The 71,460-nt window shown below is 37.2% G+C and overlaps 4 protein-coding genes across 14 annotated transcripts; 3 read left to right on the top strand and 1 right to left on the bottom strand.

Annotated features, from left to right (window-relative positions):
• Positions 1 to 11,854: 11,854 nt before the first annotated feature.
• On the top strand, positions 11,855 to 19,972 carry bdh2 (3-hydroxybutyrate dehydrogenase, type 2). The gene is made up of 10 exons (XM_067498369.1): positions 11,855 to 11,953; positions 14,856 to 14,946; positions 16,784 to 16,862; positions 17,490 to 17,586; positions 18,063 to 18,171; positions 18,537 to 18,597; positions 18,760 to 18,873; positions 19,249 to 19,307; positions 19,437 to 19,529; positions 19,726 to 19,972. Exons 2-10 carry the CDS (start codon positions 14,875 to 14,877, stop codon positions 19,777 to 19,779), a joined length of 738 nt encoding a protein of 245 aa, XP_067354470.1. The 5' UTR covers positions 11,855 to 11,953; positions 14,856 to 14,874; the 3' UTR covers positions 19,780 to 19,972.
• Positions 19,973 to 20,068: 96 nt separating this feature from the next.
• Positions 20,069 to 29,960, top strand: si:dkey-162b23.4 (sodium/hydrogen exchanger 9B2). 9 transcript variants are annotated; one of them, XM_067498362.1, is made up of 13 exons: positions 20,069 to 20,194; positions 21,320 to 21,564; positions 22,154 to 22,355; positions 22,635 to 22,805; positions 23,694 to 23,836; positions 24,272 to 24,399; positions 25,314 to 25,489; positions 25,844 to 25,950; positions 26,462 to 26,611; positions 27,457 to 27,565; positions 28,430 to 28,566; positions 28,783 to 29,005; positions 29,232 to 29,960. In XM_067498362.1, exons 2-13 carry the CDS (start codon positions 21,442 to 21,444, stop codon positions 29,291 to 29,293), a joined length of 1,731 nt encoding a protein of 576 aa, XP_067354463.1. In that variant the 5' UTR covers positions 20,069 to 20,194; positions 21,320 to 21,441; the 3' UTR covers positions 29,294 to 29,960. The 9 variants fall into 9 exon arrangements, with proteins under 9 accessions (XP_067354463.1, XP_067354462.1, XP_067354461.1 ...); XM_067498361.1 differs by having other exon boundaries at positions 20,088 to 20,194; positions 21,325 to 21,564; XM_067498360.1 differs by lacking the exon at positions 20,069 to 20,194 and adding an exon at positions 20,208 to 20,680 and having other exon boundaries at positions 21,325 to 21,564.
• A 166-nt stretch (positions 29,961 to 30,126) lies between these two features.
• Positions 30,127 to 35,386, bottom strand: cisd2 (CDGSH iron sulfur domain 2). Of its 2 annotated transcripts, none has more exons than XM_067498370.1 (3): positions 35,135 to 35,386; positions 31,618 to 31,832; positions 30,127 to 31,378 (listed from the first exon to the last, which is right to left on the bottom strand). In XM_067498370.1, exons 1-3 carry the CDS (start codon positions 35,235 to 35,237, stop codon positions 31,289 to 31,291), a joined length of 408 nt encoding a protein of 135 aa, XP_067354471.1. In that variant the 5' UTR covers positions 35,238 to 35,386; the 3' UTR covers positions 30,127 to 31,288. The 2 variants fall into 2 exon arrangements, with proteins under 2 accessions (XP_067354471.1, XP_067354473.1); XM_067498372.1 differs by lacking the exon at positions 35,135 to 35,386 and adding an exon at positions 34,954 to 35,115.
• Positions 35,387 to 37,669: 2,283 nt separating this feature from the next.
• On the top strand, positions 37,670 to 57,209 carry suclg1 (succinate-CoA ligase GDP/ADP-forming subunit alph). Of its 2 annotated transcripts, none has more exons than XM_067498660.1 (9): positions 37,670 to 37,826; positions 39,741 to 39,841; positions 42,881 to 42,997; positions 43,199 to 43,411; positions 43,865 to 43,922; positions 44,483 to 44,566; positions 46,935 to 47,086; positions 51,411 to 51,599; positions 56,793 to 57,209. In XM_067498660.1, exons 1-9 carry the CDS (start codon positions 37,793 to 37,795, stop codon positions 56,817 to 56,819), a joined length of 975 nt encoding a protein of 324 aa, XP_067354761.1. In that variant the 5' UTR covers positions 37,670 to 37,792; the 3' UTR covers positions 56,820 to 57,209. The 2 variants fall into 2 exon arrangements, with proteins under 2 accessions (XP_067354761.1, XP_067354760.1); XM_067498659.1 differs by lacking the exon at positions 37,670 to 37,826 and adding an exon at positions 38,419 to 38,491.
• The last annotated feature ends 14,251 nt before the right edge of the window (positions 57,210 to 71,460 follow it).

Genomic DNA, 71,460 nt, shown 5'->3' on the forward strand with positions numbered 1-71,460 from the left:
GAATGCAATTAAAAACACACAGCAGGTAGATGATTTCAGATGATCTCCTTAAGAGTTTTTAGTTACCAGGGTCAGAGTCTTATTTTAGGATTTCATGTATTCTGCCAGAGCCCTGTTTATTTAGGCCACTCTGCCACTCTTCACCCACCCACCACTCACCTATTTCTAGATCCACCTGCTAAGCTGTCTCACATTTCGCTCATTAGCTCCCCTCCCTACTGTGTCATTTCCACCAACTCACAGCTATTGTTGACCATTTGTCTCTGGCCTTATTCTGGGACTGTACCATTTGTTTGCTCCTTTTGACTGCCTGGTGCATGTTTCAGCATTCTTGTGTCAGTCTTTGTCATCATTACCATTCACTAAAGCTGTGAATGATGGAGTGATGCAGACCTTTTCCTGACACAGAGGCACAGAATGTCAGGAAGTTTGTCCTTACAAGTCCTGCACTATTTTGTTTATGTATCAGAGATTTTTATGTCTTACACATCGTATTTCTAAAAATGTTTTAGAACTTACAAAGTGACCTTGAAGGTTTATGCTGGGTTTCAACGCTGTTATTTTGTAGAAATATTTCCAGTATGACATCAATCAGTGGTGATTGTACTCTTGGACTCTTTCAGGGACATTGGCCTCCATAACTTGTGCAATTTTCTAGCAAATTGATTTAAACATGAAGCCAAAGTAGAGACAGTGAGGTAAAAAAGTACTGAATTTAGATTTTCTGGCGCCATTGTCCTGTGATTAAATCAGGTTTAAAATGAGTGTGACAGTCACAAAGGACCAACAGCATCACATAAACATATGAGGTACCATTTACAATGCCATATGCTGAGTCATTCCAAAAAATGAGGGAGAATATTTTTGCACTGCTGTCTTTCTTTCTTTCAGTATATTAAAAATGAGTCGAAGTTATAGTTCTGCAATGTCAACAAACGTCTGCACAATGCAGTACATTTTAATCAAAAGACTAAAATGGCTTCTCTATTTCATCCAAAGATTTTATGAGTCTAATGTTCATATATTTCTAAGACTCAATAGCCTTTCTATTCATTCAGTTCCAAAGCAAGATGATCTGTGGTTGTTTCGGGTTTCTGACCTATTAGTCATGGTCGCCTGGGCAAAAGCAAGCTATTCTTTCTTTGTTATCATTTTCATTATTAGCAGGGCTTGTGGTGCAGATTGTGCTTGACACAGCCAGTAAAGGTTGAGTGTGTGTGTGTGTGTGTGTGTGTGTGTGTGTGTATGTGTGTGTAATTATATGTGTACTGTTTCATTTTCTCTGTTACTCTTATAAGTGTTAGAAATCTATAATTATGATGGCGTGATCTAATCACTTGATATGCTAATTGATGTGGTACATTATGGTCAAAAGAAATTCAAAAATTTCAAAAACAAATGCAAACTCCTAACGGTTAAAAGAAAGAGAATATACACAAGCTGCTTATCAGTGAACTGAGGCTGTGTTTGTCTTCCTGGTGAATAAACTGTGGAACCTGAATGAGAGCACTGACACATGTCTGAGAGTGGATGGCTGATGTTAACCCTGTCTCTGAAAAGTTAGGTTATACTCTATTAAAAGTTTACTTTGCCTATTACATTTTGGAGGAAACATGCCTTCCTGCGTGTATTGTGTTCATTGAAATAATTTTTCCGGTTCACAAAGTTTAATATTCTTCTGCTGTACAGAAATATGAGGTGATGTAGGTTAATGGGGACACACAAGGAGAAACTGTCTGAAAATGTACATTTACAGTGGGTTCATGTCCTGTCCTTTTGACATGTGATAGTAGTTTACAAAAGAAATTACAATTTATGCTAATACAAACACAAATCTCTTTAAGATTAAATGTATATACAGTTGGGTGCAAAACTTTGCATCCCCTTATTTGGAATTTTTTTTTTGCTAACTTTGCAAACTCATTGACTATGTTTGTTACTTCTGATGACGAAGAACATTTGTACTAGATGAATGTGCATTAATATTGTGTTAGGGTTTGGCTTAAGTATCCCTTTACAAATTAATGCAATATAATAGCACCCAGAAAAGTTACTACTTTTAGAACAGTGTTGAAAGCATTTGGGAGCTGTATTCGTCAGACATAACATAAGTAATCTTGCCGTAGGCCAACATGGAAACATGGGAAACAGTGAAGGGATTTCACTGTCTTTGAAATACATGATTTTGTCCTTTCAGACAGAACGAAGCGATTACTCCTAAAATTGAACTTGTCTTATTTGTTGTTGACTGTTGGGAAAAAAGCCCATCATGCTCAATCATTAGAACTGATGCCGCCTAATTTGATTTCTGTAAATCAAATTTGTTTTTGTTTTTTTGAAGACTATTTGTTTGAGTGTAGTTTGTTTTAACTGAGAACAGTCTTTTTACTTAAGTTTTCTCTAATCACAGCTAAGACTTCCTAAATTCAGATTAGGCAGGCCTAGTGGCCTTTATCCAAACCCATTCAAGAGTAGCAGTCGCCTGCTTTTGTTATGAACAGCTCCAGGCTACAAACATAGCAATGGGTTTCATGTATCCCCTGTTGGTTCTGCTCTTATAGTAGCATTCCATCAGTTCCAGGTTCCCTTCTCTAGTCCACGAGTGATGTTTTTCAGTAGACTACTCATCGTAAGATTTTCCTGGTTTCAAATGTCAAAATGTTAATAATATACTCCAGAGAAAACTTCCTTTGCCAAACATGTCTTGGATAATTGCATATTACCATATTTCTGTCAAGTCCACAATAAAATTACCTGACAAAATAAAAGAAACTAAAAAAAAAATTTCTTTGAGCTGTCAATGCACCTTTTTAGCACTTGGCCTTAGTCTCCTTCCACATTATAATAAATATACACTGGTCTCTAGCCCACTTTTCTCTGGGTTTTGTATGATCTCACATACTCTTTGTAGTCTGTCAGATTTTTTTAACTTATGCTTCTGTGTAGCTGTCTTATCCACGTTGATCAACACTCGGATGAATTTAGTGATGTAAAAGCCGCAATTGCCAAAAACATGCAAAGCATTAGAAATTAGATATCCTAAGATATTCTGTTTCTCTGCGACTACTTTTATAGTAAATACAATAAATGGATTGGAACTTTGAATTTTGAAGAGAAGCAGTTTCTGTTTTAACTTTTTGGAGGTGTAGCCTACAAAGGTCTTCAGCCCCAGATATTCACAGCTAGGAGCCAGTTCATTTTCAGTGATACTTTGGTCAAGTGCCATAAAACCACTTAATGTGTATTGCAAGCTTCTTTATTGCTCCTACAAGTAAGGAATTACAACTCTGTTTCTCCTTGAGGGGTATGAACCAGCAAATACCAAAAGAAAATAGGCTGTGCTGCTGTACACAGAACACCCTTTAGAATGGAAACCATTCCGAGAAAAATAAAAGTAAATGATGTCCACTCTTTGTTTTCTAATGTCTAACTTTATCTCCTGACCTTAGTTCCATAGAGTACCTTGTACCCAGGAGGTGTGTGGCATCTGGTTCTCAGATCTCAGGCACATCTCTTTCCAAAATTGTCAAGTAAGATGTGGTCAAAACAAACATTATGTTGGCACTCAAGAGCAAAGCCATAAGGAAATGCTGTGATGACATATGTACAAAGAGCTTTGACACATTTCACAGGTTCCTGGGACGTTGTTTGAAGGGTATTGTTTCTGCGGTTCAGACGTTTTGCAGGAATAATTGCAGCTGCTGAAATGGAAACAGAAGTCACTAAGCGGGTAAGATGACTACATGCACTGCACTAACGTGTTCTTCATTGCTCCCATCTGTCTATTTCTCACCATTTTCTCACACAGTTTTGAATTCAAAACAAAATCAAAGGCACAGTTCCACTTGGACAACTGGGAAAATAACAGAAGCTCAGTACTACCGTGCTTTTGAATCCATTTGTGTCTTGGTAAGAAAATATAATTTGAACGTCTACAGTAGATTCTAGTTGTAATCCCAGATCATGTTTGTAAAAATGCTTTGTGCATGGAGTAGAATTAGGTCGTAAAAAGAAGTCAGTTTTGTCCTTCAGGCACAAGATCAGGTTAAGATAAAACTGTCTATTGATTAATAAGTCTTTGTGATTATCTTGGTGCTGTATAAAGCAAGTGTGTCAGGATATATATACATAAGCTATATGAGGGACTTAAAGCATGCATTCAGAAACAAAAGCTGTTTTGCTGAAGGGGTTAATTGTAGAAGGGTTGAGCCTACTATGAGGTCTCCATGTGGCCAATTCTGACAGTACTGGGAAATATATGTGTTATCAAATGGGTCCTTCAAAGGCTTTTTGAAGAAAAAGAAAAACTGCCTTGAACAGAACCTTTTTATCAGGGTCAAGTAGCTATAGCAAAAAAAAATCAGTTCAATTTTAACATATGCATTTTACCTGAAACTGGGTGTACTGGGTGACTTTGCAATCACATAAAACTGTCAACTCTATATCGTGCTTATATGTGAGCTTTTTATATTATGTTCCTAGTATAAAAGACATATGAAGGGAATATTCAGTCTGTCAGGTCTTCATCATCACTGTGCTGGAAGGTTTCCCATTATGGACGACTGTTCCTCCCTAGGTGCTGCCTTTAAAGTGTGAATGTCAAAATCATCAGTTAGCAAGATAAACTTGCCTATAGCACAAGTGTTGGCAGTACAAGGAGGAAAGAACATTGTTCCACTAAGGGGAAGCACGTCTGTAGGCCATGACTGGAATATAATAAAGGAAAAGCAATTCTTCTATAATACTGAAGCAGCTTATTCATCAGCTAGACGTATTTTAACAAGGACACTATTCAACACCTCGATGACAAATAGGCTTGCTGATAAACAGCATGCAGTTTTATAACTGAAATTTTTGTGGAAGTCAGAAATGGCTTCAGTTTGTTTATTTGGTTTCTCTGTGAAATTAAAAAACTGTGACAAATGATAAAAATGTTATTTTTATATTTTAGTTACAAAAAGCCGGTTCCCACTACAGATTTAATTTCTCACTCAACATCAAACATAGCTGTACCTGCTACAAAATATGACATTCATTTAATCCAAGCCATGTTTAGTGACTTTTTGAAGAGTGGTGCTCAGGTGTGGGACCAGCCGCAGGTGTGGTGTTCGGAGAGTGTCGTGGGAGTATGTGCCTCTGCGTTGGCCCTGACATAGATTGGCGACCTGTCCGGGGTTGCGGGGGGCTGGAGACTATCCCAGCCGTCATCAGAGGCGGGGCACACCTAAATAGTTACAGATAATGGATGATGGATGGATTACAGTTTTAATATAAATAACTAAAGAAAAGAATGAGGCTGAACCTACATAGCTAGAGCAGTCTGGCAGGGCATGAAACAAACCTCAGGTGCACATTATGTTAGGATGAATTCCTTTCAGATACAAACATAAGTGGTGTCTGAATGCCTGCTAATATTAGTTACAGGGTACTTCAATCATGTGCTGATCAGCTGTGCAGTATCTTTTAATGAATTTATTTATTTTTATTATTTTATTTATTTTAATTTTTGGGACAGTCCCTTATTTATGGAAACATTCCACTACTGATCCACTGTCCAATCAGTGCACCAAAATATTTTTAGATCTTTGTTAGTGGCCATTAAATGCTGCACACAGAATCCAAATTAGACCTCTTACAGTTTGCATATTGGGCCTGTAGAAGGGGGGAGGATGCTTTTGTCACTTTATTACATTTTTTGTTTAAGCATCTTGAGATATCAAGGACACAAGGCTATTATTGTTTTAATATTTGATTGACATTTTTCATCTGCTTTCAACATGTTCCTAAATCTAATTTGCTGAACACTGGACTTATACTTATGCTATACTTGATTGTACTTGATTGTTTTACAGCCAGAACAGTGTCATGGTGCCATAGTCAAAGATTCTCTGTCATGGTGCCAACAATCCTTGCTCCATCTTAATGTGAGTGAATCTAAGAACTTGCTGTCCTACATTTTCATACAGGGTTCTGAAATTGCCCTGGTTGACGGTTACAAACATCTTTGGAAGGTAAGTGCTAGTAATTGTTAAAAAATATATCCTTTTTAATGTCTGTGGATTCACAATGACTCTGTTTTATTATAGCTTTATCAAATCGGTTTTATCTTTGTGTGTTGTTTTGTGGTATGGAATTATCAGCATCTCCATTAAAAACAGATTTGTCATTATTCATTATACATTACTTATTTAAAAAGCTACATTGTTAATATGACAATATATATTTTGCCAAAAATTATGTCGAAATTATGAAATGTATTTGGGAGAACTAATTCAATGTGTTTTTATTTACTCCATTACCAAAGTGTCACATAGCATTTAGATGCTGAGGTGTTGAAACTCCTTCCAACTTGTTACGATTCCAAATATAATAAGTGACACTGGTTTCTTCTGCTACAAGTGTGTGAGAATAAAATTAAAAATTGTGTCTGCCAATGTTTGAAAGCCTTTTGGGTAGAATTATAATTATGGTCACACATTCCCTTAACATCCATTTTAAGCAGCCTGGCATACTGTTTACCCTAAGCCCAGTGATATAAATTTGAAATCCATCTATTGTATGCAAAGCTGCACATTTGTTTTCAGCAATACATCTTTATTTATGTTTCCTATTTAGCAATACAACAGGGTCTTTTTTCTTCTTTTTGGCTTGCTATAGTGGAACTTGTGTGCCACAAATCTGACAGAAAATTCTAATTGTTATCTGTTTTAGCAGCTTAAATGCCTGGCAGATTTTAGCTCTGAAATAATAAAGTTCACTTTCAGATGAAAACTGTTTAGCATAATTAGGCTTTCCAATGAAAATACAAAACCATAATGATGCACAGTGTTTTTTTCTTTTGTTTTGTTTCTCTGCTTGGCTATGATACACTGTCTGATAAAATGGGACCTGCATTGGATTATTTTGTGATTTCCCACATTCAGAACTGCACATAGCATGACAGATGCTTAAATCAATACAGGTTTTTAGCGTGATTACAATCAGTATGGTGAAATGACATCTGAGTAGACCACACTGATTTGAACAGGTCCTCAAAGAAAGGAGAGAATGTATGTGAATTCCACCTTTTCGATCAGTGTATAAGAGGAACTGAGGGAGAAAAAATTGCCCTGCTGGTTGGGAAGTTTTCCTCTTCTTTTATTTTTTGAGTGTGCATGCAAATTTTAATCTTAAAAGAATCACAAGTCAAAAACAGTCAAATTCTCTCACCTGCCATTGATGTCTCGAGCTCTATTCTGGCCTGTTCAACAAAGTTCCACAGAAAATGTTATAGAGATCCAGGAGGCTAAATGGCTCACAGAAGAAACTTAAGCTGACATTTCAAAAAGCATCCATCAACACCATTGAGATACAAGTATTGTATATAACATTGTAGTTTGCCAGAAACATAAAATATACTGTACACCAATCATACCATCAAGACCACATGTGCAATTTAATGCAATCCAATACAGGGATTCTGCCATAAATTCTACTTTTACAAGGTTGTAATTTCTCAGTTTTTAGGTTGAAACTGTCAAAAAGGTGATAATTCTACTGTTTATTACTGAGTTCAAAGGGGGTAGTGGAGTCATTCCAGAGTGAATTTTATAAGAAGAGCTGGTTCTAATGTTTTGGCCACCGTGTTGCCCGGAGGTTGCCCGAGATCTTTACCAGTAAGAGCTTTATGTTAGAGGAACACAGGGAAAAGATTTTGTAGTCTGATGAGAGCAAAATTAAGGTATTTGGCCATCAGAATGCACACTATGAACAACAGGTGAAAACGTCCAAGGGAGGTGAATACTTTCTGTAGGTGCTGTGCACTTTATGGTCTATACGGATTCTTGTGAATTGTGAATTCTTGTAAATTCTTGTGTAGCAGTCTGAAAGTTAACCCAAAAGGTTAAGTGTTAAATATTTAAAGCAGGCAACTCCCTGTGAAGCTGCGCTTATTACCTCCCAGCTTCTGCTCCATATTTAATGCACAGACACACCAGTGGTATTGATTCTCATCTAACTCTTTGCAAAATATAAAAAAAAACACTAAAAAAAGAATTTGACAAGTGATTCATGTCACGTTTTTTTGCATTTTGCAGTAGATTGAAAGTTGCTTTTCGTTAGTTTTTTCCCACTTAGCCACTGAAAGAATTCACATCAATCACATCAATGACAGTCACGGGTCAAAAAGGAAGACATAACTGATGGGATAATTTATTACAACTGTTGATACATTTCTGAGTTGGCCAGGGGACACCTTCAAAGCTGGAGTCAGAATTACCATTTCTCATAATCCCAAATAGCCAGAAAGTGCTTGAATTATGCCAAGTGTAAACATTTGGTAGCAGTTTTACTGCAACAAGAGAACCATAAACATCAGTCTTTACTCAGTGTTGTCATATTTTGGCTTTTATAAGATCCAGCTCTGGCAGGCTAGAAATTATTGATAGGATTTTCCAAGAATTCAATGTCAGGAAATTGTCCAAGACTCATGAGACAAGATACAGAGCCATCACCCACCTTTTGCAGCGATCTTTAAACAACTGAGATCATCTTAAATGGAAAGCCTCCTAGCTTAGGCCTAAGTCAAACAGAGTTAAATTATATTGTGGATAATTTATCGTTCAAATGCTGAGCAGTACTTACATCAAATGAGGAAAAGCATTTATTTATGTAATTCAATAAAGAGTAATCACTAAAGTACTTAAATAAAAAAGCATGTCCAATTTTAGTTAATGAGGTGTTTTTCTTAAATTTAAAATTACATTTAGTGCTGCTTATACAGTGTCTAATTATAAATCTAGAAGTCAAAGATACCGTAGGTGGGTGCACTAAATCGTATATAAAAGTGAAATCAGAAAAAATGCTTTATTTCCTGATTCATAATATTTGACAGGTACTTTATAGCCAAAGACAATTGCTATTTTTTTTTTTCATAGTCACATTCATGTAAAAGAGCAGCTAAGCTGTGTCAAACTTTCAAAGTGGTATTAGTTTTACTTTAGTTTTATTCAGTGTTCTTTCATGAATCTTAGTCCTTTCCGACAGGCAGCTCATCAATGATGTGACTCATGTTATATTAACAGGTTCTTTTAGGAAATATAATTGCAAGAACATTTCACAGCATGAGAGAAAGAGAGAGAGGGAGGGAGAGATATATTTTGCAGCCTGTACAGAGTGTATTTTAATCAAAAAAGTATTTTTCTATTCTCAAGTCAGAAGAATTTATGAACCATTGGCAGTTTTCCTGCGGAATCTGTTACATGACTATTTGTATATCTTGACTACAGTTTCTTTTAGACAAAATGTTGTTAATGTTGTTACAATATGTAAAAGATATGTCCTGTAAAACATTTATACCCAATTATTAAATATTAATTCTTCCGCTATGTTGCTGCAGGGAGATGTGTTTGTTTACTAAAACCATTTACAGATAACTAAGGACATAATGGAAACCCACTGACAACAATGAAAGGTGCAAAATGCTTTCATATGTAGTCTTCACAGTACTTTTTCAATATATACATAAATGTAACTTCAAGCAAATAAGAGAAATCATCTGCTTCTCTGCATGTTTACAATAATGTGTTTAGTGCTAAATATTCACCTCCTGGTGTGTCTGCAGCTTTCACACAAAGGCCCCAATTTATAATTGGTAGCAGCACGTCTGGAATCTTTCGGGATTAAATTGTAACTATGACCCAGTGCCTTGGTGGTGAATGATTATTTTGAATGCTTTGATGGATTTGTGTTTTTTTAACAGAAGAGAATTTTGAGGTCATTTATGAGTCATTTCTCTATCACAACTCCATTAATGTTGCTTTTTTTGACATTCACATTATGGTAAGTACTGTACATATAATATAACTTTTATTTTATTTTATGGTGAATATTCAGATGCAAAGCACCTCTTGATATTTCTCCAGTTATAAACGGGCCCTCTCCCTACTATTTTATTATGAGAAACAAAGAGATCAGGGATACACTCAACTGCCTTGAGCCTGTTGTTTAAATGTATACATCGAAGAGCTCTCTTGAGAGAGACTGGTTTGGTTAAAACAAGTAATGGAATCTTTGCACAAGGTGACAAATGTTTTTGGATTAAATGGATATGTAGCCTTAGGAGGGAAGTGCTTTAATTTTCTGCTCCAATGCAATCAATAAGTCATTATAGTGACTTCTAAAGCAGATACTGTACTAATTCATAGATTTTTAAAGGGTTACTAAAGCAATTTGCTCTTTTACTTCCATGATACACACACAGACTAGTCAAAATCGATGCAAGAAAGGCAGCAGTTTCCTTTCTTTTAGCACCTAGCATGGTTCACTCACATCAAGATCATGAAAGTTCATTTGAGGAAATAGTCATCTAACTGATGTCTACTAGGTCGCTTGCCTGCAACTTTTGACTGCTTTGAATAATATTTACTAGCTGATTGAGTTTGAAGACTTCAAAAATATCCTGAAGTGTGTGCCGATATCCCTACTTTCATGATTCCATATATCTTTTCCTTATATGAAAGGGGGGTTGTGATTTACCCTTTGATTGTGCCATTTACAACACATGATGCTTTTTCTTTTGGGTTTGGCTTTGACAACACTTTAAACATAACTGTTTGGCTCAAGTGTATTATTATGCCAGAGCTGACAATGTTCCTCTGGATGATATGTAAAGTTATATTTATCTTTAAACTCAGTGGATTACATCTATATTTATCTGCAAGACTGCAGATGAATGATAACTATGACACTGTGCCATTTCTTTTGAAGAAATGCATGACATTTTCTATTGGCCTGGGAAGTTATTTGGAGCTCTAAAACAAGTGTACTTTAATATCAAGTTAAATATGCGTCTTTCTTGACAACAACAAATATAATATAGACATTAGGTTTAATTGATTGATTGACTGATTGTCCTTATTCAGCAAAACACATTTTAAACTTTTATGGAATTATTATTATTATTAATTATTATACACAGAAACTAAAGACGGTACAATTACTTGCTTTTTTAAATTTAGAGCTGTGGAATTCAAATATAATAGAGAGGTTAATGAGCTTGGTCAGTTAACAGTCAAAGGATAGCAGTGGAACATAATTAGTACATGAGTCACTGAAGGCTATAAAGATTGGGTTTAGTTTGATAAATAAATTGGTTCCTTGGTGCTTGGCATGAAAAACAGAAAGAGACATTGAGTTTCATTTTTGACCTTGGAAATGGCAACTGACAATCAATCCATTTTGTAGCTTTTTTGGAGCTTTAGAAAGCCTTTTAAGTTTGCTCATGGAAAAATTTGGATGTTCAAATTGAGATGAAATATTTAAGTTAAAGGAAATGTGGAAATGTAGTAATCGAAATCTCTAGCAAAAGCTTATGACATGTGGTCAAACTCCATGCTGATATCATGCGGACTGAAATCCCCAGACCAGAAAAAGATTTACCTCACATGCTCAAATTTTAAGTTTAATTTGTGTGTAATTTCATTTACAATTAGCTAATTATTAAGCTCAGTTTTTATGTTCTTTGTACAAACCTATGGTGACAGCAAATGTGCTTGCATGCAGAACTTTGTGCACATCAGAAAGCTCAGTTTCTTTCCAAAGAAACTGGATTATACCATACTAATTTGCATAATGTTTGACATTATAACTAACTAGCATCAGGATAGAGTATCTAAAAACGGCTTTTTTACTGTTAGGTTCATTATTTCAAAAATAGAACCAAAAATAATTCGATGATTCTGTTTTATAAATAAAGTAGAAGGTATATAATAGAATATATGCGATATACAACATCAATTCATTTTAGTACATGAGTAAAAATAATGAGCAGCACCCTCTTTCTCAGATCGTCTTCCTAAAATAAAAAAAGTCATGTGACTCATACTTCCTGGTCAGGAACCAATAGAAGTATAAGCAGAAGGTCACGTGTGGAGGGTTCCTGCGCTTATTGACTCTGAGGCAGAGTGGACGCAGGGTAAGTTTTCAAAACAGCTTCATTAAGCTTAAAGTTCTCTTTGCAGACTGTGATAATCATTTGTACGACTTCCCCAGTGATAGTAGGTGTGCGCAATAAAGAAAACCTACCTTCACCTGGGTGTTGTACTAATTAAGTGTTACGGATACTGTTTGTTGCCTGTGCAACTGTGCAGCCACTCACATTACATTGATCAAATATAATAGATGTTATGTGTAAGTGGGCGACATAACAGTTTGTGTTTGTGCTGTAAGCTTCTCAGTAGCCTACCACTAAAGCTTCAGTCAGACCTATGTTTCTGTATTTAGCCACACAACGTGTCATTTCTTGAGCATTACAGGCGGCCTCCTCCAAAAATGGCCCCACTGTTCAGTCTTATGCATAATGTTGTAATCATGATGATGTTGCAATCCAGATACAAGAGCAGTGCTGCATAATGATTTACAGGTCTGTTGTTGTAGAGCTGGTTAAGATCATAAAGCTCAATCAAGCCACTATTGAAACTTTTTGTTTTTATTTGAAATTGTACAACTTAAATGTAGGTGGACCTGGTTCCAACAACTCTTAAATGCAGTAAATCTAGTACAAGTGCACTTTTTGTACTGCTACGCAAATCAGAACATCAAAAACAGAAATCCAGTGTTCTATACTCTGTGCTGTGTAATACGCATAATGTAATATGGCATTTGAAGATGACACATTTTGTAAGTTTTTTTCAGCATTCAATAGAAAAATCACCATGTTTATGCTGCCTTAACTGTATTTATATAGACTATGTAGAGAAATTAGTCCATTTATCTCTGTGTGTCCACTGGGCTGCAGGCAGGTGTTGACAGTTATTGGAGAGAGCTGCTTCATTGGAAGAAGATTTCTTTTTCTCTGAAAAACAGCTTTTCACAACATACTGTATTAAAGTTGGTCTTTTGGCCCAGCAGTGGAGTTTGAACTGAATTTATTCTGATTAAGTGCAATTTTCAGTTCAGTGATTGAATGTTGAATCTATTACTTTTTTCATGATAAATGAAACTTTAAGCCTCACTTCTCCCATAAGATCATTCTCTTCTTACATGGGAGAGAGTTGGACACTCTGTGTTTGGTATTTTTCAAATTGCTTTTCTTATTAATTTTGAGCATTTTTTCACTTTTCCTCCCAGTAAGCATCCAGCTGTCTGTTGATGTTTGGTGTCCCCAAAGGGGAGTTTTTTTAATGTTTTTGTTGTTCTTGCTGCGCTCTTGTCATTGGGTATACTGTGTGAAGCAGAAATTATCTTTAGCAGAAAAGAAGAGAATGAGAAAGAAAATGAGCACACTACCATAGCACAGTATCAGTGGATAGAGGAGAGTGATAAAAGTTTTCAGTATTTATTAGGACAATCTTACTTGGGTAAAACTGGTGTCCCTTATCTTGCTCTCTGCTGTATGTTTCAGTAATTTTCTTTCTACAGTTGTTGTATTTGAGCTTATCTGGCCAGTTCAGAAATCTCTTTTGAGCACTCTTCTTTTTTTCTTTTTTTCCTAAATCCAGTTAAGAGAACTGAATTGTTATATTGCAGAGTACAGTGGGGTTTGTCTTCCTCTCACTGGAGACAGGAGCTGCACAAACTGTAGCAGGATGCCTGACCTATTCCAGATTCCTGCTCTATCATTGACAGTTTTCACCATTAATGTATTGGTAGCTAAAGACTTTACATTGAAGACACTGTTTTTTCTGATAGACTTAGGACGAACTTCTTCCATTGTCTCTCTGATGAAAAGACTGTCTTCCTGCCAGATTTTCAAAACAAAAGCAATGAGGTGTCACTGATGGACTGGCATATAGTATTAATTCCATTAGAGCTCCATTGTTGACCAAAACTTATTAAAAGCACATCAGTAAGCCACTGTTATACTGGGCGACATGTTCTCTCATTACCAATTAACCCAAACACTGTAATTTATTTTTGATCTGACCATCCTGCTGCCACCAATATTAACTAAAGCACCGAATTTGAGTTGATCTGCCTCTGAGAATAGTATCCAACTAATGCCATATTTCGTCCTGTTCAGTTGATGAAAATTTAAATGATTTTTTTTGGTATTGTTTTTCTTTTCTAAATTAAACTCTCGTGTACGTGAATGTACCATTGTACGCTCAACTCAAATCTCTGCCACCCACTCAGTGTGTTTCTTAACATGGCAGAGGATCCTTTTGGCAGTCGGAATGGGATACTATAATTCAGCTTTGAAAAGTTGACCTCAGTTTCAGTTGGCGCCTCCATGTGCTCCAACTGTAGAGTAACTGCTTTCCACACAGTGCCCAACTGCCCACTGTCTCGTGGGGTGTCACAATGACCCTTTTCAAAATGGAATAATTTTGGATACTTCAGGATGATGTCAGAAAGTTTGGCTTCCTGAAGGTCTCTTCTTTTTACAGTTCAGTGCAAAAGTTTAGAAATATTTTAGAAGATTTAGAAGTTTTTTTTATTCAACATAATATTGAATGTGCAATACATTTATTTAGAGGGATGCAAACTTTTGCACCAATTTATTTTTTCTTTTTTTATGTACAATCCTTAACCATTTTTGTTACTTATGATGATGATGAAAGAACATTTATGCAAGCTGAATGTGCATTGTTCTTATGTTAGGTTTAAATTTGCATCCCCCTGAAGAGCGCGACGTTAAAACAGTAAATTATTTGTGTTTGTTTGGGTATTTACATTGAAAATCTTGTTTGTATGAATTCATTAATGAAGAAACTTCATTCTTTGCTAGCTTCGCAACTGAAATGCATTAATCCTTCACAAACACCTTTTGTATATATATCAACAAACTTTCAGCAGAAGTTTTTAATTGTTAAGAAGTTTTACCACCGAAATGAACCTGTTTTTATTTTTAATACTCTTCTCTTTTCTCATTACAGCAACAGTGAAAGAAGCACTATGGGCCGCCTGGATGGGAAAGTGATTGTGTTGTCAGCTGCCGCACAGGGGATTGGACGTGCTGCAGCACTAGTAATGAGTTTTATAAGAACTTGTCAATGATATATTTCAGACTAAATCACGGAGGAAATATTTTATTTAATAGCTTGTAGTGTTAAGACTTCCAGGTTTTGAGAAATGGGACATTATCATTTATTTTCACCCCTTTTTGTGTGCAAACAGCTAGTTTGAATGTTGTACATTGTTGACAGCCAGTGATACGTTATCTTCTTTAGCACCATACTGCATCTGTAATGGTGAGCTTCTTCATGCTATAGATGCTCACACTGTCTGAATTCATTTCAGTGGCTGCTAATGTCTTTAGTTTATTTATTCAAATTTATATACACTATTTGTCAGTAGAATTTTGTTAGCATTAGCAAAGCCTTTTAAGGAAGTCCTTGCAAGAGAGTCAGCATTATTTCAGACAGATAGACAGGACAATAGAACATTTGTGACTGTATATGAAATATCGAAGGCTAGTAATGGAAATGGATATGAAATGACTCAATATACTACAGTTAGCTTAACAAAGATAATTAGAAAATAACTCATTAAAACAGTGTTGAATTTGCAGTGGGATACTATCTTTGTCAGTCTAATTTCTCTCTGTAAACTATTCCAAATGGCTCAAGCAAGAAAGCTTTCGAGCACAGACAGCAGATCCTGTACATTGTGTACTATCTTATGATCTAAGATTGTGATAGGAAGATGATGGCTTAATAAATGAACAGGCATATACCAGTGACTCTAATGGAGAGAGCTGAGAAGCCAGCCCTAGAGTAGAGAACACAATAACGGAGTCCGACATCATTTCTAATGCATTCACGTGTAACAGGTGTGGGGGAATAGAGTAAATTTATTCATATGGTTAGATAATTAGGTCTTTATATCATCCCCTAGAAAGTAGGTGGGAGCAACGAGCTGTTGATCATAGCCACCATTACATTTTTCAGTTAGTTGTGCTACAGTACCTTCTCTGTGGGCCGAGACCAGACAGCCCACCCTTCGTGCCCTTCATGCTTCAACGACCATGTCAATGGATGTCTCAACCCTAATCGCTGCCATTGGTTTTGTAGCCACTATAGGTTGGCCCATGTCAAAGGCGCACTGATTTTTACACTTGCATATTTTTCCTGCTTCTAAAACATCAAATTCAAGAACTGACGGTTCAATTGCTCCCTGATATGTTCCTCCGCTTGCAGGTGTCGTTGTAATGAGATAACCAGTGTTATTCACTTCACCTTTCAGTGGTTTTAATGTTGTAGCTAAATTCCCTGAGCTATAACACCTAAATGAGTTACACAAAGAGAAAATAATCACAGATTCTGTGCTGTAATTTGCTAAGATTCTTCAGATGTGACTGCATCTTTATGAAAACTCTCACACACATAGGCTAGCCAGACTTTATGATGTTTCAGATCATTAACTTTTATATGGTGTAAAGTGAGCATTTTCCATTTAGACTTAAAGGTCCCTTTTGCTCATGTGGTCTGCTCTGTGGTTAATGATGCAGCAGTGCTATACGCTATCATCTGTCCAGAAGGGGAACTGAAATTGGCTGTTGAGGGATCAGTGTTAGAAAGAGACATTCTGTGTTTAAAGACACTGTGACCTAAACGATTGCCTAAAGTCAGAGGGAGTGACAAAGGTGTGTATTCAGGCACCAAATCAGTGTTAATAATAAGCTTGAAAAATTCCTGCTTTTCACTGTTCTCTGCCTTTTTTATTATCAAAAGCTTATGTCTTTGCTGCAGTTTAGGTTTTTTTTTAAGATATATTTTTAAATAGATTTTTGGACTTAATAGCATCTTACAGACATCTTATGGACAGACAATACTTTTTTTATTTCTTTTTCTTTTTACTGTAGGCATTTGCAAAAGAGGGAGCTCAGGTCACTGCCACAGATATCAATGGAGAGAAGCTGAAGGAGCTGGACGGAATCCCAGGTAAGATTAATATGTGCTGTCTGCAGCTGCCATCTCCTGGGCAACTGGTGTGATGCAGTTGGGATGGGTGTAACCTGCAGTTCTATTGTGGATCCCCACACTGCACCTAAATAATTTCAAACAGTAGTGAAAAATGCCCAGAGCCTGTGGTTTCAGCTGTAATGCCAACTGTCAAAAATCCAGAATCTTTGCTTATTTTTTAGAATTGTATACTAACTAATAATCTTGCATTTCTGCTTAAAGTGACTTATTGGTAAAGAGCTCATATAGCTTAAATAAATTCCAGTTTGGTGATAAGTTCTAATATAAGGAATAATAATTATAATAAAAATGTCTACAGACTAATTGATTTAGTAGACATACATACTTTTGCAATACTTAGTTAAGGGTTAGGAGGTGAAAGACAGGAATTGTACAAAGTAGCAACAAGTTCTGATTGTGTATGATTGTGTGAATCTCTATGGTTACTGCTCTGCTTTCCATGACTTACTTAAGGTTGGTGGATTAAACAAGCCTGTTCCACAATAATATGAAGACATGAAAATAAATTTTTTTATAATATTTTGTTATTAGGAAAGCATAATGGGGCGGTCAAATTTACTCCCACTTTTTCTTTTCCATCAACAGGGATCAAGACGAAGGTTGTGGATGTGACTAAAAAGAATCAAGTGGAAACCCTGGCCAAGGAACATGACCATATAGATGTGCTGTTCAATGTAGCTGGGTACTCTTCATTTTTCTAAAATGTTCATGTTGTCCTTAAGTATTTAGTAACTGTAAACTTAAAAGGTAATTGACTTTTTTAGTTACAGTACCATCATGTTGTCTCTAGATTGGGGCTGTTTATCCATCTCCTGCTTATCTGCATTTCCAGAATCCCTATATCTAAAGGGTTAACCTCTACTTGACCTGTGTCAATCTCCTTAACACAACTCTCTAATTTGGCACCTTTAATGCTCAGTAAATTAAAGAGGGGGGCTAGCACACTGTTTTCACTAGCAATTATTTTTACATTTAGTTTAAAAGTTCATACCTTACAATAATGTCTTTTGCTCATCTGTGTTTTGATTCTAATCGATGGGTAAATTGTTTCCATGTTGATCTTAAGTCAAATGTTTACGTGATGTATGTAATCCTGTATTATATACCAGTTTACATTATTATGATATGTTTGGGTTATTTTTCCTGGGCTACACACAGGTTTGTGCACCATGGATCTATCTTGGACTGTGAAGAGGCTGACTGGGATTTCACAATGAACCTGAATGTCCGGAGCATGTACTTCATGTGCAAAGCTTTCCTGCCAAAGGTGACCTTTGCCCCATTTATCAAATGTTAAATCTGTTTATCCATTTGTTGAGTGAATGTAATACGTGTCATCGTAAATCGTAAATTAAATGGCATATGCTTTGATTTTGTTCTCATGCTTTGTCTGCAGGGATTAGTTGTATTACTCTGAACCTGTGACATGATAGGCAGTGACTAATCACTAATCCACCTTTATCTGCAAACTCACCAAATGGTAGCAAAGGGCAATTTTAGCGGGGATCAAAGCACATTTATCACTCTCATTATATTAAATGGATAACTGAAATTGTTACATAGCTTTAGGCTTCGTTCGATATATTAAAAATGCATTTATATGGCACCATTGTGATTTCTTTCTCATTCTAGATGTTGGCAAAGAAGTCAGGAAACATTATTAATATGGCTTCTGTTGCATCAAGCATAAAAGGTAAAGGATGCTGCACCCATGTAGAAGCAAGTAGGACATACTTTATGCAACACATTATAAGCAACAAAAAAGGACAGTCACTGTCATTGAAGTATAACCATGTTCATTGTAATCCTCTTATCTCAGATAATGGCTTTGCGTGTGTGTCTGTGTGAGTGACAGGTGTTGTGAACCGGTGCGTCTATAGTACCTCCAAGGCTGCAGTAATTGGCCTCACTAAATCTATAGCGGCTGATTTCATTGACCAAGGAATTCGCTGTAATTGTGTTTGTCCTGGTAAGTTTAGAACAACCTGCTATAAGAAACTGTTATTGAGTGCTTATTATTTATTAAGTATTATACACAGTCACTAACATTTTTATAGATAAAAGTAACCTGGAGGCATCCTTGTGTGCTAATGAAATTGATCTTTTCGCAATTTTGGGGACTGTGAATTTTAAATATAACCAATAAGTTTATACTTTCAAAGCAAATCTGAATAAATGCTGTATAAACTAGATACATTTCTTGGTATTATGTGCAAAAGACAAGCATTTACTTTTCAAACATTTCTAAAAAGTGAAAGACTATCTCTATACAGGAAATGTATTTAGTATTATGTTAGATGGAAGTTCAGAAGAAAATCAGAGCTGCTTTTTTATATTTTCCCAGGGACTGTTGACACTCCATCACTGAGGGATAGGATCCAGGCCCAACCTGACCCAGAACAGGTACTGAAATCTGTAGTTGTTTTTATTCCCAATCTGATGGCAATGAGTCATGTAACGTGGTTTCCAAAAGGTTTCCTGATGGCTGGGTATTGAACATAAAGAATAAGTTACTGTAACTCTTCTCTGCAGGCTTATAAGGATTTCATGGCAAGACAAAAAACCGGCAGAATGTGCACAGCTGACGAGGTGGCATATCTGTGTGTATACCTGGCCTCAGATGAAGTGAGTGTTTTCAGAGTTGATCGAAATAATTACATATTAACAATGTGTATTAAAAGACAGGGAGAGCATCTACAGACTGAATGCTTAACTCTACTGTAACCCTTTAATATTCTGAAAATGTCAGTTCAGATGAAGTTCCTGCTAACTTGCCAGTACTTAAATAATTAACCTGAGATGTGTCTTGGGTCCTGTACAGTCAGCCTATGTGACTGGGACAGAACAAATCATCGATGGAGGATGGAGTCTCTGAGAAACCTGCTGCGAGCACATCAAGTTATTTCCAATCAAATAAAGTGTGCACAATTTAATATTTTTGTGATTCTACATATTATGCTTAAAAAAATTGATAGAAGTTCCGTCTTCATCCTGTGTTGCAATTTGTCTCTGTAAAAGCACTTTATATAGTGATAGTCCTTTAATAAACAGACCCCTTGCTAATTCTCTTCAAAGCAGTTTGTGTGGATTTTATTGTCACTAATGAAATCTGTGTAAACATCCATTAAACCATCTTCACTGATGAACTCTGGCGATTTCCCCATTTAACCCGCTCCCCCTCCTGTGCACGGCGTGTATTTGTCAATCACTGGTTAATCCGCCTCATTCCCCAGCTGCTCGGTCTCTGCTACTGACAGTTCTCAAGCGATGACGAAAGCGTGCAACGCGAGGTGAGCTTTTCATTTCATAACCTTCAATGTCTGTGGGAGTAACTTCCGCCGCAGGGTGGTCTCTGCAGCTGGGTCACTGTCCTTTTAAATGGGACCAGTCACAATCAGCTGTTGCTAGTGAGCGTGGAGGCGCGACTGGCCACCGCGTGTCCATTATCAACTTGGCGTTACTGTTATCGCATTAAAAAGCTGAGTTATGTCTAAGGGTAAAAGTTACCTTAACGTGAAACTTGATTCACCGACTCCAAACGACGGTGGGTTTCTTCCAGCGACCGTGTGTACATGCTAACATTATGCTAACAATAGCGCCGCCTCTCGCTAGTTTAACTCACAGCGTTTGTGAATCTGCTCTAAGTTAAAGGACCGGCAAATTTTTTTTTATTTTTTTAGTTACGTCAGGGCGGCTTCACCAATGAAACAACATAGTGTACGAAAATGGATGTGCATGGTGAGGCGTGGGTTCGCTTCCTCAGCTAATTGCAGAAGGTGTGTTTTGCGTAGGGTCCGTTAACACACGTGCGCACGATGTCTTCATGTAAACTCAACGAAACACCGCAACAACACGTTCACATACATTTCCTGAACTTGGCTGATTACGAAGACGGCGAGCGAGGCTAGTTGTATGGGTTGGGATAGTTAACTGGAACCCGAGCATCCTCAGTAACCTAGTTGATGTAACGCTAGCGCCATATGGTTGAGCTGTAAGCATCGATTAGTGCGGTCTGTTGTCAATTAGACTAAGCGGCGTCTGAGGGCTGTCAAAACATTGTAGTAGTGTGAGTTTAGTGATATTTAATTGCCTACTTTTATCTATAATGTATTATTATTGGTAAGGAATTGCTAAAAGTTGATATCACACAGTGACCAGTATGTGTCAATACCTGAACAGATTCTCATTTAAACAGGGGTCATGAGGCTCCAACCCGAGTTAGTTTACCCAACAACATGATCTGCATAATATAATAAAACTGTCTCCTTTAGACTTTGACTAATGTATAACGTGTCTGGGACAAAAGATGTGTGAGAGCATTATTTCATGTCAGTTTGCACACCTGCACCAACACCACTGTTCTCCATTATTAAGTAAACAGTAATTTGTTTTTCTACTGATAAAACCATATTGAGGTCAGAGCTGGGACTACAGAACTAAAGGTGAAGGAGTGAAGTGTATCAATGGCCAGCCCCACCCATTGGCTCGATGTACTGTAATAGAAAGCTGAAGAACAGAAATACAGTAGCAAATTGTCATGGAGGAAACCCAGCCCAAATCTGCTACAACAGAGCCCAGTCCAGCACCTAGTCCAGCACCTAGTCCAGCACCCAGTCCACTGCTCGACAGAATTGCTGTGCCTGCAGCAAACCATGTAGAGGTAAAGTATTGGCTAATCTATTGTGCTATTTCCCTGCTGTAATGTAATTTTATTTAGTTACTACACTGGAAAGTGGGGGTACAATCCTCAACAGACTCTTATTGACTAGTAAACATCAATTTGCTAGGTTTATATTAACGTGAAAATATTTTAAGCTACATACAAGTAGTTGCTATCATGTTTTAATGCTTCAAATTTTTTCAACTTTTGCTGTACTTGTAAAGTAGACCAACACCTTTTAGATAAATCTGTTCATCATTTGTTCCTGTAATTCTAATGTGAGCACACTTAAAACTTTAAGCAAACGCTTTGAGAATGCTTGCTCATAAAAAGCCGCCTGAACTCTGAGGGCATGATGTATCTTTGTGGCAGTAATACTGATAAGGTTTAACACTTCATAGTTTTCTTACTACACCAATGAAACATATTTGCGTTTTGCGGGATTTATTTTTGTGTAAGTGTAACACTTAAGATGATCTAAGCTAAAACAACCTCCTTTTCCATATATTTTCTTTACATATGTGGCGTTTGGGAGCCTATAAAAGATAACCAACTTGTCTTTTTCCATATCCTGATCCTTCTTTTCCAGCATTTAAATGTAAACCAGATCCAGGTGGTGGTACGACGCTGTTCTAGCCCAAATGTTACAGAGGAGACCACCTATTTTATTCCTCGAAACCCTGTCGTGGATGCTGGCACAAACACAGACCCACCAATAGTCTGCTGCCCGTTGCTTCGCAGATTTTGTCCATGTCCACCAAAAGGGCTCCTGGCCTCTCTTATTACCAAAGGTCAGTTAGCAAGGGGGCATCCCCTATTGGCTTAGGTGACAAGCATATCTTGTATGGCAGTCCTTACATTATGACAAGGTTTGAAAAACTGCAGATTATATAATATTACTTGCCCTTCTTCTAGACAGGTATTTAATCAACAATAAATGAATTTTACTGTTGATGAATTGGCAATTGTAATGCAGCAATAAAAAATGTAGTTATTTTATCACTTACTCTTTTCTTGTGATGTGAATTAGTAATCAGATCCTTGTTGTCATTATCCTCTGTCCTTTCCAGTTCTTTTGGCAGCTGTGCTCTTTGGAGTGGTATGGTCTATCACAGAAAAAGAATGTCTCCCAGGGGGAAACCTGTTTGGCATCACAATACTCTTCATCTGCGCAGTCATCGGTGGCAAATTAGTTGCCCTCATTCATCTGCCCAAACTTCCGCCATTACCACCACTCCTTGGTAAGGATTTTAGGTTTTGCTTTATGCAATGGAGATGTCTCCACCTAGTGATATTCAACTACACAATTCCGACTACTTTCACTTAGGTTTTGAAAAAGAATGTCTCCCATGAGAACTATATGACACACATCACCATATATATCTATATCTATCTATCTATAATATACCTATATGTATATCTATCTATCTATCTATCTATCTATCTATCTATCTATCTATCAATATGTGTGTGTGTGTGTGTGTGTGTGTGTGTGTGTGTGTGTGTGTGTGTGTGTGTGTATTCAGTGTATAGTGCGGCACAAAGACTTGGAATTTTTACAATTTATCAATGCAATGATTACATCATGATTTTAATCATGATGTACCACCTAGTAATAATTAAATGTAGCACCATGTGATTTACTGGTGTTATGAATTTGAATTTGAATAGAAATATTTAAAGCCTTTAACTGCACCCACAACAAGATAAAAATCAAGGAAACTGAAGCCACTCCTCATTTGCAAATAATGCCAAAATATAGACTGAATCACACATTTGAGGGTACTTCTCTCTAAATGTCTCTCTCTTGTGTTTCTATTTATTTATAAGGAAGTCTTCTAAGAGTTGCCTTGTTTACTAATGTAGTTTTAATTTTTGTACTGTAGTGTTGAATGTCAAGAAGTTCATGATGTTTTAGAGTAGGTTTGGATATTGTTGAAAGTGTTTATTGTTATAACCCAGTATTTATTGTATGTGCTGAGTGTCAGTGTCTCGTGTGTCTAGATTGAGCACTGTTCACCAACATCAGGTGATCTCTATCCTGTGTCTGTAGCTGCATGAGAGACAGAATAAAGTGAACAGTATTTCTAGTTAGAAAAGGGTCATCTTTCCTCTCTGCTTTGTTGTAGGTATGCTGCTGATGGGTTTCCTGCTGAGGAATATTCCAGTTGTAACACAAGGGGTGTACATTGACTTCAGGTGGTCTGCTTCACTGAGAAACATTGCTCTGGCTGTCATCCTGGCCAGAGCTGGTCTAGGGTTGGATCCCACGGTATGCCTCACAGTCCACTGCTTGACTGCTTACGTGTGTGTGTGTGTGTGTGTGTGTGTGTGTGTGTGTGTGTGTGTGTGTGTGTGTGTATATATATATATACACACACACACACACACACACACACATACATACACACATTTTATACACATTTTAATTTTAATTACTAGATATATAACACATTTTAATTACTGTAACAGTGTTACATTACTGTAGTGATACACTTCAGTGTTTACAAGAGCACAAAGTGATGCCATAAGTAAAAGGAGTCATATCTGAGCTTCGGTGAAGCAGTAACGGCTCAATTTCGCATTGATTTTCACATCCCTAAATTAAATATTTTAAACATTAAATGAAACAAATCTTTTTATTACTGTTTGGAAATTGATTGATTATTGTTACAGACTATTGGATTATGTATGTATGTGTTGTTAGGCTCTCAAGAAACTGAAGGCTGTGTGTATACGTGTAGCAGTTGGACCCTGCATGATAGAGGCTTGTACCACAGCTCTGATCTCTCACTTCCTCTTGGGCTTGCCATGGGTCTGGGCCTTTATCCTTGGGTAATAAAACACTACTTCCTTTCCTTTGCTGCCATTCTCCATTCTCTACTTAATCTTTTTGTTTAGCAGAGACAGAGTAGGGTGTGTCTTTTTCACCACCCTTAGAAGGACCTTAAAGTGTTAGGTTCTCTGTGTTTAAAAGTATTTCAACCACTTTATATTTTGTGTTTTTAATTTGCCTATTAAGATAACCTTAGTAACCCATAATGGCGAAGTGAAAACAATACAGACTTCTGATAGACTTGAACTCTATAAAGCCTTTGTGGAAAGACCTAAACTTGGTAGTTAACCGGCAAATGCAATCTGATGGAGCTAGGTAGGGGCGGGACTAAAAGATTTTGGTTTTAGATTTAAAAAGTTTGCAAAAGTTAAAATAAAAAGTCTAAGAAATAATAAAGTGTTCAAATTGAAGGAGCTGAAAGAGCTTATGAAGCAAATGCACTGTAGTTGTTAAGTAACCAACTGTTACATGTAAGAAATACAGTAGAAGATTGAACTTGATATTGCACACTGTGCCTAAATGTACATGTTCACAGGAAGCAGAGAATAGAGGACATGGCTTCAACGGTCACAATAAACCCTCCCACTATCTCACACAGTTATTGCTGAGTCATCTGTTAGTGCTGGGTTATCAGTCAAATATATCAGCTATCATTGATAGCTACTGTTTTATTGAAACAAGAGACATTATTGTATTCATAAAATATTGTAGTAAATTTCCACTCACTGTGTTTTTTTTAAATGGTAAAGAGTTTAAAATTAATTCCAGTGCAGGTCTACAGTCCAGTTAATGTCTTTTAGTGTATCTCAGTACAGTATTTAAATATACTATTGTGTCTCTTCACAATAGCATATATAAAGACTGATGTTTTTCAAAGTATTTAAATTATGGATGAATCTTGTCTACATCATAGCTTTGTGCTGGGTGCTGTGTCTCCAGCTGTGGTGGTTCCCTCCATGCTGCTGCTACAGAAGGACGGTTACGGTGTGGAGCAGGGCATCCCCACACTGTTGATGGCAGCAGGCAGCTTTGATGACATTCTCGCCATCACCGGCTTCACCACATGCTTGGGCATGGCCTTCGCCACGGGTAACCTACCTACAGTATATGAGGGTTTAGTAGTGTGAGGTGAAGCAATATGTGAATGTACAGTTCAGTGTTCCTGAAATATAACACATGTCCAGTGGAGTGGCATCAGGTGCTGTGTATTGCAGTGTAAGTCAACACTGAAAACCACATGAAAAAAAGTTTATCTGCAATTTGTCAGAAGCTCAGCAGAGGGTATAAGTGTTCTCTTGTTAAATTATTAAGGTTAAACACAATGTCCAATTAATAAGTTCACAGAGCTTTCACCTAGTTACTGTCACTAATTGTTGCACATCTTCAGGACTTTAAGTTTTTTGTGTTGTGTTAGCTGTATATTATGTCTGCTGATACTTCTAGGGTCCACTTGGTACAATCTTTTGAGAGGAGTATTGGAGGTGGCCGGTGGAATGGTTGCTGGTATTATCCTTGGCTTCCTAATCCAGTACTTTCCTAGTATCGACCAGGTGAGCATTGTCTCGCAGTATTATTGGCTGTGTTTACATGCCTTTAGGTAACCAGGTTACTCAGAAACACCAGATTTCTCTAGTAATTGGGGAATGGAGTTTTCATGCATCATTCGAAATCATCATATAAATAGAGCACAGAAGTGATCTGATTTCTCAAACATGTTTTCGGAGCCCGACACAGATTTTAACTGCAGAGTGACAGAAAACGAGTGACTGTGTCATTAGCCAATTTTACTATTTACCATCTTTATACTACTTGATATCACAGTATGATTATGAAACACCTAGAGACGAGAAAACACAAGTTTGTGAAAAACAAATCAAGGATGTTGTACACTTGTGATTTGACCCTCTGAGGACATTTGAGAAGAGCACTTGGCATAGAACAAAACACCAATCTAAGATTTTATCAACCTAACATCAAAGATCATATGGGGCATTTTTTATTTAAACATTATTTTTTATGGAAATATTCTGTATGTGACCATTAACTGTCTCTTTCTACTAGAAACACTTGACAAAGAAGCGTTCCTTCCTGGTTCTGGGTCTGTCTGTCTTTGCTGTGTTTGGCAGTGGTGTGGCTGGATTTCCAGGCTCTGGGGGTCTGTGCACCTTGGTGTTGGCATTCCTTGCAGGGGTTGGCTGGGGAACAGAAAAGGTAATTATATATATCCCTACTGTTCAGCACATTTAAAATCAAAGTAATGGATCCCAGATTAAAGTTCGAAGTCTCAGATTTTTTATAATTTGTTTCTGAAAAAACTTTGAAGTCAATGACAGATGTTTTTATCATCCCTGATGATGCACTTCCAGGAATTTATTGTGGGGTCTCCCATGCTATAGTCTGGTCTTCAGCGAGTTAAATGCAACTCAGAGGACATTCCCCCTCCTCACCCTTGAAAGCATTTTCATTACTTCACATGTTTGAATGATTGTCCTGCTGTTCAGTTACTTTTGATCCATTTGACTTAAACTGATCAGTAATCACACAGAACACTTGAAATCTACATTTATTCTGTTTATTTCTGTCACCTGTGAAATCAACAAGTGCCAGTCTGCCCCTTCCCTTGGCAGCCATTTTATGTATTGTATATGTTTCCGTATATTTTTTCCTCCTTGTACTTGTATTTGTCCAAAGTAAACATACTCAAATTAAAGATTAGACTTCCGCCCCCCGATGAAATTATTATGAATTTGTCTGGCTTCTGTTGACATTTGTCCATCTTTAAAAGTACATTTCAGATTAACCTCAACAAAAAATTGCATTGTTATTCACAAATTCCTGTTTGACAGGCTTTATCAGAGGCAAACATATGCAAACTGTAAAAGGCAAAAACTGTAATAAGTTATGCACGCTAACATCAGTAGCCTTAAAAGACAAGTGTGTTACTTTTAGTGTGCTATTTTTAATCTGTTATTATACATTAAGTTTTTATTTGTCATAAGTCTGTGCAGTTGCTTGAGAACACAGCCTTAATGTGTTTGTGTTGTGTTTGTCTTTAGAAACGTGTGGAAGAGGTGGTAGGGTTGGTCTGGGATATCTTTCAGCCTCTGCTCTTCGGACTCATTGGAGCAGAGATTCGAGTCTCTGAGCTGGAGGGACACACAGTTGGTGAGATCCCCCCCCCCCCCCCCCCCCCCCCTCCCCAAACCCCCCCCCCCCACACACACACACACACACACACACACACACACACACTACTACATTCGTGCATGCACCCACACACTTCAAATGTGACAGTGACACAGCTGTTATCTCTGTGACAGATTCAAATATAAGTGTATAGATGTAAATATATTTTCATAGCTAAAAAAAAGCCCAGGGGAAATGTCATCTCTCTGTCTGTATCAAAACCTCAGTCTGTGTTGGCCAGAGCTGCTCCTTGACTTCCCCAAACAGAATTCTCTGAAGGGGCCCACCTACCTGACCTTTTAACCTTGTAATCCATTTTCCATACAGTCACACCTGACAAGACAGCCTTCCCACTACAATCCTCCTTCCTTTTAAAAGGGTTTGCTCAATCGGTCAGTCTTAGATTTCTTTGAATAATGTCTTCTTATTTGCAGTTAGCTGTATGTGAGTCATGCCTAATTTTCTAAATAAATAAATGAATGAATGGATGAATTATATAAGAAATGCAACAATTCTTACTCTTTTAAATGAAAGTGTGCTCTCTTTGCTCCATTAAACAAAACAACAAAAACTGTGTCCTGCTTTAAAATTAGAACCGGATTTAGTCAGCATTATCAGACGGCAGGTTGGTTCCTATGAAAATGGGTTGATTTTGCTCCTGGCTCTTGGCACTCTTGGAGCTACATTCTGCTAGGTGCTTCATATTTATGATTAATCTTTTTCCTCTCTCACAGTTAAGAGGAAACACCAGTGATTATAATAACCATTGTTTTTACAGCAGTGTATCACAGAACCAAAATGGTTCGACATCTCTGACCGTATCTCATCTGTTTGCCTGTCTAGGTTTGGGTATAGCCTCTTTGCTCATTGCCCTGCTGGTTCGAGTCCTATTCACCTTTGTGTGTGCGTTCTGTGCGGGCTTTAGCATGAGGGAGAAAGTGTTTATAGCCCTAGCATGGATGCCTAAAGCCACAGTGCAGGTATGCCAACATGAAATATTTCTCAGGTGTACTGTTCCAAGGGAAATTGTTGGCTCTGAATTTAGGATGCTTGTTTTCCAGTAAGTTATTTTTGCAGTTTGCAAGTATTTTCCTTTAAGAACATCCAAATTACTAAAATGTTTCTTTGATTTCAAGTGTTCTGTTGTGGAAATTTGAGTTGAGTATAGAGCAAAAACTCTCACTTTTTCACATTAGGCAGCTATAGGCTCCACAGCTTTGGACATGGCCAGGAGCAAGGGTGACAGGGAGCTGCAGAAGTACGGCATGGATGTGCTGACAGTGGCTGTGCTGTCCATTCTTCTCACAGCCCCTGTAGGAGCTCTTATTATTGGACTTTGTGGACCTCGTCTGTTGCAGAGACCAAAGAACTTAGTCTGCGGTGAGCGAGTCAAACCCAATTTATCAGCTTTTTTCTTAGGTAGGTGAAGTAGCACATTCAGTATTATAACAGAGATTAACAACCTCGTCCAACATCACATTGTAGTTGTGTTGGAATAGTGAACATCCTTTCCCTGCTTTACCTTACTGAAAGCTACAATCACTCAGGCAAGGATTTGCATAACTTTAGTTCACCTGTTTACCCTCTACTCCAGTGCCTACATGTCTTACATCCACACATCCCTTGTCTCTTTTTTACCTTTTAGGAACTGCAGCAGGTGTTGAAGACGACAATGAAACTCCGGTCACCTATGAGAGTACTCTTTGAGCAAGACGATAAAGAGACTTACAGCGTGCTTTCAGACTTCGGGTATAATTGGGCCACCAAGTGGCTCTCTTTGTGCCCCGTATCTGCTGGTCAGCTCCTGAACTTTGCCATGCTGTAGAACCTATGAATCACTCTGTATTTATAACCTCTGGTGATTTCCAGGCTCCAAACAACTGACCCATATCCCAGTGTACCAGTGTGCACACTATCAGAGCAAGGTTTATATTTTTGTAAAAGTGGATATTGTTCCCGTGTGTCATATGCTCTGAATCCTCCATTTGTCAATTTTTATGAACTTAAAAAGCTAATAATAATACTGTGTTTCTTTATAGAGAGCTATGTATGTGTGTATTGAATGTATTGATAGTAGCAGTTTGTTTTAAATTAAGACTATGCAGTTGACATATGTAGGTTTTCTACACTTTGTCATTTTAACAGCTACTGTTTGTGTTGGTGTGTTGTTGCATCTTTTTTAAGTTACTTTAGTGGCAAGGATTTCCATACTTTACAAAGACTGAGGAAAAACATCTGAATAATCCACAATATATTAAGCTGCTAAAATTCAGTATCTACTTCATACACTATGTCCACTCTAAGTCATGAATGCAAAATATGAATGTAAAGCTATAAGAACTGTTTTCATTTCATAAAATAAACAGTTTTTTTTAATTATATAGCCTCAATAAAAACTTTTTAAAATGTATTAGAAACTATTTATGATGCATTAGTTTTTTACCAAAAAGTATTTGAACAATAAATTATAAGATTCACAAGCATGTCCATCTTTTAACTTTTTCAGTAGTTCAAACGTTGTGTGAAACAGTGTACTACAATTTGATGTAAGTTTTACTTTGGCGACAGTTTATTTTTGCAGTCTTTAAAGTTCAGCTCAAACGTTCACTGACACTGATAGACTCAAATGACTTCTAATAACCTTGATTCATAAATACCTTAATATATACAAGCTGTAGTAATGAGTAGTTTAACTATAAGTCCAGGATCCAGGTTTTTCTTGAATCATATTAACAGACACATTTTGGTGACCTTGTCATTCATTTAGATTTACTCCAGCTCAATGTGATACTTTATGTGCTCCCTAGTCAAAATATTCAAAAGGAGAAGAATGAAGCTGCAGTTGTTTCCAAAACTGTTGAGTTAATCATGTGGATTGTTCAAACGTAGAATGAATCAATTGCAACCATTATCTGGCAAATGCCCACTAACACACAGCCATTCACAGACATCTTCATGAATATACAAATTTGATAATAAATCAAATTTTCTTTGTAAAATATCATTGCTTAATTAAGAAATTACTCCAGCAGGAAGTGAACCATAGACAGAAAATGAAAGAGGTACACAATGAAAAACTGGGTATTACTCAATGGTGCAGCGTTCTTAAAGGTTTGAAGGCTGTAGACACTTGAAAAGTAGCATTTCATACACACAATACCTTAAGATAATATTTCACATCCTGAATGTGCAGAATGTATGTTAACATTTGGCACAGAAAATCTGAAGCCAGCTGTTAAATAACAAATAACTGTCCAAAATGAAAATGTACAGTGCAAAATATTGACAAGCAAGTCAAGATTGTTTTAAATTGACAACCATTTAACTATCAACAAAACTTCTCCTGATTGGTTCAGGTGATTGAAAGTCGCCATAATGTCACCTACAAGTGGTCCCAATAATTTGTTATTAAACAAAAACAAAACGGAGTATAGAACTAAAAGTAAAACCTCCCTAACTGCATATTGCTGTTAAACAACCTAAATACAGTTTTTTCACTCACATACACACACTTTATAAAGATTTTCTTATGTGTTAGGACCAGACTAAATAAAGACTCTGGAAATTAATTCCCCAGAACAACATAAATGACACCAAGGCAAAAAAAAAAAAAAAAAGAAAACTGCTAGGAAACAAAACCTAAAGACTGGGGGGTGTGGGGGGTGGGCTGGGGTGAGAGCAAAACTCCCATGAGTGGGTGAATCATAGTATCTTCTTTTTAAGTATGAGTGGTCCCACGTTGTCTCCAGTTAGCTCATTGTGCTTCAAGTGTGACTTGTCACAAACAGGAAACTAAAAAAGAGGAAACAACTTCATTTTAATTTATTAATTAACAATATGCAGACACAAAATCCTCAGTTCAAATATTACAGAACAATACAGAAATCTATGGCTTTAGTGATAATTCCAAATAATCAATTCATCAACTAAAAGGACTGGATCCCACCCGCTGATGCTCCCAGAGCCTTTCACACAAAACGTATCTCCGTAAATGTAAAAGAGATCAAAACAACTAAAAACAGAGAACTTACAGTTTTGGAGCGCCAGCAGCGACAGTAACACACGTTTGTGCTGTTCAGATCTTCGATGTCTATCTCATTGACCACTTTTGGGTTTTCCTTCTGGATCTTCAGGTTAATCAGGCTGTCTCTCTGCTTCTTCTTCTTAGGCAGGAATGGTCGAATAGTCAGATAGCCGAGCAAAGCCAGGATACCCAGGAGAGGGAGCAACCGGAGCCACTCAGACACTGCAGACACATGTCATATACATTAATAGTTATTTATCAACACAGAATTACTATGAACACTGGCAAGTTCTTTAATCCATAGACTAAAAAACTATTTGTGGTGAGTTGGCACTTGATATAGTTAGATATAGATAGTTTATTAATAGTCAGTCTGTTAACAGAAGACTACAAAGCAACTCAGTCAATGAATGAGTTCAGTCATCTTTCAAGCAAAACTAAAAGATATTTTTAGCTCCACTTTCTCTATAATGATTTGGTGTTTTACTTTAATAGATAATTACACAAACGTCTTTATTTGCCAAGTATGAATTCAATGAGTCTACTCATTCTGAAGAGCAGCACATATGTAAAAAAAAAAAATGTGTGGGTAGCTGCAGCGTAGCAACTTTTGGAATTTAAAAATGTGCAATCTGAAGACTTTATCTTGGGCTTTGGGAAATTATAATGAGCTTTTATTATCAGCCCCACTTCAATACACAAGCTAAATTAAAATTAGGAAAGCAACAGGCAGGAAAGCAGCACTCTGGCAGTATTTTAATCTTGCCTCACAACAACTAGCTCATTAGTTGTGAGGTTATTAGATTTGCAGTTTAGCTTTAAGTTGTGAATCTAAAGGCTTCACCTTGGGCTTTGGTAAATTATGATGGGCTTTTATCATCAGCTCCACTTTAGTTCACATGTCAACTTTAAATTAAGAAAGCCAATTTTAAACCATCCAGAATTAATATGTTTCAATGGATAGACCACTTAGTATGGTGTATATGGTGTGTGAGAATCATCTATTAGAAATATATGCAGTATATTTATATTTGGAAAAAACTCCCCATACAGAGCAATAAAAAGTCCTTTTGGAAAACCCAGCATATGATATAGAATAAAGTCAGATCAACAGTCATGTAACTTTACTCTTAGCTATGTGTTATATGCTGGCTCTTGCCCCTAACTTCAATAATTGGAACATCTGCTGACCTTGGTGAACACAACTTCAGAAAAAGAACACAACTTCAGGAAATGGACAACACCCTGCACAACATAGGCAACCTCAACCCAGATCAGATCTGCTCACTCCTGGACTTGTGTCTAAAAAACACATATTTCACCTACAGAGGTGACTTTTACAGACATGGTTGTGTCATGTGTTCCCAGAGTCACCTTTTATTGCTAACCTGTACATGGAAGAAGTGGAGAAGAAAGCACTCTACCTGTTCCCGGGAATGGCACCAACCCACTGGTTCAACTATGTAGATAACACAAGGGTGAAAATCAAGATCCAGGCTTTCACAGATCACATAAATGCGTGAACATTAACATCTAGTTCACCAGTAAGGACAACAGACTGCCTTCCTGGAATGTGCAGTTAGTGTAGGGACCTGTGGAAACCTACAGGAAACCCACACACACTGACCAGTACCTACAGTTCAACTCCTACCACCCACTGCAACAGGGGCATCCCCAACTCAAAGGAAGCCAAAAAAACGAAAGACAGTCATCTGGGGGAAACTGTTGTTATTCTAGCTGGGCTTTGAATAAGACAACAAGACTGAAAAAACGAACACCTAAACACAAGAAGTGTGTACAAAGTGTGTGCAGTTCAATGCAGTGAGGAGTGTTTAAAGCTCTTCGTTGGAGAAATCAAACAGCCTCTATACTGGAGTATGACCGAGCAAAGGAGAAGCAACACCTCAGGACAAGAATCACCAATATCACAAAGGACACTTTTTTGAGGGGAGCAATGTGTACATTTTTCTCTCATCTCCCCTATGATCCACCTAACAAGCCTATTCAGGCCAGGTAAGAAACAAGGCCCACCCTGCCACCCTAGAGGAAATAAAAGGGCCCACTAGCCAACATAAGCTATTTTAATGAGTAGCAAAACCTTTCCAACCAAGAAGAAAAAGGCCTGGTTGACATGACTCAACCTTCACCAACATCCCACATTAAACTAAAGTCCATATTATTTTAGCATACTCCAATAAGATTTACCCATCCATCCATCATGTTTAAGCACTTAACCTGTTCTTGGTCGTAGGGGGGCTGAAGCCTATCATAGTTGTCAGTGGGTGAGAGATGGAATACATCCCGAACAGGTCGCCAGTCTATCTCAGGGCCAATACAGAGAGACATACAGACAGACAACCACAAATCACTTTCACATGTGCAGACAATTTAATGTCACCATATAGTGTCACCTAACAGGCATGTCTTTGGACTGTGAGAGGAACCCGAAGTAACCGTAGGAAAACTGCACAAGCACAGATACAATATTGAATATTAAAAATCACCAAAATCAAAAGAATCTGGCATGCTCTGACTTCTGGGGTCTATTTCCAGACTAATGTTGACACTCTGGGTTATCTTGACCACAGTTTCTAAGATTTATGGACTGATATTCGGACAGGGTCACACTAGATTTCTGAAACTAATGGACATTATTTTCATTCCTAATTTATACTGATATCTAATCTTGGAGAACATGTTAAGCCTGTAATCAAATATCAGTGTTCCGTTTATCCACTATTAAAATGTTTGACTGCATGGATCATTTTAATGGAGGGCAGCACCAGGCCAGGGACCGCAGTGACACTGATACATCAACAGTCCATTGCGACTGAAAGGTGGCGTTTTAAATAATTCAAAATAATCCTGCTGGAGTTCCCCAATTTTTCATGTAATCAAGATACCAAAGGTCAGCCAAATCAGGCAAAATTAACAAATTATTGCAGGTCGCTATTAAACATATTTTGAAACAACCTGAAATTCTTCTGTTTTACACGTGTCATGATAGTTTGGGAGCCTAACATGGAAGTGATGCTGAAGCAAATCTCCATTACTAACTAACATGTCACGATCGTGCATCACTTGATGTTATAACAGCTTTCCATAGCTAGTACAAGTACACGTAACATCACACGTTCACTTGTTAGGATTAACAGTATATACTTTATACAGCAGATAACAAGGAGCAGAAGATGCGGACGCTTCGCTGTCAAGGCCATAAGCGTATCAACATCCCAATATCCTGTGCATTTAAACGTTAACTGAAGGTTATACTTAGATAATGCTGCTAATCCGAACATAACATAAAAAATAAGTTGTAACGAGTTTTCTAGGAGCCACGTACCACCCGAGGACAGCACAGTTTTGTAGGACACTACCATCCACAGCCCTGCTTTGAGTGCCGTTTAGTTTGCATGATGTCTTGGGTAAACAGCTTTGTCCTGAAAAGTGTCCTAGAAGAATTCAGAAGTCCTCATCTTCACAGGACAGTCACAACTGCAACACAGTTGCTGCTAGTTATTTACCTGTTAGCCTTGCAAATCCGCCGATAGTCTCCGGAAGCGGAAGTTTCTTAAGGTAGGCTGGAAGCTGGTGTTTTATTATCTTTGAAATTGTTTCTAAAACCATCTTGACTTGCTTAACTCGGCAGACTTTGTCTTTGACTTGGATAGTTCCTGGGATTCGTTTATGTCGTTGCGTGCATTTCTGAGCGCAACTTCTCGCCGGTACGTAAACTCAACTCGTAAAACTTGCAGACAACCGAGGACAAAGCGTATATGTTTTCATGAATTAACGTAAGAGCGACCTGTGACGATGAAGACGCTACCCAATCAGCCACGGAGGAGTTGGTGGCTTCTGATTGGACGAGTTGAATTCGGCGTGACTGAGGTGGTTTTTTTCCTAGTTCACGGGCTCGCAGTAAAACTAACAACTGCTCAAAATAGATAACATACAATAAATGAAGAAAATCTGTGATATACATGAATAGTGCATGCTAATATCATAAACATGCTCAGATGTATTTTAAGTTTCAGTTTTATCAAAGCTCAATGACAAACACAGATACATACTGTAAGTTAATTAAAGTTTATAGTCTACAACCTACAGCAAATACTTGCCCTGTACTTCCTAAATGTTGGAAGTGTACATTTCTCTCTGTAGCAATCGCTCTGCAATCATTTGATCACTGTTCAGTGTTAACAGCCATTGTTTCACTTTACACTTTTTCTTAATCTGGTAGCAACCCACTATTGCGAAATTTTGGATGGCACACAAAGGCAACATTATTGTAGCTCTGTTTGGCTTAAATTTTGTCTTTTAAATTGCTCTTCTTAGGTTTTTCTTCTTCTTTTTCTAAATAGTGATACAGGAACGTTTGTAAAAGATCAAGATGCTTTACTACACTAATTGACAACCATGACCCAGAATATTAATACTTGTGTGCTATCCAGGACTTATAGTAAAACTACTCATTACTACAGCCCATAAGTATATTATATATATGGGGCAATAGAAAATGTTTTGTCAAAGACTTTGCCATATTGTTTACACAATGGCAGCTGACTACTTATATTACTGGATGTATGATGATGTTGTTGACAATAATGCAAATAAACTAGAAGGACTGTCTGATATATTTTACACTTAGGTTATTACATCTGCTGATAGTTCCCACTTAGGCATTTATTTCTGTGTATAGATTTTAGATTAAGATTTATTTCAATGTTGTCATATACCCTGATTTTATCTATATTAATCAGTTGTAATACCTAAAATATATGAAGGCTGAGGCCTGAGGACCAGGTTTATTTTTTAAAGTTGTACAAAGAACTGAATGATAGAAGAATGATAGAGGATGTGGACCAATTAAACATTAGTATTTTTACCCAGCAAAATTAATTTCATAGATCCATCACCTGGATGCTTCATAGATAAATAATTTACTAAAAAAACAAAATTCATCTCCCACTTTAGTTTTGATGTATATAACTGTGCCTTGCTTCAGTTACAGTCCAGTTATAGAGAACAGTATTCCAAAGTGACTTCCCTTTATTTACCAGCCTACAAATGATCTGTAATTATGTAAGAGGTGTTGACAGGTGTACAGTCCGAAATGAAACAAATATATCTTTGCATCAAAAATGGATATCTGAAGCAGCGAAAAGGAAAACTCTGTCTTCCCGCAATTGAGTCTTCAGGAAAAAGGTGACACTACATGAATGCAGATGACAAGCTGGTATAGAAAACCAGCCAAGCTCCAGCCTCAAAGTGCACAACACCATAATTTAATTAACTTGAAGTAAAAGGATTGGGAAACGTTTATTCTGATGCAAGATTAAAACCTCACAAAACATGTGAACCTAAAATTTTTCCTATTTACAATAATAATTGCTGCATTAATTGCAACACACAAAACACAGCATGTCCAAGTCAATTCCAGGCATACTGTAGAGAACCTTATTGTCTTGTTAAGCTCACCACAGAAGGTAAAATATGCTATTTTTGTTTCCACCACCCACTAAAACTGCTCACATACAGAGCCAATCTCTACAGAACAAAATGCATATATTCCTCCTTCTTAGAAAGAATTGATTTGTGATTTTGAGTAAAATCACCACTGTGATGATTTGAATTAACCAAGAATCCTGGCCTAAATTATACTTTGTGGTATGATAAGTATACAGTAGGCTGTATAAAAGTGTCTTAATCTTAAAATTAGTTAAAATTGAGCATTTTAAATATTCTACTAAACAGTTAAATCTCTGTTATTATGTTACTGTAGTTTGTGTTTTTGTTATTGTATGTTTTAGGTAGAGTAGGTATGGTTGACATATACCGAAATGAACCTTGTAATTGATGTGCCCTCTGGTGCTGACGACGGGTACTTCCAAGCAGTCAGTGGAGAACGACATTACCCAGAATCCATTGGGAGTTGTTGCGGCCGCTATATCCCCTGAAGTAAGTTTAATGCCTGTATATGCCTTCTTACTAAATTCTCAGTTCGTGAAAAAATAACGTCACCACTCAACAATAACTAAATATGTGAAGGCAGCGGCTCATTATTAAATCAGAAACATTTTTAAAAGTGTTTCTAAACTCCGAGTTTTACGGCGATGTTTGTGGTCAGCTAAATTCCATGTGTCAGGTCCTCAGCATCCGTTGTCATTGGTAAGTGACCGAAGATGTCTCACAGCAGGTTGTTTGCCAGGCTGCTATGTAAGTATTTTAAGAAATTATATTTATAATAATTTGGTATGTGAGAATGTTTCGTTTTTGTAACAGATGTAAACCAGTTGGTTCTGTTCTGTACATTAGCTGAGCCGGAAAGGCTTTAATAGTGTTACACCGGCTTGCAAAGCATTCTATGGGTTGGCTATTAGTTAGCTTCTGGGCTAGTTAGCCATATTAGCCTGCCAGCCGTCACCGTAAATGCAGTTATAACTGTCTGAAAGTTTTCCGGTAAGATAACCACCCAGCATGTCATTAACGTCCAAATGAAATCTAACTTTTGCTTTCTGTCAGTTTGCTGTCATGCCAGGGTAACGCTAGGCGTTGATCTTTGACCTTGCATGTCCAACGTAGAAGTATTAGCCTATGTGTAGTTTTGGTTCCAGTATTCTCATTAATTGGGAACAGACAGTCAAAATATCCGTTCAGGTTGTCTGTCTGCTTGTCTGCATCATTATATTCACGTACTATATTCTGGAGCATTTGTAGTGGTTTCACTTATTATTTTTCTGTCACAGTTTCATAGTTTAATAATTGTCACTTGGATGGGACGTTCAGCATAGATGGACTACTGAACTTTGCACATTGCATGTAAATGGAGTCATTGATATGTTGTCTCTTACTGAAAGAAGGCCAAAGTTCAGTCATTCAAGGTACTATTGGTTCTGTGTTTGCTGCCGGTGTGCACACATGTAAAAACAACATATGTTACTTTGTCAAATATTTGAACATAGTTGAGTATTCTGAAAGACATTCTATAGGTTCGAGGCTATGCAGAGTTGCGAGTGGTGACTCTTTTTATAGTATTGTAGCTTTTAGTGTGTAGGTCAGTGTTATTATCTGTTTTGGGAACAAGATATGAATAACAATCTGTCCATAAGGCAGCAGCTAATGATTACTGGTTAATAAAGTATTTTAACACTTACATTATAAATTTAAAATGTACATTTTACATTTACTTTGTCTATTGGTTCAAGTTAAAAAAAATCTTTCCCCAGTTGAAAGTAAATGATAAAACGTAAATATAGACACACATTTAAAAAGTCACTGTAAGGTAGGCCGAGAAATAGTGGAAACATCTCTATAACAAGTTACTGTGAACTATCTCATTGTGATTTGAACAATAAAACATATTTCTAGTGTTACTTTTTCAACCTAAGTTTACAAGAAGCACATATAGTTTTTGTTTTCACACTCGTGTTGTAGTAGATTTAAAACTTCATAAATGCTCTTTAGTTCAACTAAAGTTCAGCTTTGACCTGAATGTATTTTGCTATGTAGGATAGCTGGGATTTTACAACCGCTGTCTGCATCTTCTGTAAACAAAGTTGATAAGAGCTGAGATATTGAACTGAATAATGCGTTAAAGGTAAAGCCTTAAGGTAAAATGCCTGCAGGGTGATAGTTCTCAGTAAGTTTGTCTCAAAAACACTCTCATGTTACTTGTAGTCATTTATAGTCACAATGTCAGTGTATTAAATACTAATTAAGTGAGGTACAGTGAGCCAGCTGTAAAGTCTGAAGACACACTGAAGTTTTTGCTCCACAACAATAAGAGAGAGTTGCATAAGAAAAGAATTTGTTACCAAAACACTGAGGTCTAAAGTCCAAAGGATAATATGTTGAAAGAAAAGACAAAAGACAACTCTTGATTTAAACTTTTATTATTCACTGTAGTTATTCACTGTTGAAACTGAATTGAGAGAGTGCATTTTGTTATTCAAATAGCAGCTTATCTCTTTTTGTATTTTAACACTAAAATGATATATGTGTAATGGAACAGGAATTTTTCTTTTTAGTAAAACAGGATTTGATTCTGTGAGAAATTGATCTTTTTTTAATGACATTCATGCTTATATCCGTCACAGAAACCCTGTCATTGCTTCCCACTTTTCTTCTCAGTGCAGCAAGCTGCAGTCAGGCATTGTTATACAGGAACAAGAAAGAACCTCTACATCAACAAGAACACAAAGGTCATCTGCCAAGGTTTCACAGGGAAGCAGGTTTGTGGTTATGACATCAGTATATTTCTTCATCCTCGATTACTGGAATCTTACTGTGAAATTTCAGTTCTTCATACTATACATACTCACCATTCCTAATTTTTATGTGTGTCAGATCTTCCCTCACTAGAGAGATTATAAAACTTTTGAATAACCATCACTTGTTAATATTCAAATTAGTCACAGTGTGTTACCTCTAGGTCTTTATTCAATTACTAAATCTATGTCAATTTAGGTTAAGTTACACTAATTTATACATCTGAAAATCACAAGCGTTTTTCAGGGCACTTTAAAATCTGATCTTCATACAGCACCATCTGTATATTGAGAGTAGACAGAACTGGTACTGGTTTCATGTTTCCCACACATACAATACACTTAGGTGGGCTGCCCAAGTTAAATCCGTCCAAATTGCTAGAAGATCATTTCCCCTGTGTATGTAGACAACTTATTTAGTGCTTAAAATGTCAAACGGTATCTCAGATCAGCTGTCGGTTATATTAATTCCATGATTTAAATAGATGACAGGACAACAGACATATATTGTCTGTGCTGGTGCTTTCTTTACATTGGTAGAAAACAGGACTCAGTTCAGCACTTTTGTTTGTGCCAAAGAGTGTCCTATAGTCTCGAAAACTCAAAACAGAGTGAGACCTTTTCTCAAATAAACCCACCAGCTGATCTTACACCAGTTAAAATGTAAATATCATGTCAATACATCAATAAATCAAATTGTAGTTCTGAATCAGGAGATTTAGTAGTTATTTAAAGCAAAGTAGCTGTTGTGGAAATAAGATCTCTCAAAACTAAGTAGGCTGTATTGTTTATTTGGAATATTTGCACTAATAATTTACAGTGCCATCCCCATTGGATAAAGTGTATTAAATAAATATTAAGTATAATTTTAGCAAGTTATACTACTGTAGTTTTATTCGTGAGCTATGTAAATACTAAAAAAACCTGTATTAGGTAATGTACTTGAAATGCACAGTATTCACTGAATTGTTCCTTTGCTTTAAAGGTCTGTAAATGTGAGTGGTTCTTGTTTTACTTCAGCTTGTTTGGGCAAAAACAAAACTTTAATTTTTAAAAGTTAAAATAGTTTTGAACAGTGTTAAGTCAAGGAGAGTAAAAAATCTTGGCAAGTGTGTTCAACACGGCAGACACGTGGACTACTTAGATTTATATCCCACCCACCCATCCACCCCCTCTGTCCTTAAGCTCATTTCATTTTTCATCTTACATTTTCACTTTAACTTAATAAAAGCTTGTTAAATATAGTTCCGGCGAACACCCTGGGTAATTAGAAAAAGATGAGAAATGAAGCAAGTGCTATTGAGTGCACATTGTCGAGTCTTTCTGGCTTGATAAGCAAGCTATTTTTTTAATTTATTGTCCCAATTTTTGTGATAATAATGACTGGCAAAAACAGCAAGGTTAGCAGCGTGAAGGAGTACATTGCTGAATCATAGCATGATTCATAGCTTCTTATTCCTTTTAAAAGATTAGTTATAGTTTTTTACATTAAGGTAATTTATTTCTACTTGTAGCTATAACCCCTGGATACTTTATCTACATTGTTTTAGCATCTTAAGGAATAATGAACTGACTGCAGACTGACTGAATTTATTCTGCTGAAAATCAGTCCACACCTTAGTCATCCACTACTTGTTTTTCAATGCTCATAATACTGATATTATTGCTGTTTTGTTTATTTCAATTTCAAATGGGCCCTGGCCATGACATTAGTTCCAAGCACAAAGTACAATGAGCAGCGAGTGCAGTTGAAAATGTTACAGATATCTTCTGCATCTTTTTATCTTTCTTTTTTTTTTTTTTTTTTTTTTTGCATATATCTGACATATTTGGTATGTCTGAGTTTTGCTGCAAAGCATGAACTTGTGCTTATTTACCCACCAGTTTGTGACATTTAAAAAGTTCAGAGTAGAATTCAAAAGATGGCTTCATATAAAAGACCATAGCTACATTCATGCTTTACAAATTGAGGAAAACAAAAATTTAATTCAAAGTTGGTTCCACAATAAGTTTCTCTTTGAGTTGAAGCTAAGGCTCAATGATATTGTGATTTAAGTTGATTATTTGAATTTTTCTTTTTGAACCAAAATGTCTAAATTGAAAAGTGATATTGTTACTTCCCGTGCTTTAACTTGGCAGCAGCAGCAGTTCTCTCCACGAGTCCTCTGGAGTTAAAACAGTAATCTCATCTGTCACAGTTTTCTTGGAGACATGAAGACCATGAAATAAAACCAAACAAAGCTTGTGTTACCTTAGTGAGGAGGAAATGAGAGACATCGCAGATCCTCTTGTTTCTGCTCCTCTACTGTGCGAGCTTTGCAATAAAATAGCATAATGCTATGATGGTGCTGTATTGCATTCAGTACACAGTGTGGGTTACTTGTGTTTTGGAAGCGGTCCTAGGCCAATGTGCAATTAGTATGGCTAGGCCTTATTTTTTGTTACTGTTGTACAGCTGTTTTCAGTATTATTCTTTCTAATTTCTATACAATATTTAAAAAGAAAACAGATTTTTAATTATGTTTTGCCTAAATTTATTTAAACAGAAAATAAATACCATTAAAATCAGGAATACACAGCCACAAGAACTTTATCATAGCCTGCATGAGACAGCATATGAAATATTTTGTAATATCTTTCTTAGGGTATATTTACAATCAGTGTTGGAAAATATCGGAACCTGCTTTTGATTTGTTTTTCAAATGTTCTGGAAGGAGATTAAACTTAAGCTTACATCATTATTTATCTGTCAAGAATATTTCAATTGCCTCTCGTGGAATATATTTACCAGTAGTTTTATCCCCAAGAAGAGCCTACCCTTGCTTCTCTATCTATCCCTTTACTCAGCAAAACAGGTGATTAATCCTGCATGGCAGCATATTTCCTCTTTTCTCTCTGTCTCTAATGATATCTCAAGATTGACGCTACAGAAGTGGCTGAGACCCACTTCATTACACACACTCAAACACACACTGACTATTCGGACTCCCTTTTTCTTTCCAGGGAACGTTTCACAGTCAGCAGTCTCTTGATTATGGTTCCCAGTTAGTTGGCGGTGTTTCACCCGGCAAGGGTGGTAAGACGCACCTCGGCCTGCCAGTTTTCAATTCAGTCAAGGAGGTATGTAGAATTACTTATTCATTTGTCTTTGTGCCTTTTCCAAAAATGTTAATATTAATAAAAATCAAATAAATAATACATCTTGTGAAGGGGCTGTGGAGCATCACAGATAATTTTTATAGAAACATTAGGTGGCACTATTTCATAGCTTTAGGATATTCATGTTTAATATACCTCTAATACCTTTATTCTTCACCACAGGCAAAGGAGGGTACAGGAGCGGATGCCACTGTGATTTATGTACCTCCTCCGTTCGCGGCAGCAGCCATCATCGAGGCCATTGACGCAGAGATTCCCCTGGCGGTGTGCATCACAGAGGGCATTCCCCAGCAGGACATGGTGAGGGTCAAACATAAGCTCCTGCGCCAGAGCAGCACCCGCCTCATAGGACCCAATTGCCCCGGAGTCATCAATGTAAGCTCACACACATTGAACACACTGTGTTTTACTTCTGCCTAAAAAAGCTGATAGTACAAACCTACACTAAAGGCTCTTTGGTATAATTTAGATCTAACTAAAACCTTACATGAGCATGAATTTTTTTCCCCATAATGTTTTTTTTTTATTATTTGATTTTAGTGTAGAACAAAATTGGCATCTTGACAAAGGAAATCTTTTGATTGTTTGTTTTCTGGAAATTTGTGCAGTGGATAGTCTTTGACTTTGTTTATTCAAAATGAACCTATTGGCATGGAAAAAAGTTAATAAATTACACATAAATATTTTCTTCTGTAATAGAAAATGTTGAACTGGAGATAAAGGTTAAAGTTTGGGAACAGTCATGGACAGTACGGGATGTCTTACAGCATGTCCATATGTCATAGTAAATGGCGGTTACTTTAATGTTAATATTGTGCTTACCTGCAGCCTGGTGAATGCAAGATTGGGATCATGCCAGGCCATATTCACAAGAAAGGAAGAATTGGTAATTAATTTATTTTCATTTTGGTGTTTTTTGTTTTTTTGTGGAATTTCTGAAAGTACACGCTTAATATTCTTCTTTTTATTTAAGAGTATGAGCTGAATAGCAGCCATCATGTTGTTGTCTATAAACCAAAAATGCCTGCTGACTGAACACAACAAGCTTTAAATGTATGAAGTGTAATGGAACAAAGAAAACTTTATTCATGCTAATACCTTTTGTTTCATAACCATTTATTTACAGCATTGTACTTAAATCCTATATTAGGTTTCTGCTGTTGACAGTATGATAAGTGGCACGTGCTACTTTTGGCTAGTGAACCTTTACAAGAAGCCTGTTTTTTGATTAAATCAACTGCCATCATTTCCAGAACACAGACAGCACAGCTGTTATGGAGCTCTGTTTTTGCTGTCATGTTGACAACAATTTGGTCCGAGTTGTACAGAAAATGACAGCTGGATTTTATATCATTTTATCACCCTTGATTGGAGAAGAGTTTTAATACATTTAGCAAAAAGCATTATTAAAACTTTAATAAATGTTTTTTTAAATCTGTCTTTCAGGCATTGTGTCTAGATCAGGTACCCTGACATATGAAGCTGTGCACCAAACTACACAAGTTGGCCTAGGCCAGTCACTTTGTGTTGGTAAGTTTGCTTTGAATATATATTTTATAGTAACAGAATGTTCTGATATTAATATAGTAAACAGTTAGCATGGAACAAAAGACCTATTTGCTTACAAAACAGCAAATGGCTGTATTTGGGTTGAAGACAGGGTGGTCACTTGATACCAGGCACTAAACATCACATGGGTACATTTCATTTTAGCATCAATGTGAATGTTGGCAAGACCTAAGATTTAAGTTACAAGACATGGGACAATATGGGACATTTTTAAGAAAGGCAGCTGTTGTAATCTTGCTCTCCTTCATTTGTTTTACTTACACTTGACACAGCTTGCATGAATATCTTAGAGAAAATGAAGAATAGAAAGGTGGTTTAACTCATTCATCCTACTCTAAAGTTCATCTGGGATTTTCTCCTAATACAGCAGATAACTTTCTGATCATTGCTTTTAGTATCCCCGTCAGATGAGAGCATTAAAGTTGCTGCAAGGACTCTGTTGAGGTTGAACAGAGGCATCCTGTAGCTGAGATGCAAGCAGGAAGTTTGTCTATTTTTTTCTATTTTCAAAGGTCTTTGTCCTCAAAATCCTGAAAAAGCAAGTTTTCATCTCTGAACAGTGATCTTTCTTCCTGTACAAACCAGATAAAAAAACTTCTACAGAATATATTTTGAGCAGGAAGAATAACCCTACTACCAATGGAGTAATCTATGAAAATTCTTAATAAATGCTTTAAATCTTCCTTTTGTCTTTCTAGCTCATGTTTTTTTAACTGCTTAAATTTGAATCTAATTAATCATCTTGTTTAGATGATGTCATTGTACACAAGCCTATAATAATATTACATATGGAGGAATAAGAGTTAAATAGTTTTTACATATTTCTAAATTAGAAATCTGGTAGATTCACACATTATGAATTCCACACTACCTTTAGTGATTCCAAATTACAGTGTAATTGTTTTTCTTCTCTCCAATTTCTCACAGCCGTGTTTCTGTAATTTTCTGTTCACTAATGTGGAACATTAGATGTATTAATTGTACAATGAGTAACTTAATAAATAAATAAATGAATAACTTGATAAATATTATTTTTCTCATTAGTGTGAAACGGTCAGTTGAGAGCCAATTTCCTTTCTGTTATATTAATGTAACTTTGTATATTGGCATTATGTGTTTTTAATTAATGAGAACATGTAGACATGCAGTAATGATACCACTATAACCAGCTAAATTACTTACCAGCAACAGATTAAATCTAAGATTAGCTATTTACAAGAACGCATTCTTTTGGCCAACTTATTTCACCATAATATCTGAATTAAAGGGTTTGTTGAATACCCGAAAAACTACAAAACAACTTGTCTTCGTTATCATTTAAACATTTTAATTATGGAACTTTCTCCAGCCAGACTTCATGAAGGCAGTGCTGCAACAGTATTAAATGTTGGGGAGTTCATTAAAGGGGTTTATTAGGGCTTCTGCTAGTGACTTCCTTAGGCTGAGTATGACCTAGGGCCTACAGTGCATTACAGTTAATACAGTATTTAATATCACTCTCGTCTTTGTTGCTAGTAGAGCTTTTAAAGATGCTGGTGTAACTTTCTGTGAAAATTGTTTAAACATATAATTGGGCCCTTATGTTTATGAAAGGCTTTATAAGTCATGTTTCTTGGAAATAAAATGAAAAATGTGATGGTGGTTTCAAGAAGGTTGACAAATATATCACTAGGCAGACTTTTAAATGTACTTTAAAGTTAACCTTAAAAAAGTCTTCCTTTAACCTCATTTCAGTTTAATTTCTGTTTAACTATTTCTATAAAGTGTTTTTACAGTGAATTCCTTTTATTTAAATTAACAATAGGTCACATGAATACTTGGATGTGAAACTCACAAGAATCCTCTTTTACTTTATATCTCAGTTGGTAATGATCAAAAGAGAATATATATTGATTTACCAAGTCACCAGCAACTCAATGCATGGTGTTTCTTAATGTCTGTTGCATGTGTTAAAAAAAAGCTACTGTTTGCTAAAAAGCTCATCATATCATCTGAAAACATCATGATATAAAATGTTCTTTCCACTGCTTACCAGTGACAAAGCAGCCTGTCTATCGAGGAGCCAGAATACGGTCTTTATGTTTTTTACTGATATTTAATTTAGGGAAGACTATTTGAATTCATCAGTGGCAGGAATACAAGTTGAGACACCCAAAATTTCTGAAACTAAGTCTGCAAATATGTGTTAAGCTCATGGGGAACAATTCAGATTCAGAGCATCCCAGTTCAACAATCACTGCTGACTGCAGACCATGTTATTCTCAGATATTTACAGGAATTATCCTTTGAGAGTCTCAAGTAAACAAGTGTTTGTTTTGTCTCCTGTAAGGTATTGGTGGGGATCCGTTCAATGGCACAAACTTCATAGACTGTCTAGAGGTGTTCCTCCAGGATCCAAAGACAGAGGGCATCATCCTTATTGGAGAAATCGGAGGCAATGCAGAGGAGAATGCAGCAGAATACCTGAAAGAGCACAACTCTGTAAGGACATAACACGCTGGACTTCACTCTCCTTGTAATATCATGTGCTCCAGAGCCTTACCTTGGTAGATCTATCTGTTCGTATAAAAAATGTATCAATTTCTAAATTAGCTCTTAGTCATGCCCTTTCAAATCTATCAGCTGTAGCGAACACTGGAAACCATCGTACAAGAACAAGGTGGAACTATAAAAGTGTCCTTTTTTATCATAGCCGCAGGCTTTCTCTCTCGTTTTTTTATGTGATTTGTGTAAAAAAGATAAAGAGTGACAGATGGGCTGAAGGCATGATTCACAGGGCATGTTCTAGGAATCTGCTGTGTTGATGAGCGGTGAACCTTTTGTGATCCTCAATATAGAGCATCAGGTTGATGATTGGTTTACTGAGCCAAGTGACATAAAAACTTGTAATTGACATTTTTAACTTCACCTGGTCTGTACTTGGCCTTTTCCTGCTTGCAGATCGCTTTTAATCTTTTGATTTTTAAGCATGCAACTGTTTGTTTCTGTGGATGTGTGCATTCTTATGGCACTCTCGGGCTAAGAAATGTATTTGATATACCCTCAGCTGCTTTAATACATGCAAATCTCCCACTGGTGTCTCAGAAGAATAACTGTTCTCCCTCAACAAACAGCCCACCAACCAGTCACCCAGAGTGTTGACAGTCAGGGACAGTTCAAATGAAACACACGCATAAAAAAGCCCAGCAGCGCGTGGGAGTGTGCTGCAGATCTTTAGTCGAAAGTCAATTGTGTAGAACATTGTATATAAAATGATGTACTTGGCCCTTTTGTTTTTCTTTTACTGCTCAGAGAATTTTGGAAACATTGTTTTTTTTTCTTTGAAGTACAAGTAAATGACTTGATTTAAATACATTTAAATTCAAGTCACTAGTACACCAACCTAAGGCAGTTCCCATATGTGAATACCTCATGAATATGGAGCTGGCAAGGACCAGTAGGTGAGCTCGGCCAAATCTGCCAAAATGAATAAATATGACAGAACGGTAAAGATATATAATTGATGATAGATTCTTTTTGCACTCTGACAAACAAGGTTAATTGATTCTCAAGAGAAACTTTATCTATATATTAACTGTATGAGTTTGTGGCCTTTTGTGGTGATGAAATGCCATACTCTGCTTTCAGAAGAACAATTTCTAAAAATTCTGTGAAGTAGAGGTTTTGTATTTGTCAGTAATATCACCTTTAGTAAAATTTGTCATATTTCATATCACTTGGGTCTTGAAAGCCCTATTACTTTTGTTTTACATCTTCAATGTCTGTCCATAGTCTTAATTAATTATGACCAAATAGAGAACAAACTTTGGCCAAAAACAATCTAAGTCATACTTATTAAGTATTTAACACTCAAAAAAAGAGCTAATCTGCTTTTTCAGGGCTGTGTAGATGTGCTTTAGATTTAATTAGATTTGCGTTGGCCTAGCAATATAGCGTAAGCAAGCATGCCAGCTTGTTAGTTACAGACCTCTTAATGCTATGAGTGTTCAGTGAAATTTTATTTTTAAATGGGTCTCCCGGTGTATTCACGGAACAAGTGACAGTGTTATAGAAATAAAAAAGTGTGACGTTATCGGTACACATCCATTACAAAAATGACAAAAACTTTAAAGGTTGCTATAAGTCAACTTATTAAATTCTAATAATTATTGTATTCGTTTAAACTTAGTCAAAGGCAAATTAAATAGATAATAATTTTAACGTCCCAGAAACTGCTGCTACAGCTTCGATATCAAGTCAGTGAATGCGATGAGACAGAATTATCTCTTAATGCTTACTGGATAGAGCAAAATAAATACCCTCCCCAATTGGCCAAATTAATGACATTAAACAGAATGGCAAATCAGTGTGCTCGGCCGCCTACTAATCATAATCAGATTTTAATTTAAATATCCCTATAAATGGCATATGTTTGTCCACCTCATTAATGAAGTCAGACTTGAATTGATTCAGCAGCAACATTAAAAAACAGATAGACAGCAGCACAAACCTTTCCCTTTAAAATGACTATACAATTAAGTTATAGCCTCTGAAGCATTATAAACAACTACTGAACATCATCACCTTCCTGGAGAGGCTGTTGTGTTAGACTACATTATTTCAAGCTACCTAATAAACTTGCAAGTGAGTGTATGTGACATCAGCTTATTCCATCTGAACCCTGAACAACTCATAGAAGAAAGTGAATCAATTATTTTTTAAGATGCTGCACATACACTTTTACCTGACAAATACTGCCACTGTAGACACATTATGTATCGAATGATCAGTAAAAGTAAAGGGCCAGTGTCATCATTGATTTGTGTCACGCAACATTACATATATTGAGCTTCTATTTGAGAGACACATTATACTGGAAAGGTCAAAACATATTGATTTCAGAATTCCTCTGTGTTACAGTTGAGTTACTGCAGACTGTTTATCTACCAACCCCTTAATTCAGTCAAATTCAAGAAAACACGTTTATACTTCCCACTAGGATGTGCTGTCAGATCTTATGATGCAGGACATATTTCTGTGTTCAGTCTTCATCAGGGTCTGCAATGATTGCCAGCATTATATGGGTTTAAAAGATCACCTGTATCAGAACTCTGCCCATCATTGCTGTTTTTTCTGGTCAGAAATATGTTTTACACAGAATAACTATATTACAGTGCTTCATGCATATGAAGTAGGTTGATGTGTTTGGCACTTAAGCCCCCATGGAGGTTTAACTTAGTTTTTTCTTCCTATTTCAGCCTCTTGACTTTTAGCCCAGCCTGTCTCCACTGAGCTTAGCTAAACTTCTTGTAATTCAGTGAAAACAACAGTCAAAACTAATGTTGTAGTCTGGTGGGAGCCTGAGGTTAGAAAGTGTTGGTGTGCTCCATGTCTACACACACATGCTGCCTTTCTTCATGCCTACCTGTCATGTTTATAGGGACTATAATTGTCTCCCTTTGACTTATTAAGCTTGTGAATAGAATTCCTCACGTTGGAGCAGGCTGATTTGTGTTTATAGAACAAAGCCCTCCTCCACTCTTGTTTGCACACAGAGGCGGGGGAACTACCCTATTGGTCTCATAATTAAGGTAATATATCTGAACTGCTAACAGTGGAAGACAAAAGATAGCTAAAGTGAATGGTAGTATGACTCCCCTCCCTGTATGCATTGTTAACACTTAGTATCAAGGGAGGCAGGGATTAATAGAGTAATTAAACCCCTTTCATTTGAGGTAGATTTTAGACTTGATTCACATGAGGGTGGTTTGTTTATTCAGAACGTGATTTGACTTCTGAATACACAGCAGGGTTTGGCATTAATTTTTTTTGTACAAATTTTTCAGTGCATGGAACAGAAGTTTGCAACATATTTTAAGCACTTTTAAAATATTCCTCTCTCAGTTAATTTCCATGTTAACTGGACAAGTGTCTCATTAGCAGTGCATTTCTAGCCAAGGTCCTCAACATTTCCGTGCCTGATTTATGTCCTGTTAGTCTTAATTATCAAAAGTCATCTCCATTTTATAGTAGTGGCTGCCATCTTGTTCCTGTCAGCGTTTTGTATTTGGAACTGAAATGGCAGTACAAGTGGGTGTCTGAGTAAGAGAAAGACCTTGCTGTAATGCTTTGGCTGTTGAGCATGCTCCATTCACTCTCTGAAAGCAGTCTGGCAGATTAGCCACAACCTCAGTTGAAAACCCCGGTGTGTGTGTGCGCGTGTGTGCATCCTCTTCAATTATGTTGTTGTTTCTAAGTATGAAATATTAGAGCCCTTATGTGTGCGCACACACACATATTGCCGTCCCTCTTGCTGCTTATGATGTTATTGCTGAAGATGAAATATTAGCTCTCTTCACCTTGGAAATGATCTTAACTGTTGAACGTAACATCCATCAATGAGCAAGCAGCATAGACAGGCGCTGAGCTAATCAGTGCCTCTATGACTAATTACCATCTCAGAAATGAGATGATATGAAATGGCAGGAGCCTGAGCCCCCTATCTGGTCATACACCAACCCATGCAATTAAATGGCTTGATTGACCCTTTGTTTTAATAATGCAGTCTGACTCAGAGATGGCTGGTTAGACAAGCCTGTTATCATGGGACCTCAGTAATGGGAGGACACAGAGCATTTAATTTCTAATGAATGAATAAAATGCAGGTGCAGAAACTAATTCACTCTATTTTTGTACACCCCTTCCCCATTTTGCTTTGTTAACTGTACTCACATTTTCACTTTCCCTTGAGCTTATTCTCCTTTTCTGTTCATTTGCACCTCATTTTATGCTCATGTTTTTCTTTCTCTCCCAACACTTTGTCCAGGGTGCTAATTCAAAGCCGGTGGTGTCCTTCATCGCAGGACTAACTGCTCCTCCCGGTCGTAGGATGGGCCATGCTGGCGCTATCATCGCCGGTGGAAAAGGTGGAGCCAAAGAGAAGATTGCAGCCCTGCAGTCAGCTGGAGTTGTTGTAAGCATGTCTCCTGCCCAGCTGGGCAGCACAATGTTCAAGGTGAGTCCTTTTTTCCCCAAATGGAAATTGTGTTCATAATTTTATAGTTTGATAGTAGTAATAATAATAATGAAATGTGGTAATTGTTCTCTTTTGATTGGAGTTTTCAAAAGGCCAAGACCACAGATAGATATATCAGTGGAAGTATATTTGTGGTGGTAACACTTTATTGGCCCTAATTTAGTAAGTTTCCTATTGTTTCCAAGAAAGATGTACCTCTGGATTATTTAATTGAAAAATTGAAGCATTGTTGACTTTGAAAGCTTCCAGTTAATTAATTCTAGTTTGTGTAATTCATTCATTCAGTCATAATGAAGTCATTTTGTCAATGCTGATTGGAAAACAAATGCAGTATTTGTCTACTGACAAGCATAGAATTCAACATTTATGGAAAAAGGAGTTTCTAGGAATTTCTGCTGTATCTGTAAATTTCTCAGTAATTACTACCAAAATACATAATTCTTAAAAATTATCAGATAATAATTGATAATTGACAGTTTTACCATTATCGTGATCAATACAGTTGGTCGCCTTATTTTGAAATGTCAAGAAGAGTAAAACATACTATTTATTACACATTCAGCTAGTACAAATATTACTTTTAAGAAATGGATTATAGTTACTTTTTAATTTAAATTATTAGCTGGGTTATCAAGGGCGATGAAAACTTCTGCACAATATAATTTTTATTATTTTACCATAACTTTGTAATACACTCCTTTTACCTGTTTTGCTATAGTGATGAAGGAACATTTTACGGGTTGTTATATTAGAGTTAATTAGATGGAAAACCTAATTCACGAAAAATCAACTTCAACAAATTTCAGATGAAGGAACGTTTGCATTACCTGAATGTGCATTAAATACTTTTAAAAATTTTACTATTGGAAATAAGGGGATGCAAACTTTTGCACACAACTGTGTATTCTTTACAAAACTTGAACTAACCTTGATATTAATTGTAATCAATAGTGATAGAGTTTAAAATAGCTTTAAAATTCCAGTTTCTGGGAGAAAAAAAACAATCCACATTACTACTGTTTGGATGAAACCATAACACACTTCCATAGACAGATGAAGTTGGTACGTGCAACCAGAAACCTGTCTGATATGATGCCGGTTTGTGCATGGTGGGCGTGGTTTTCATTCCATTTTTGACACACTAAGTAAGAAGAGGCGCACCAGCACGTCCAAATGGACAGCTATTCAGACATCACATTTGTATTTATTATTGTCTCCAGTAGAACATCGAATTGATCACCCACACAGTGTCTCAAAATAAAATTTGCATTCATGTATTATGAAGCAAAACTCCAAATATATTAAAGGCATCTGTTCCTGCTTTTGGCATTTCCGCTTCATTTATCAATTTCATCTGATCTCTTTCTGTGCTGCGTAATATTTCTTAGACTAAGTGGCCACATGTAAACTTTTGTGTTCCGTTGTTGTTGGTGTTTTCATCAATTGATTTAAACAAAATAAACATAATATTTAGTTTTATAAATCTTATACATAAGATTTTATATTTGTAGATGAAATACATTCTTATACCTAAAATCTTATACTTATAGATAAACTCCACAAATACTAAATGGCCACATTTCGGTGAATAACAAAACTAAAACAAAATAACAAAACCACTACCACTACCACTGAAGTGGGAATGTAGTCACATTGCAGAAACACTGATAAAACTTTGCTTTTGGCTCCAGGGATACATTTTCTGTGCTGCAGGTCATTCATCTTTCACCATCTAGCAGTTACAATGTGTTGGTTGGTTGACTGACAACAGGAAGTTACTGTTGCAAGGTTGAAATCTAACTTTTAATATGCTGTAAAGAAAGGTTTAAATTAATAAATTAATGTTGACAGTGGCTAAGCTGGAACCACTGCATTTTTATTTCAATTTATCTCTAGGGAAATTCTGTTAACAAGATGCATAAAAAAAGAGAGCTTGTATTACACCCATTCATCATCTTATACTTTCATTACCACTGCTGGTACTACTGCATGCAGATAAAGATTTGCACGTTTATTATTATTTTTTTAAACTGCAGTTTAATTCATAATCATTGTGTGTAATGATGAAAAACGTGCTATGTGGTTGCTCATATTGCTGCGCATTGGGTTCATACATCTCTGCTAATGTCATTGACCACTTTAACTGAGGTAATAACACGTAAGAGAAGCATGTAATGCTTTGGTATAGGAAACAATTACAAGCCCCAATGGCAACTGTAAAAAACTGAAATCCCTAATTTTGTCATATTGTGTTCAGGTGCATTCTCTTTGCTTTACTTATCCTTGAGCCGTGTCAATAGCTCAGTGGGCATCCAGCTGTGTCAAACTGAAATAAGCATCCACAATAACCACATTACTGTTACCCTTCTTTTTGTGGCTGCTGGGTCACAAAAAGAAGAGTATTGGTCAGGGAAGAGATTGACTGAAACACATCTTCAGAAATTTATTGTAAAAAAACTGTGGCCTCAAAGCACCAAGCCTCTAGACACTGCTCTCACCTGCATGGTGGTGGTGGGATGCTACATCATCGAAAAGGGTCAAAAAGACTTCTTAGTGTACAGGGAAGGATTACTATAATGCAAATCTCCTCCATAATGCACATGACCTGCAGCTGTATCATGGTTCACCCTTCAACGAGAAAATGCTGGATAAGGACATGTCCTCAAGAGGTTCAGCCAGATTTTCAGCTTAGATTCTTGTATGAGAATCTTTACTGTTTTTCAAAATTTACTCTTTTTACTTTGTTAATAAGGGTAATTGAATGTAGTTTAATAGGCCAAATTGTATTTATTTAAAGTTACACGTAGAAGACTGTGTGCAAAAAGTGAAGGGTTCTGAATATTTTCTGAAGCCACATCTGCAAGTGGAAACATGTTTCATCATATTTAATTAGAGGTTTATGAATTATACATACAACCGCTGTGGATGTTTTTTGCTACGAACAAGCAGAACAAAATGAGCTTCCTGTCCAGATTGAACATTCTGTTAGTAGAATGTTTACACATTGTTAAATGAGTATTCAGAATCTTTATATTATTTAGGCATATTCAGCAAAATGTATGACTGCAGTAGGTAATCTGTAAAAATGCTCTTATTTCTAAGTGGTACATCATTAAACAAGTTGAAAAAAACATTGAAGATGCTTTTATCCCGGGAGGTTCATCAGCACATCCTCACACACTGTTCATCGTACTAATAATTACTGATATAGTCTGTCAGTTCAGTTGTAGTGTAAACAGGATGCAGATGTTAGTATTACAACCACTGTCTGTTAAAATTACATTTTTATTTCTAGCCATTTCACCATTTAAATAAAGTATATTGTGGCAGGCTAAATACCACTCTTGTCTTAGATCTTGTTTAGTTCTTCACCTAAACTAACCCAACAACTGCAATCAGGTCCTTACTGAAACATTAATATACTATTGTGTATACTGTACATGGAAGTACAGGACATAGTCTATTTCTGGCTAAGTCCTGTATTTCAAACCAATGAGAAAAGCAAGGACAAATACAGATACATGTGAAAAAAGTAACCAAATCTGCTCTGACTTTAGCAAAGAAGTGTGCGTTCCATCAGCTTAAGATATTTGTTAGGACAATAAGAATTCAGGGTTTAAACAGTTCAAAATGGCATACAGTATGTTAAAACAAATTAAATATGCATTGCCTGCAATGATATCCAAAGGAATTGTCACTGCCACTGGTGTAAAGACAAGATACCAGAAAATGTATGTTTATCCGAGAAGGGCTTAATTCATATGCAAGGTAGAATAATTATAACCTTTTACTTGTTTACAAAATATCTGGAACTCCTAATCGCAGCAGCAGATAGTATTATCCTATCCCACTCAATATTCACAGTGAGGCTTGTGTGCAGACAAACGGAGGCAAACACATTTAATCTCCAGTTTCTGTTGGTTCAATAAATTCCAAACTCCAAAAAGTTGGAAGGTGGCTCGCAGGCCATATTTACGATGCCTGCACTTCTCATACATCTGGCCTCAGCTGCATCAAAGCTGTTGTCATTGCGAGCTCGTAAATGTCTTGCTTCTCTTTCATGTCATGTTTTTCCCTGCCTCTTCAGTTTGAATCCAGACATATTTTCACCCGTCCCTTTTGAGTGGCAACCTCTACTTTTCTCATTTTACTCCCCCTCTTCCTCTTGACTTGTCTTGTCAAGTGTCTGAGTGCATCTCGCAAAAAAAAAGCCGTTTTTTTTCTCCTCTGTCACAAACAACTTCGCTCTTACCTGGGTTCTGTGATTCCTGTCTTGTACCTTTTGAGTTACTGTGTGCTGCTGTGGACCAACAAAGCATCACTCTACTTATGTCACATAGACCCTCTTTCTTGTCACGCTTTCCATCCCATTACACTTTAAGTCCTCTGTTTTACTGCTCTTAATTACCGAACTCTGTGCCACTGCCACTTTGTGCCACTACCAGTCTTTTACCGGACCTTATTTGGAACCAAAAATGTAGCATTCGAAGTCACAACCTAATACCTAAATGTCTCCTCATTCATTTCATTCTCGTCAGGATATGAATGAGGTTAGAGAGGCCAATGATGCCTCCCAAGCATTTTAGATTTCAGAAATCATTTCTTCCTCAAGGTGGCAGTAGACCTTCAGGTATCTACAAGGCACCAAGGAATGGTTCAACATGTGCATGTGTACTTGTGTGTTCTCTAGACCTGATAAATGGCATTTGCATTAAGTTACTCTCCTCCTGTGGAATGGAAAATTCTCAGGCAACGACATATTCTATCATTCTCGGGTTTGTGTGATATTTCCCAAATCGATTATGTAAATAGCGACATCGTTTTTAATGGCTAACGTAATGCTTTCTCATTTATAGTCACATGGTTGGAGTGTGCTGATAAACATGGCAACTGTAACCTCCCATCAATCAGATTTTTGCAGATGTGTAGGCTCTCTCAATCATAGAAAGTGAGCTGTTTAATGTTGACAACTGGAACTTAGCAGCATTTATGTGCTATGATTTTCACTCTCCAGGAAAAACAGGTTTCAGAACCTGTGTTTTCAGCCTCAATAGCAGATCTGATACAGCAGAGCTGTGTGAGTTCTGCATGAATAAACGATTCATTTGTATCTATCTCACTTCATTTCGCATTGTTTCCTTTCTTCTTCCTCTCTGTTGTCCGTCTCTGTAGGAGTTCGAGAAGAGGAAGATGTTGTAAATTGTGCGAGCAGGCACCCAACCTTTTAACCCCTGCCCTGAAATTGAGATGGACAGCCTGATCTTGACGGTGGATACGCCTGACACTATCTCTCAACCCTGATAATTTAAACTGTAATGCGCACATACAGTAATTTCTGCCATGAGCTTGTACCTTGCACATAATGAAAGAAAAAAAATGCGGTGTCTTAATGAAATCCTAAAGAAGTCATTGTACACAGTGTAAATGTTTTATAGATGCTTCCCCCCCCTTCCACACAACTTGACAGCTAAAGAAAGGATACCATGCTAACCTCAGTGATCTGTTTTTTTTTTTTTTCTGTTTAAAACCCTGCTGTAAGATGTACTCATCACTGGCTGTCCACCTGAATAAGAAATGTTTCTCATATCATTTTCTGCTGTCTGGTGTCTTTTCTTTTTTTTTTTTTAAATAACACATTTGAGCATATGGTCTTTTATTATGCAACAAGCTTGAATTGTCTCCAGGTTTCTAGATTTTTAGATTAACAGAAGCAGCATTAAAATTCACATATGTAAAAGAACAGAGCGGCATACGAAAATATCAAATGTCGTGCAGGCAAGAGGTTTACAAGCTTTTATAGCCCACTTACACATTGTATTTAGAGAACCAAATGGGTAACATGAAGGTGAGTTCAAGCTATTCATCTTAATATCAAGAGTTTGTCAAAACTCTCTTCTTTGAGTTATGTCAGCTGATGTGATTTAGTTATAACATCACATTGTTAAAAGACTTGAGTAGGAGGAGTAAAAAGATTTGATGAAAACAAATCCAAATGTTATAAATTTTAGCTCTTGGTCACACCAGTGTTCAAAATGGCACAATTTTACTGAGGCCATCTTGTTTCACATGCAAATTAGTGTATTTCAGGACTAACGAGCTGTATCGTCAGTGCTGATCTTTGAGGTAAAGCACAGACCACCATGGAGAAAGCTGTAGTAGTTTATTAGCTGTGCTGCACCATCCACTTTTATTTAACCCAATCTGACAGTGTATAAGCTGCTCTGCTGGAGGTGTGATTATTTGACCAAAGACTGTTTTTCCAGTTTGACAGTAGAGGAGGTATAGCCCTTCTGCTGCAAAATGCAAACAAGCATCTTCTCAAATGCAAAGACTTACTGTTTTCTTGGTCTTGTGCAATAAAATCCTAAATACATTTTAGGGTTGGTGCTCCGCTTGCTATGTATCTCACTCATAAATTGCTTTAGATTAAAAACATCTACCTAATTACTTAATATACATGTTTGGTATTAACTTGGACTTTACGTTTTACAGATAAAATATCTAAAAACATTTGGCAGTTTAAAATATTCTTTAGTTGTAATCAAGCTATAGAGAACTGTGATGCTATTACAAACAATTGCTGTTTTTTGCCAGCATTGCCCAACGTAATGACAATTCTTTTGTGTCTGTTCATTAACAAGCATTTCACCTTTTTGGAAAAACCATAGATATTGTTCTTAAAGGACTTCTTCACTGATATAATATTATTTTGCTTAATGTTTGGTCAGCAGTTTGATACCCAGCTCATCCTGCTCATGTCAAAGTTTTCTTGGACAAGTCACTGAATCCAGTTTCCACAGCAACACCTAACTTGCTCCATTGCCATGAAGGAAGTAGGTTAAAAGAAAATGTTAAACTTACTCGAGCGATACTTTTAGCACCTCAGTGTGTAAACATGTAAACAGCATGTGTGAATATTCCGAGCAAAGTTTCAAGTTGGCTGCTAATTAAGACAAAACTGCCAAATTCCACAAAAAAGCTATAGGTTAAATTAACATCTTATTACTGTACACAAGGTGAAATTAGACTGGTTGGAGGAAAATGAAGGGGGATAATAAGGTTACAGTTGGTTCTGCTCCCACAGAATCTTTTTAAATTAACGCACTAGGAACAAAAGTGTGTAATGAAGCATATAATGCCCCACACTGGACATCTCTACAGCTTATTCTTATCTCCTCCACAGCAGTCAGCCAAGGCAGATTATTCTGTGTACACATTGTTAACAATTACTTTTTAATCTGCATTAGTGAATTAACATAATGACTGACAGTGGAACAGAAAGCTTGTTTGTTTAGAGGCTCAGAAGTTCCTCCTTGTACTGAAGTTGCCAGCTGCATTCTGCTTTGGCGTGGCTCGTGTAAGATGTGAAAGAGGCCAGAGTTTCCCTTCTGGTGGTGTTCAACTGCTGTTTTTAAGTTTGTAGCAATTAAGTTCTGATTTAAAAAGAGACTTATTTTGTCACCACACTCATTTGATATTCTATAAATGGTTTGTTGTTGGTCATAGTAGAAATGAGGTTGTTATAGGCCTGACTTGAGGAATCTGTACGTGTTTGCTTCCTCTAAAGCTAAAGTATGTAACTGTTTTATTTTTATTTTTTTTAAGTAGGAATATTTTCCAAAACTTGATCCTACTGAGGAGAGGTCCAGCCAACAGCTCTCATGAAGTGTGTCTCACTGAACCAAACTGGTAGTGTCGATGTATTTCCTGGACAATTTTTGAGTAGGTCTCCACCTTCTAACCAGTAACAGATTGCTTTATTAGTAGTTTTTGCAGGTTTTTATTTTTTGTAATTTGATAATAGTTAATACCTGAAATGCTGTGTAGACTGTGACAGGACGTTGAAAATCATAGGTTATTGCAGAGCAGAGTGGATTGAAGTGACACATAGGGTCGTGCTAGTGCACTTTGCAGCTTTTGAGTGACACTAAGTACAAAGTGAGACACAGGTACAGTAAGTAGAGTATTATTGCTGGGTGGTTTCTAGATTAAGGCCACAGTCAGAATTATATTGGTAACGGCCTTTTCTAGAGAGATGTCCGATCAATCCTAAACCAATACTTAAACCAAATTCTTTAGTATGCACTTCAGAAAGAAAGCTGGTTATACATCTGATAAAATACTCGTGTACAAATTTTAATTGGCCTGGAGTCCAAGGCACTGAGTTTGCTCCAAGGTAACAGTTTTCTTTTTAAGAACTTGGTTCATTATCAGTGGAAGATGCTTTCTGGAACAAAAACTACAAAAACACTATCATCCTTTATCTTTGGTAACGAAGCAGCGCTGATGACAGGTTTGTTGTGTCATCCTTTTGGCCTCAAGATCTGGAGACTTGACAATTAATTCTCTCAGACCAGAGATTTAACTTTATTCATAAAATCATGAATGGCTGACTGAGACCCACCCACAGCAAAGGCTTCATTACAAAGAGTGTCGACTGTGTCGTCAGTCATCTGAGTTCAAACAACCATATTCCTCAGAGCAGACTGGACTCCTAATGAACTCAACCGGGTACTCTGCAAGTGGCCTTGCACACACAGCAACACCTTATGACTAATGTATGTGAGGAGAAGTTTAACACTGCCAAAGTGCCCAGTGTGTAAATCAGTCATTTAATTAGATGGTTGCTAATGAAACTGACAAGATAAATCTTATGTTAAGAGGTAAGAGCTGTTTTCAACACTGAGCTCAGGGATGAGTAGAAGCTAACACGCTGTGCACGGTGGGTCATTAACATTGCTATTGAAATGTAACAAAAGCACAGGCTGCCACCTGCCAATAAGAATAATTATGTTTTTTTTTTTACCAAAAGTTGTGCGATCTGGAAGCCGTACAAGTGCAGGTTAGATTTGTCGCCTCTGTTTGTAATTACCTGCTTGGTTGGTTGGCAGCAGCCCCGAATGAGGTGCTCATCCATTCACGGGCACATATTGCTCTTTTTAGACTAGAAGAACCAGTGATCATTGTCAGATTATTTTATTGATACCATTGATCCTACCTGATGCTGCAAAGCCTCGTTGGCACGATCTCCGGTAAAGCATCGGAGAACAGCGGTGAGGACAAGAAATAAAACCAAGGGGCTTGACAGCAGCAATTTGCATGTGGCCACATTGTTTTAATAGAACTACTGACTTGAGATTGCTTTGGGAATTGAGAGCAAGAATTAGGACAGGAGTGGATGTATAAGAATCTTGGTACACAGCCTTATTTATTTATTTTTTCAAGTCAGATGTGGGTTGTTTATTTCTTCTCCAGACAGAGGGAATGTTTTATTTGTTTGGCTTTTGATGCTAGAAAGACACAGGACAGTGTCTCCTACAGACTGTAAGCTTCTGCCTCGTGGGTGACGTTTTGATGAATTAATGGATATCATTTACATCTGTTCAGTTAAGAGTGAAGATTGCAGCCTTGCTTTTAGATTTTTCATATCATTAATGATCTTTGGCTTGAGTTTTATTTGTGTCCGTTTTTATTGAACATCCTGTTTTACTACAACATGAGTTTTATGTTATTTGTGTTATAATTACTGAGTTCTTACTGACATCTTGCAACAGTTGTTACATAGGACAGCAAAAACAAGTGATCCACAATCAATCAGGGTATAAATAAGTCAAAATATTCCCCTTTTAGCTACATTTTGTTAGCTAAAACTTGATGTGAGAGCATCCATTTTGCTGGCATTAAAGCCTGTTAGCATCAAAGCCATTAGTACAAGTACAGTATGTCAGAGTGTATTGAGTCAGTCTCATAGAGCTTTGAAACAGACTGTTAAGAATTATTAACAAGGTTGTGCTTTGACCTTCCAATTTACCTCCAAAAAACCGAGTAGGTAATACAGCAAAACTGTCAGCGTGTTTACTAACTGTATAACCACCTGACCAGTCCTGTTTGACCCATTTTTAGACAACACTTTCAATTACTAATGTGTTATGATTACTGATATAAATGATGGCAAGAGTCTAGTTTTTCTTTAAAGCTCTAAAAACACGGCTTCAGATTTAATACACTTCTCTATCCAATAAATATTGAAGACTTGCACAGCTCCATTTTAAAATGCAAGCAGCAGTAAATAAGGAAAAGGCATTTGGTATAAACTTGTAAACTTCCTGAAAAGTGTTATGCCTTGCTTTGCAGTAGAGGTGTGAATTTGGAAAAAGTAAGAATGGGTTTCTTGGTTGGTGGCCATATAACAACTGTAATGGTGAGCTCCCATGCTGAGTTATCTGGTCCATCCAGTCATCGCTGTGGCTCCTCTTCAGGATTCCTCCCAGTGGGAAGGACAGCAGCGTCGGCTAATCCCAAGGAGAGAGGGGTTTGATGCACAGGGATATGTTTGGTTATTTGAACATTGGTGACCTTTAGCTTGGTTGTCAGCTTCAAATGGTGTCTGCAAAAACAGGACCAGGACTGAAAGATAATGAAACCCAGAAAGCACAATTAGGTCTTGACAGGACCATTACAATTCTTTTGGAACTGAAGTTCCTTTAGCTGAGGTTACAGAAGAATGTATAAATAATAGACTTTTCTCAGATCCTTTGATGTTTATTTAAATCGGATTTGTTGGTTTGGCTGAAGGATGGTTGTTTCTCTTCACGTGTCATGATTAGCAACTCCAGGTTATGCCTTAGGACTCGAGATGCTGTAAAGCATGAGCTCACTCTGCCTCCAAAAAGAGCCGTAGAACCTCTGTACAAATGCTTTTCAACTGTATCATGGTTTTATCGATCCACTTGTTGCTGTTTTGTGGAAACGTACAGCCGAGTTCGGTCTTTTCACCCTCAGTCCTCTGCAGAGCTCCTACGGGGCTTCGTGGACACAATGCCACTGATAAAGATATTGAAACTTCTCTTTCACCAATAGGACGACTGGAGAGGGTGATTACTGGTAAATCTGCCTCAAGCTGGGAACGTCTCCTGATTGATGTATTGATAACAGCTGTGGAGTTGCTCACAGCACAGCGGTAAGTTTACCTGTGCTTTTGATAAGACAAAGATTAAAGGACAGCCTGTATAATTCCTTCCAAGCATCCTAGAGTCTCATCAGAAGGCAGTGCTCTCCTCCTTCAGCTCATGAGTCCCTTATAGGAGGCTGCTTTGGAGTACCTCCTCTCTGCTGCGTATCCATCATACCCAGAGTGAATACTACCGATGCAGTAATGTTGCACTTAACACAATTTCAGCTCCTCTCTATGTCGTGGCTTTATTACATTTTGTACCAGTGTAGATAAGGTAGGGTGTCTCTATGGGCAGTTCGATAGGTAGAGGAAGATCCAAAGAGAAAACGGCTCCTGTATAACAACACTTTGGAAAAAGGCTGAGGGAGGATCTCCTGTGATTTAAAGGTCGCAGGTTTGATGCCTGCAAAAGAAGAAAATGGGATCACTTTCATTGGCCTTAAACCCTGGAGGGAGTCCTATAACACCCCAGCCTCCTGCTGAAGTATACCTGAGCAATAACTGACACAGCAGTCTGGACTCAAAAATGTTTGCTCATGACTGTACGCGCGTGTGCGTGTGTGTGTGTGTGTGTGTGACAGGAAATGTGTTAGGTTGCTGCTCCAAAAGTTCACATAATTATATAAACTGGAGTTGTCCCCACTCTAAAACGTTTTCACCTAACGTTTACCTTCTCTTTGCTATAAAAAAGGTTCAATTTCCTCCCAAATAAAGTAAACATCCGACTGAGAGCCTCAACGGCCTCTGATTTACTGTGTTTTGAAGTGGTTTGTGATCATTTGATCACTGTAAACCAAATACACTGCACTGTGTCCCAATAACAGTTGCCATTAAAGGATATCCAGATGGTAGGATGCTATTCTCCCTTCTCGTTAACTCAACAGAGTGACCAAACCAACCTATTACCAAAAATCGTGCAATCAGCTTCCCTGTTGGTCACATAAAGCCCTGCATCAGGTCATTTTGCAGCAATAGTTTGATGTATTGTTATAATGGAGAGCATTGTAATCATTTCACTCACCGTCACACTTAAAAGCAGTGGAAACACCTGGACTTTTTTTTTTTTTTTTTACCTTTTCTTACTTCCATAATTAAAACTAATAACTGTATGTAATGCAGAGAAAAACACTCTCATCTGTTTGTTCAATGAGCTTCATTAGTGCAGCTCCTTATTGTGAACACATGATAAATACTTCAAACTTAATTTATGACTAATCACATTATGAACCAAGCATCACTTAGCCTGATAATAAGTATTTGCTGTAACTAAACAGTGGTGGGTGGCATTTTCGAAAACACTTTCTAAAATGTACGTGGCGTTTCAGAGGTCTGGAGTTTTGCAGAGGTGAAAGCAGGAGCTTGCTTTGTCCTCACATGATTTTACCATAACAATGTCACCCTTATGCTTTGTTGGATATCTACTTGCTTCAGCCTAATAAAGCTTTAAACTTATTTATACCTATGTGCCACCTAATTCTCTATAAACTCCTCCAAAGCCACAAAGTTTCTTATAAAGAGGGGACAACACACAAAACATTGGACAAAGGTGACTTTGCTTCTTACAGCAGCTTTAGTGCAAACCTTCTGAAATCACCTTTTTATTTACCGTGCTCACTTTTCTGCATTCTGACTGGTTTTGTAAAGGCTAACCTTTGACTTACAGCTCCCCACGCTGAAAATGGCACACCTTTAAATTACACCGCTTTGGATCTTCTCGCTTTGTACTTTTATTTATCTTGGGAAAGTCAGCTGAGCATGCCTGCTTTTTTTCCAGCTATGCCCTGCTTAACATTCATGGTACCCTTGCACACATTCACGCCTGGGAGCAGCTCAGCTCAGCCGTGGTCTTCAGCTGTTGACCACTGTGTATGTCCAGTGGAGCAGCCAAGCTTAAGTGTCTTACTCAAGGGCACCTGGATGAAAGCGGTGACAAGCCCTTTAAGACCCCTGCCTGTTTACTTTTATTTGATGTAGCTTCTTGTAAAATAAATAAATAGAAATACTTAAGGGAATGTGAGTGCACACTCAAAATGAAAAGTAAAATTAATATTAATGTGATTTTAAATTCTTGTAGAGAGTAGACTTACTGCTCTTGATGTTTTTGACCTTCGAAACGCTCTGCATAGCCTCTCTCAAGCATGCCTGTTTATCTCTTTTTCTTTGCTCTGCATATCTGCCATGCTGGTACTGTCCCTGAGGTTTTGAACCATTTTTTTATTTTATTTTTTTTTCACAACAGCAACTGCAATAATCATCTCTATGGTAACTCATTGAAAATGCTTTGCTGCATTCAAAGCAGACAGGACAACAAGCGAGGGAGTGAGAGAGAGAAACAGCCTCAGAGCTTATCATTTCATTTTCAGCTGTTTTCTGGCCATCAGTTATTCATCCATGTTTTAAGTCCATCACTCACACTCACTTAAGAATCCCCAGATCCCATCAAAAATGAAATTGGGTGATTGCTCTTTTTCCTGCCAATCCTGCTCTATAAATAAAAGAGAAAAAAATAAAAAAATAAAGATGTGCTGTCAAAAATATTTTATTCCAATAACATGCCTGACTTCTTCATGTCTTAAAAAACAGGCAGTGCAGCTTGTCTTCTGAGCCCCTCTGTGTTTATCAATAGTAGTTAGAGGGAAAATACATGTTCAGGTTTGACGTAGATGTGCTAACATATTTAAGACAGTGCATTTACCTCATAAATATCTCCTCTCACCATCAATCAGTAATCTAGTTGTAGTCCTCTTAGGTTCGGGTCTGTTGTTAAGATATAGGGCTGTAAGTGGTTAGTGCTGTGGAGTCACAGATGAATAATCTATGTGTCCACTGAATTCTGCTTTCATGCAGCTGGGAAATGAATACTAAACTAGTAGTGTTCAGCGAGGTGTGAGACTCAAATCCCCAGCTCTTTACTTTTATCTTCTGGTGCAAATATTTGTCTCATGAATTTCTCTGCCAACTGTTCCCAGAGATATTGTATCCCCAAGATAGCGCACAGGTCCTCCTTGACATTTATTTAAACCTTTATTATCAGTTCAACCTCTCCTTAAAGCGCTTAGCTCAGGCAGTATTGCATTCATACTGCAGATTTGCTGTGTGTATATATTCATACAGCCTCTGTGTATCCTCTGAGTGTGAAATGCATTCAGCTGCAAGGAGCATGAGATGAGGGATACCTGTGTTACGTGTTGGTTCAACCGCGGAATGTATCACTCTGCTAAGATTAATTAGAGCTCCAGGTCTGACTTAAAGGTCGCAGCCTGGGAATCAGTCAATAGGGCCATTTCCGCCCTGGGACATCACTGGATAAATTAAATGAAAATGTAAGGATTGAGCAAAATAGTATGAAGCAACCGGCTGCAATGTGGGTGTGTGTGTGTGTGTGTGTGTGTGTGTATGTGTGTGTGTGTGTGTGTTTGTGTGTGTGTGGCTGGGATTCTACAGTGACTGGGCAGATGTCTCCTTCTATTCTGTTATTATATATATATATATATATATATATATATATATATGTGGAAGCCCATTTATGCCAGAAAAAATAGACATTAGGCATTAAGAAAATAAATTATTATTAAATTACACCTAAAACATTTGACCTTGTCCTTGAGTTAGTCTATCTTATTATCACATGAGTATGATTTGATTAACCAAAATATGGTATTTGTCATTTGTCTTTTCTCTTCTCTTTACAGTATAAAACTGCCCTAGAATATTCGTGTTAAGTAGCTTTACTAATAAAAAAACCCCGTCTCATTCACTTCCAGAACTTTTACATGGACAGCAACAAGAGAAAGAAGTGAATATGGCAGAATCAATTTATCAAAATGATCATATATTTGAATCCTCAAAATCCAGATTTAGCAAATATATCATGCCTAACTTTTCAATTTTCCTATTGATTTCCTGCTCAAAATGAAATGTACATGTTATTTCATATTCACAGTGAAACTACCATTATATTCTGCTGTGCTACAGCTGCATAAACAACCTGTTTTTCAGCTTCTGGTCCGCCCATCACCTGGAAAGTATAATATCATAATGATGTCGGAGCTCCCCAGTCCCAAAGTGGATTATTATCTCTGCACCTCTTAACACTGACATCAAAAGATGACTCCTATTCCCTGAGGCACATACCATGGTCTCCGAGCCTTCATTTCTGTATGTTTTCTCACTATTTTCAGAGAGACAACAAACTTCTCTCTGGTGTAACAACCTTTTTGACCCAGCACGATTCGCCAGGTGTTGAATTTTTCTGAATGTTCCCCTACTGGAATGTATCATTTTCACCACAAATGCAAAATGTGTTTTCAGGACTGTTCAACAAAATTGACTAATTAAGACGGCCGGCTACTACGCAGACTAGGATTTAAGTTGGTTCTCACAGTGTGGAGGCTCTGATTCACTTTATAGTTTGCTGACTGCCAGTGTGTTGGAACAGACTAAAATGCTGACATTGGATAGGGGCATTAATAAAGATATCACTTCTGCTACCCTGAGTGCCCACATCTAAATAATGGCATTCAAATTGTACATACTGTGTTCTGCACAACACTCAGCTGGAGACTAAAGTAATTTGAAGGCAATCAGACAGTGACTAGAGAGCAGTACTCTGATTAGATAACTACCATTATACAAGACTGGCTGTGCTAAACTGGACTCTTACTGTATGCATTAGTAATATATGTTCCACTCATCCTACTATAACGTGGACATATATGTTTGTACAGCTAGCTGCAATAGTCTTCTGATTCCCCCGTATTCCCGTATTGTAGAACATAACGAGACGTGAAGAAAAATGTTGCAAAGAGCTTACAAAATGTCTTCTGCCAAATAAATGACAGGCTGCCCTGGAAGTGACATGGAGCTTCTCATATACCAGAAGACACAAACCATTAGCACAGTGATAAGTGGAATGATGGAGACATATTTTGTGTTGTGGGGCTCAACATTACAGTTTGGGGGAGAAGGAGTGGGGAAAAAAAGGAGTGAGGTAGTGAAAAAGGTTTGGGTGTGTGGGTGTACAAGAAATGAGCATGAATTGTGAATGAGCAAGTGTCTGAGACGAACACTTGCATGACAACTTAGCTGAGAGAGAACCGCGGCTCAGCGAAACTGAAAGGGATGCACTGGGTGGTTTAAAGACATCTTGTCGTCTTGTTCACCATTAAAGGATGATTATGGGTTCACACATCAAGGTTATTTATAAATTATTAAACGTTGTTATGATTACCATCCTCCAAGTAAAAATACTGAAATGTTGGAAATCACAGCTATTATGTTCTTTTTGAGCTTTACAGATGTTTATGAGGCTGATTAGCTAAACTGATTTAGCAGATTACCTGTTCTCAGCTGCAGCCTGGGGATATGAGAACTGCTGAGTGAAGTGCTGAAGTGTCACTTCGTACTATCTTTATCATCCTGCTAATTAACCATTAAAAAGACAACAATTGTTGTAGTTTACATTGCTGTGATGTCGTAAACAATGGGTGAAGCTAAAGGCAGAATCGTAAAGTGATGTCTTTATGTTGTAAACATCAAGGACTGCAATTAGTGTGTATGATGTTGGGAAAAGAACAGATTAACCAATGTTGCTTTTTAATGCAACACAAGATTCAGACGCCATGTGTCAAACCATTAGGGCATCAGCAGCGGTATGTAGAAACCAGTTTGCAAAATCTGTCTTCACTTTGGTCTGGTGCCTAATGTGGCTCCTGACAGTAAACAAAACACTACTTATACAGAACAGGGGGAAATTTGCTCTTTGTCTTTTTATGGGAAAGTGTTCCTGGCACCAAATTTAGATTTATGGCACTTCAGTTAGCAAGGAAACTGAAAACACGTTGTTTTAATTATGTGTAGACAGGAGCACTCAGAAGTAACAGATTCCAAACAGTTGTCCAAATTAAAAGATCAAACCCTGATATAGCCTGACTTTTAGGAGAAGCTCCAAAAACTATACTAAAGAAGAATACTATTTTTCCTTTTGTGCAGCTTAACATGCACCTTTAGACCTTCCCTGCCTGATAAATGTCCACGTTTCTACTGCTTTATGTTATGAGTATGTAGTCTCAAGGCCCAAGCCAAGCAAGCTTTGAGCTCATTGTTAAGGTTATTTTGACTTTACAAACCTTTTCATGAGCCACAAAAGGCATTTAACAACAAAATCAGCGGAGTTTATTATAATACATCATACCAGTTACACTGGGGAAAAAAGATAATCAGAGCCTAGATTTGGAGTTAATAAAGACAGATAACCAAATCAATCAATAAAAAGCGTGTGAGGTGAAGCCAATGCCTTTTATAGCCTTCTGTGTTTTAATAAGAAAGGATAAAAAAAGAGCAATAAATCTGTTGTAAATTGTTGATAAAGCAAACGCCTCTCTAACCTTGCCCAAGTAACTTTTCCATTGAATTATATGAACTGCACTGTATTAATATGACAGCACTTAAATAAATGTTCAACTGCTGTGCAGCAACATAAAAAGTACTTTCAAGTAACAGAATCATGTTTTTTTTTTTTACAATAAATGAAAAATACCACTAACAACATGTCATTTTATCAAGTGCTCCAGCATGTGCAGCAGCACAGAAAGCAAATGTTTCCTGCTGGGCCAATTTGAATCACTTGGATGCAGAATAAGTGCTACACACTAAACTACCCATCAGAAACAGCGCAACAAGTGTTTCGCCCAGCTGAGCGCAACGCTGCTACTCATGCATGTAGGACAGGTGCTGAAATGTCTTTATTCTTGACGCAGGGAGTTTTAAAATAACAAGTAATCATTTGGCTTAACAGCTTAATGAAAGAAACTAAAGTCTTGTTGTAAAATTCAACATAGCACAGACTCTACACAGTATGTATTCCAGTCATTCAGCCTAAAGAAGCCTCTACTTTTACAAAAATGTATTTATTATTATTTTGAGCTAATACTAATACAAGGGTCTCACTCAGTTATCTGAGGCAGTTAGCAAAAACATTATTATTCATGACTCACTGTGTTTCGCATATGATCTCAGCATGCTGGAGAGGCAGTCTGATGATTTACAGCCTTTTTATTCTGTTCTATTTTGCAGCAGGTAGACCATGTCGTCTTTCGTCTTTGCAAATGTACATAAACTTACTTTCTTCTTCTTTACAAGCTTTGCCCTTTGGCTGCGACCGTAAGTGCTGCTGGAGAAATGCTTACTCTTAAATCATTTAGCACGTTTTGTGGATCAATGATCCCCCAACTTTGGAAAAGCGACGTGTATTGGATTGATGCTTCCCAGAGCAGCACTCTGAGTAAATATATCTGCATTCATTGAGCTGCCCTGCTCAATCACACTGCCTTGGCTGCAGCTCTGCAAGATAGCTTGCACCCAGAGGGAGATACTGGCAGACTCTGTGAGGCGTCTTGCTGACTGCTCAAGTGCCTTTATCTGTGCGTTTCCTAATGGCATAGTGCTTGCACAGACTTTTATGTTAAAAAAGAGATAATGTTCAAAGGGATTTTTTCCCTCATGACTTAATTAGTGATAATTATGCCACAGAAGTGAATGTTTTCAAACTTGTCTTGATCCTTGAGTTATTCTTTTAGGTTTGCCATGACTGAAAACTTCATAAAATTGATTCCAGTTCTGTGAAACTGCTCTGTATCTAAATCTTTTCTCATCTTCTAGTCCAAATGTCGACATGATGTGATCACCTTTATAAGTTTTTCTCAGATCTCTGATCATTTAAAAAAAAAAAAAACACATGTCCTGTACTTAAAGTTTCCAGGAAAGATCAGTGTTTCACCCGATGAGCCTTCTTTCAAATGACCTCTACTCATCTAATGTATATCCTCTACTGTCATCTGACAAGTAATCAATGGGTCCTTGGGAGGACAAACACAATCCCAGTAGACTATTATAATGTATACTGTACATACTTTCACTTGTTTAATGGCTCGGTTTGTTCCAAGGTGCCTGCCAAAACAGGGTGATGCCATCTGGTTTAAATTAGCATTGGCCAAGAAGGAAGCATTTGACAGTGCTGTTTAAATCAATCAGATGGGAGATGGAAGGGATCTCATTATGGTTATGCTGAACGTGGGAATCAATCACGACCCTGCAGATGTTTCCAAAAAAAAAAAAAAAAACGTTTAGTCTTTATTTTGACCCTGTCATTATTATTATTCCCCTGCTGTCTAGCATCAACTAAAAGACATGCATAATCAGGAATTACTCTGTTTGGGTGTGGAAATTAATTCAGCACTGATTGCTGAAAACCTTCTCTGGTTATTTTCCTTTTCGATCTCTAAATCACAGGTTGAAAAGTTTCAAGAAAGTCTCAACAAACATAGTCTTTTGTAATCAAATTGCAAAGTAGATTCTCTCCTGTGAACTCTATGTAGTCATCGTGTGTAGTATGTTAGTTTTACATATGGACTGTATTCACATCTTGAGCTGTCAAAAATGTGATTTATTCTATCAAGCTACAACCCTGTCTCCTAAGAATTTTTGTTCCTGTGCAACTGCAGTAACTGGAGTAACACCTCACTATATTGTTAAATCCAGAGAAACAGCAGCTAAATCTTTCTACAAGGGTCTGTACCTCAGTTATTAGAACATGTTAGAACTCCCAGTTCCTCCTAGTCACATGATGATGTGTCCTTCGACAAGAAACTGAACCCTATGTTGCTCCTTGTGCCCCTGACTTGCAGGACTAATAATAATGTTAATAATAATACAATCATGTGCTAAATCACTAAATGTAACTGCAAAGATAAATAGCATTAAAAAATTATTCGTGGCAGAAGGTGGAGTGGTAAGCACTGCCGCCTCACAGCTAGAAAGTCCTCAGTTCGAATCCTCACCAGCTTCAGTCTTTCTATGTAGCGTTTGCATTCTCTCCCCTGTGCTCGT

The sequence above is a fragment of the Channa argus genome, chromosome 3, assembly GCF_033026475.1.
Source record: "Channa argus isolate prfri chromosome 3, Channa argus male v1.0, whole genome shotgun sequence".
Classification (NCBI taxonomy): Eukaryota; Metazoa; Chordata; class Actinopteri; order Anabantiformes; family Channidae; genus Channa; species Channa argus.

Bases quoted from the DNA above. Each gene is read 5' to 3' on its own strand.
- bdh2 (XM_067498369.1), top strand. From the start codon at position 14,875: ATGGGCCGCCTGGATGGGAAAGTGATTGTGTTGTCAGCTGCCGCACAG. The intron at 18,874-19,248 runs GTAAGTTTAGAA...ATATTTTCCCAG, and splicing joins CTGTAATTGTGTTTGTCCTG to GGACTGTTGACACTCCATCA. The intron at 19,530-19,725 runs GTGAGTGTTTTC...GGTCCTGTACAG, and splicing joins TATACCTGGCCTCAGATGAA to TCAGCCTATGTGACTGGGAC.
- si:dkey-162b23.4 (XM_067498362.1), top strand. From the start codon at position 21,442: ATGGAGGAAACCCAGCCCAAATCTGCTACAACAGAGCCCAGTCCAGCA. The intron at 25,490-25,843 runs GTAACCTACCTA...TGATACTTCTAG, and splicing joins GGGCATGGCCTTCGCCACGG to GGTCCACTTGGTACAATCTT. The intron at 28,567-28,782 runs GTATGCCAACAT...TTTTCACATTAG, and splicing joins TGCCTAAAGCCACAGTGCAG to GCAGCTATAGGCTCCACAGC.
- cisd2 (XM_067498370.1), bottom strand. From the start codon at position 35,237: ATGGTTTTAGAAACAATTTCAAAGATAATAAAACACCAGCTTCCAGCC. The intron at 31,833-35,134 runs GTAAATAACTAG...ATGTGTCTGCAG, and splicing joins CGGATTTGCAAGGCTAACAG to TGTCTGAGTGGCTCCGGTTG. The intron at 31,379-31,617 runs GTAAGTTCTCTG...CCTCTTTTTTAG, and splicing joins GCTGCTGGCGCTCCAAAACT to TTTCCTGTTTGTGACAAGTC.
- suclg1 (XM_067498659.1), top strand. From the start codon at position 38,434: ATGGAGTCATTGATATGTTGTCTCTTACTGAAAGAAGGCCAAAGTTCA. The intron at 42,998-43,198 runs GTATGTAGAATT...TCTTCACCACAG, and splicing joins TTTTCAATTCAGTCAAGGAG to GCAAAGGAGGGTACAGGAGC. The intron at 43,923-44,482 runs GTAATTAATTTA...TCTGTCTTTCAG, and splicing joins TCACAAGAAAGGAAGAATTG to GCATTGTGTCTAGATCAGGT.